Below are 72,089 nucleotides of genomic sequence, written 5' to 3'. Positions count from 1 at the left end.
ACAGATGAGTCATAGCTGCAAAAACAATGTGAAAGGCTGCTAATGGCAGTGCATAGAGGGAATCAAATGTCAAATGCCAGAGAAGCCGAAATCAGAGAGTAAACTGTGACAGATGAAGATGTGGGGGGGGAGGGGGGGTATCTTTTGGGTCTTGGGTCTTGTGGGGGAGAGGTAAAATTGAGAAAAGAGGGGGAAGAAAAGGTAAGAAAAGGGGATAAAATAGAGGGAAAGAGCAGAGGGGAAAAAGAAAAATAAAGAAAGACAATAAAGAAATAGAAGGTAGAGAACAGTTAAAAGTAAAACAAAATAAAAAGAAAGGGGGTTGTGGTGGAGTAGAGCTAATCATCTGAAGTTGTTGAATTCAATATTGAGACTGGAAGGCTGTAACAAATAAATCTTATTGGTTGACTAATGAAGTCTCTGAGAGTGCAGCGTTGCACCCTCAAAACACAGGAGCTATGGTCACCTTGCTAAGTTTGCCCAATCACTTCAGTCCAAATATTTTCGGCACTTCCAGTTATATAACTCAAAAACATAAGAATCAGGTTCTGTAAGGCTGCTGTTTTGACAGGCTGTTTCTGGCCTAGTTTAGTCTGATTGGCTTCTCTTATTTCATTTTCTTCCAATACTTTTGTTTTACTGATCTCCTAACGTGCCATCCATGCAGAGAAATCACACAGTAAACTGTGAGGAGAGTGAGGGTAGATTCAAGCCCAGAATCAGTGCTTATCCGAGCGTGGGTAGTGTTGCCTTAACCAAGCCAACATGTAGCTCTTTTATGTTCAGACTCAGACAGATCCAGGATGTTCTTGCTGTGAAATGATAATAACATAATTTCTCAAACTGAGCCAAGACTGCATTTTGCCATTAAGAGTGCAACAATAGCAATTTTTGTCAATTCAAGCTGGCTTAGCTTTGTCAGAGGGCTATGTTCATCCTCTGAGATAATTACCTCCACAGGGGAGGCGATAGCCTAGTGGTATTATCGCTCGACTGTTAATCCAGAAACTCAGCTAATGTCCCGGGGACCCGGGTTCCGATCCCACCATGGCAGATAGTGGAATTTAAATTCAATAAAAAATAGTTAAAATTAAGAATCTGCTGGTGACCATGAAACCATTGTCACTTGTTAGCAAAAGCCCATCTGGCTCACTAATGCCCTTTAGGGAAGGAAATCTGCCATCCTTATCTGGTCCAGCCTACATGTGACTGCAGAGACACAGCAATGTGGTTGACACTCAACTGCCCTCTGAACAAGGGCAACAAGGGATGGGCAATAAATACTGGCTAGCCAGCGACGCCCAGGTCCCACAAATGAAATTTAAACATTGCCATCTTGACGCCCTGGCAAGTTCAACAATGTGAATGAGTAAACAAATGAAACATATCAGAAATATCTCCACTGACATATGGCAAACAAGAGACCAGGAAGATAAGATGAAGCATGACGTGGAAGGGATCTCCGGGGGAGGGACGTACGATTTCAGAAATCCACTCTGTCCATAGGGAGGCTGCGCAGCCAATAATTCAGGAAAATGAGATGAGGAAGTAACCTGTGAGCAAGGCCCTTACAGGATTATACGTGGGTACACAATCTTACCAGTAGTCCAAAGAGCAGTTTTATGCCCCATAAACCTTTTAGCAAGTTTTCCTTCGCTCAAGAAAGTTAGCACGTTTTAAAGGAAGGTGGTGCACGGAGATTGGTCACAGTTGTCATAGAGCCATAGAGGTTTACAGCATGGAAACAGGCCCTTTGGCCCAACTTGTCCTTGCTGCCCCTTTTTTTAAAGCCCCTAAGCTAGTCCCAATTGCCCGCATTTGGCCTATATCCCTCTATACCCCTTTTACCCATGTATCTGTCTAAATGCTTTTTAAAAGACAAGATTGTCCTTGCCTCTACTACTACCTCTGGTGGCTCATTCCAGATGCTCACCACCCTCTGTGTGAAAAAAATTGCCCCTGTGGACCCTATTATATCTTTCCTCTCTCACCTTAAACCAATGCCCTCTATTTTTAAACTTCCCTACCTTTGGGAAACGATGTTGACTATCTAGCTGATCCATGCCTCTCATTATTTTGTAGACTTCTATAAGATCACCCCTAAGCCTCCTATGTTCCAGAGAAACAAGTCTCAGTCTATCCAGCCTCAGTGGTGTTCAAAACTGTAAGTAATGGCAGGGGGAGCGGAAGTAACAAACCGAATGACAGACTTTAACCAACAAGGAAGTAGTCACACATTGATCGATTTTACAACTCAGGTCACTGAGGGATTCGGGGTCACCTGGAGAACTCCCACTGCAGGTCCAGCAGAATTACTGCTGCATGTCTGGAGTTAGACTTTGAAAATGAAAACTCTGGGTTCAAGACCAACCCACCAGTTTCCATAGAGACTTGGGCAGAATCTCTGTCTGCTCTAAAGGAGAATGTCCTTTTTGGGGAGGACATGGTGAGGGGGAAGAGTTTCGGTTCCGGGGCCCTGTTGGGGAAGGTGTGGTCAGGAGAAGAGGGTCGGTTCCGAGGCCCTGATGGAGAGGGCATGGTCAGGGGGAAGGGGAGTCTGAGGCCAGGAAATCCCTCATTCCTGGAGGAACATCAGCCATTGCTAAAACTCTTGAGATACACCTGGTTAAGCAAGGACTTAAACACAGCACAATTGCAAAATGCAGATCTGAGTTGAGGCCGAGCCAACGCCTCCCTCAAGAAATCCTTTCAGGTATAACTGATTGAACCCTTGTTGCTTTTAGGAGACCCTTGGCAACCACCAATAGCAGCATCCTCCCCTGCAAACAATACTCTGGGCACCAGGGGATGGACTGTTTTGCTAAGAAGTTTAACCTCTGGCAGCGTTTGAAACTGAGATCAGCAACTGGTAAGTCCCAACATGTACAGATTTTCAGGACTAAGAAATGTCTTTTATTAGACTGCCCCAAGGAAGGTCAAAGTTTGAATTAAGAAAGGGAAGAGTGCTCACTTGTATCCAGATTGTGAAAGAGATCACATTGCAACACAACCTTCAGGAGCAGGACTTTTTGTTATTTTATTCCACCCACTTTCAGCTTCACCATTCCATGAACGCAGCCAGATGGCTTGTCCTTTTGCCTCTGTCGATGTAGTTTTGTAACTCACTACCCTGAGGAGTACGGCAATGGTTCACAGGGCTGATTTCCCCTCCCTTTTCATGGGGAATTATTTCCCCATGTCCTTCACACTGACCCGGGGTAGATTCCACAATTTTTTTCACTTGTCCAGTATAATGTTAATGGTAGGGACATGAGCGATCGGGATAACTCCCACATAAACTCAGTCTCTTTTACAGTTGTATAGAAAGCTGAGATGTCTCATTGCATCTGGATATTAGACCCCACTTTGAACAACCCAATCTATCTGTTCTCAATGACATGTTTTATGCACCAGAAAGAGAAAAAATTTAAAAGAAATTAATGATTTCTCTCTCTGTGTTACTCCTTACTGGCAAGTAAACTCTGGTAGAAGCATTGCCATGGAGAATGCACCAGGTTATGATGAGTGACAGTTAACTGCCAAACATTGATTGAAATTTAAACCAGGCAGTTTGACCCTGATTGGTCAAGTGACCAATCAAAGTCCACCTTGGCAACCAATCAGCACTCTCTTCTCATACAGTAGAAGTTTTTGTTTTCCCTTTATATACGGGTATTCTTATGAAGTGTTCTGATGAGCGCAAGGCGAAAATCTTCGACATGTCCCTATTTTTCAGCAATACTCAACTTCTGTCCTACAGGCGATTATCTACTTTCAATTCTTCATTTTGAAAGGTTAGGCAATGTAACTCATTGACAGCATATCTTGGTGCGTCTGATTTGTACACATGGGCAGACCCAGTTATAAAACTCAGCTGGAGAGCCCAGTGTGCCAGAACTCCACTCAAATTGGCACTCATGGCAACTTTGCACCCTGCCCTTTTTTTAAAAAATAGGCAACCACAGTTCAGAGGGTGAGACAAAACACAAGGTGTGCAGCATCAATGCTCGTGGCATCAGTTCCTTTCTCATGTATGACTCACTTTTGGAGGAACTGAGCATTGCTGTTTGCAATTGTTCTATTTCTGCAGAGCTGTCATTTCTATCCCCTGCTCTGCCATTTCAATAAGAATTAAATTCCACCTTTGCTTTTGTTGATGGACTGGAGGGGCAGTTGAGAGAGAGGTCAGGCCTGTGAAGAATCACCAGACGGGGATTAGATGGCACCCATCACCTTGTGCTCCCACACCAGTGGGAGTGGCACATATTTGCAAACATTGACAGATCCGTGTATATCGAGACCAAGGGAATAAGAGCATAAGAAATAGGAGTGGGAGTAGGCCATCTAGCCCTTCGAGCCTGCCCCGCCATTCAATAAGATCGTGGCTGATCTGAAGTGGCTCAGTTCCACTTTCCCACTCTCTCCCCATTACCCTTAATTCCCTTGTCTATCAAAAACCTATCTACCCGTGACTTAAATATATTTAGCGAGGCAGCCTCCACCACTTCAACGGGCAGAGAATTCCAGAGATTCACCACCCTTTGAGTGAAGAAGTTCCTCCTCAACTCCGTTCTAAACTGCTCCCTCCTTATCTTGAGGCTGTGTCCTCTAGTCCTGCTGTCCTTTCTGAGCGGGAAGAATCTCTCTACCTCTACGCTATCCATCCCTTTCATTATCTTATACGTCTCTATAAGATCCCCCCCCTCATCCTTCTAAACTCCAACGAGTACAGACCCAGTCTATTTAGTCTCTCTTCATAGTCTAACCCCCTCATCTCTGGTATCAGCCTAGTGAACCTCCTCTGCACTCCCTCCAAGGCCAATATATCCTTGCGCAAGTGCGGTGACCAAAACTGCACGCAGTACTCCAGCTGTGGCCTCGCCAGTACCCTGTACAGTTGCAGCAAGACCGCCCTGCTTTTATATTCTATCCCCCTCGCTATGAAGGCCAGCATCCCATTTGCCTTCTTGATCACCTGCTGCACCTGCAGACTGGGTTTTTGCGACTCATGCACAAGGACCCCCAGGTCCCTCTGCACCGTAGCATGCTGCAGCTTTTTGCCCTTTAAATAGTAATCCCTCCTACTATTATTTCCTTCACTGAGTTATGTTCCACGCTGCCATCAGGTCTGATCCCAGGGTGACTGATTCCAGGTTGCAAACACAGGTCCCTGAATCTGAGATGGCTGGTGTTTTAATTCAGCTACCCTCAGGGGTGTTTTTGCTGTCCCTCCTGGACAGGGCAGCTTGATCATATCCCATTTCTCTCACATTGCAGGCATTGGAGGAGGTCAGTGTGAGAGCACGCATCTGGGTGCCACCCTGAAGGACTACAGCATCATCCAAACCGAGTGGTGGCACCTCTAGTCTTCAATGTCTTCATCTTCAATGCCGCATCAACGTCTGCTCCTACTGCCTGGGTCAGTCTGTGCCTCTCAGTGTTGTCCACTGTGACAATATTTCTCAATCCCCTGGGGTGGATTAATCTGAGCTGACGCTTGGAAAGGACAGAGTGAGTGACCGGATGAGCTGGGAAGGGCGAATGGGGCTGGACAGGTGCCGTTTAGCTCTGGTGCACCTACAGAAGGAAGAATGGCAAAAGGTTTTGTAGTAATTCAGCCAAAGCCAGTTTCCCCATCACCAGAAAGGAAGAGCCGTAACCAGGGCTTGCAGCTAGCCAGTCTGGTTTCCCGGGGCCCTCAACCGCGGGCTGAACCCCAGCGCCTACAACCATAGTCCGGTATCCTGGGGCCTACAACCAAGGTCTGAAACCCGGAGCCTTCAACCATGGTACAGGTCCCCGGGGCCATGGTCCGAATCTCGGTCCCTACAACCACGGTCTGAATCCCGGGGCCTACAACCATAGTCTAAATCCCAGAGTCTATAACCACAGTCTCGTCCCCCGGATCCGACAACCGAATCCCGGGTCCTACAACCACAGTCCGGTATCCTGGGGCCTACAACCAAGGTCTGAAAACCGGGGCCTTCAACCACGGTCCGAATCCCATGTCCTATAACCATAGTCTGGTACCCCGGGCCTTACAACCACGATCTGGTACCCCAGGCCCTACAATCGTGGTCTGGTTCCTTGGGTCCTACAGTCATAGTCCTGGTTAACACAACAAGTTTGTAAGTCCCTGCTACTCACTTCTCACTGGGCGAACCTCTGATTGCTCAGTAAGGAAGCGTGTACACCACAAATCCCACGGGGAGATCAATTGACGTTCGCCCACGTCCTTTGTGGCCATTGCAACAGGTTTCCTGCAGGGTGCAGTACATTACCACCTTCCGTAGGAGTGAGATTAGCTTACAGGATATGGTTCACCGACAGTCTCTTTTACAGTTGTATAGAAAGCTGAGATGTCTCATTGCATCTGGATATTAGACCCCACTTTGAACAACCCAATCTATCTGTTCTCAATGGCATGTTTTATGCACTAGAAAGAGAAAAATTTTAAAAGAAATTAATGATTTCTCTCTCTGTGTTACTCCATACCGGCAAGTAAACTCTGGTAGAAGCATTGCCATGGAGAATGCACCAGGTTATGATGACTGACAGTTAACTGCCAAACATCGATTGAAATTTAAACCAGGCAGTTCGACCCTGATTGGTCAACTGACCAATCAAAATCCACCTTGGCAACCAATCAGCACTCTCTTCTCATACAGTATAAGTTTTTGTTTTCCCTTTATATACGGGTATTCTTATGAAGTGTTCTGATGAGTGCAAGGCGAAAATCTTCGACATGTCCCTATGTTTCAGCAATACTCAACTTCTGTCCTACAGGTGATTATCTACTTACAATTTCTTCATTTTGAAAGGTTAGGCAATGTAACTCATTGACAGCATATCTTGGCGTTTCTGATTTGTACACATGGGCAGACCCAGTTATAAAACTCAGCTGGAGGGCCCAGTGTGCCAGAACTCCACTCAAATTGGCACTCATGGCAACTTTGCACCCTGCCCTTTTTTTAAAAAATAGGCAACCACAGTTCAGAGGGTGAGACAAAACACAAGGTGTGCGGCATCAATGCTCGTGGCATCAGTTCCTTTCTCATGTATGACTCACTTTTGGAGGAACTGAGCATTGCTGTTTGCAATTGTTCTGCAGGGTGATGGATGAGTGACAAATTAAATCCAGCATCATCGTGAACCCATGGTTACCAGCTGCATTTCTACCTCCTTATCTCGCAGATAAGGTTGGTAGAGTTGTTAGAATTGCTGCCTCATGGCACCAGGGACCCGGGTTCAATTCCGACCTTGGGTGACTGTGTGGTGTTTGTATGTTCTCCCGTGGGCTTCCTCCAGGTGCTCTGGTCTCCTCTATTTGAAAGATGTGCCAGTTAGGTGGTTTGGCCATACTAAATTGCCCCTTAGTGTCCAAAGATGTGTAGGTTAGGGGGATTAGCCATGGTAAATGCTCTGTATTACAGGGGTACGGCAGAGAGGAGGGGAGGGCCTGGGTGGGACACTCATTTCGAGAGTCAGTGCCAGACTTGATGGGCCGAATGACCTCTTTCTGCACTGTAGGGACTCCATGGTTCTACCTCCTCTCCAGCAGTGAATCAATTCCCTCTCAGCGGGAGAGAGGCAGGAACTCAGTGCTTTGGACATTTCCTCCAGAGTTGTCTCTCAGTTGCCTTGTCTCTGCAAAGGGAAACATCAGTGGTTTCTGTAATTGTGCAATAATAAAGTCTGAAAGCTGTTTTGGGAATAATGATACCTAATGGTAGGGCAGCCACAGTTAGACAATGTCACACAGGAACATTTCATTATATAACTGCAGAAGCACTTAAGGTGAATGATGATGGTTTGATGGGTGCTCCACTGCCTCATGGGCCTTGGCGTAACTAATTCTACCACTACAACTTTGTGAAGGGATAGTCACTTTATATCCCAGAAGGAAAAACGCAGTAAAATTTGGAACTGGTCTTGTATTCCTTAAAATGGATCATTTCCAAAATGTATTGATTTTTCCTTCTGGGATTGCAGAGATGCTTCATACACTGAACTCTTAGTGAATGTGGCTGTCTCCTTTCATTAAATCCTGGCTGTGCAGAAGGAAGCCATTCAGCCCATCGAATCTGCACTGACCATCATCCCACTCCAGGACCTATTCCCATAACCCCACATGTTTACCCTGCTAATCGCCCTGACACCAAGGGCAATTTATCATGGCCAAGCCACCTAACCCACACATCTTCTCACTTCACTTGTAAAGTTAGTAAACTTTTGTTTAGCTGTGTATATGGAACTCATGTCGCATTCTCCAGGTATTTCCCTCCACTGCCACTGGACAGCCTTCCTCTGGGTCCTATGTAGCTCGGTGCCTTCCTCTGGGCCCTGTACAGCTCAGTGCCAAATGCAGCCTCCCTCCTCCATCCGACCATTGTCCAACAGCAAGTCCACATCCTTTGGCCCTTTACGCTGCTCGAAGCCCTTAAACCCTACAGTAGCGATCTAGCCCTTGCCACTAATGACAAGTTGCCCAACCAGAGGCGTTCACGATTCCTGGAACACACTGGAATTATTAGAATGAAGCCAAACCCTGAAAACCATCTCGGTGCCAGTACAATGGGATATTTCGCTTTGACATGGGAGGTGGGAACAGAGGCAGGTGAGTGTGTAATATTGTGCCACTGGCATGCCAGCTTGTTGGCACCATTAAATATCAGTCCACACTTAATATAAAATGTCTATACAAGTACCGAGCAATAGTCAACCAGACTGGGTCCAGGAGAATAGTTTGCATGAGTTAGCGCCTGAAGAATGCAGAAGGTTTGAGTGAAAGAATATGACCCACAGGTTATGGATAGTTCAGACTGGCAGCAGACACAGACAGTAACAAGGTGATGGATGTTGGAAAGAAAAGCGTAAGTCAGAGTCAAATATCACCATTCCCCCCCAGGGCTGAAGTAATTCCCACAGGAGTATGACTCAAAAGCCATTAAGTTTGGCAGCTTGGCCTCATCATAACCTTTCCAAGGTCGATGCAATCGTACAAACCTGTGGATCATATTCTTTCACTCAAATTTTCTGCATTCTTCAGGTTCTAACTCATGCAAACTATCCCCCTGGACCCAGTCTGGTTGACTATTGCTCGGTGTAAGCAGAGTTTAGATAGGTTATATGATGATGGGGAGGATTTGTGGAGCAGTGGGTAACGTCTCTACCTCTGAGCCAGAGACCCCGGGTTCGAGTCTCACCCCAGGACCTGATGGCCAAGGAAGGGGCGGCCAAACGGGTCGAGGGTGTCAACTTGCAAATTCTTCCTAACGCACCAATGGGTTGGTGGTAAAAGCCGGAGAGACTCCTGGTCAGCCACACTTGATGTGGAGTGGCGCCTCCTGAAGCTATAAGCCCCTATTGACAGAGTTATGACCTGTTCTGGCAATTACTAACTATGGAAATGGGTAAAAGTCTGCCTTAGCGCACCATTAGGTGCAGGGAGAGGATTGGAATTGGAGTACTAGTAAGGGAATTGTCGGGGCAGCACGGTGGTTAGCACTGCTGCCTCACAGCGGCAGGGACCTGGGTTCAATTCCCGGCTGGGGTCACTGTCTGTGTGGAGTTTGCACGTTCTCCCCATGTCTGCGTGGGTTTCCTCCGGGTGCTCCGGTTTCCTCCCACAGTCCAAATATGTGCGGGTTAGGTGGATTGGCCGTGCTGAATTGCCTGTTAGTGTGAGGGGGACTAGCTAGGGTAAATGTATTGGGTTAAGGTCTGGGTGGGTTTGCGGCCTGTGCAGACTTGATGGGCCTTCTACATTATAGGGATTCTATGTTGGCATATTCCATCACCTGATGTTGATCTATTGCCTTGAAAGCAGCAGCTATTAAGTAATAATCATGAACGGGAATTAACCTCTCCCTTGTGGCTTGTAATCACCTTTGTATGTCCAAGTTAAGGCCAGTTAATTCACCACAGATCAGAGATCAAACCTGATATGTTTAGAAAGTACATTAAGTGATGTACTTAACAACTGAGGTTTCAGGGAATTTAGTAGCTGTTTCTCTTTTCATTGGTGAATTTGGACTTACGCAGTTTTTTTCCTGGCAGCCCAATTCCACGGAGACTATCATCTTCTGATCTGTCTGAAAACCAATCTACCACTTTTCGCTCATAATGGTTACGGCTGAGAATGTTCGCACTGGAAATAGAACAAAGTGCCGACACTTCCCTCAACTGTACTGTTTTTACATGGACTAGTAAGAGCTGACAGCCAATAAAGCCACAAACCACCACACCATCTCCCAACAACATATGTGGGGAAGAAACACAAATACAAAATAGGGTGGCACAGTGGTTAGTACTGCTGCCTCACAACGCCAGGTTCCCGGGTTCAAATCCTCAGGTGACTGTCTGTGCACATTCTCCCCATGTCTGTGTGGGTTTCCTCTGGGTGCTCCAGTTTCCTCCCACAGTCCAAAGATGTGGGTTGATTGGCCGTGCTAACTCGATCCTAGTGTTAGAGGTAAATGCGTGGATTTCCAGGAATAGGACCTGGGTGGGATTGTGATCAGTATAGACTCCATGGGCTGAATGGTCTCCTTCTGTAGGGATTCTATGATTCTAGGAAGTCTTGTGGTGCAGTGGGTAGCAGCCCTGCCTCTGAGCCAGTATCTCTGGGTTTGAGTCCCACCCCGGTTAAATGTCAACCTGCAAAATCCTTCTGACACACCAACAAGAGGCAGCAAGAGTGGGAGAGATTCCTGGTTAGCCATGCTCCACGCAGAGATGGCGCCCCCATGAAGCTATAAGACTCTGGTGATAGGCTAGTGACCTCTTGCAGGAGAGACCTTGCTGTAGGAACAGATGAAAGTCTGTCTTGTGCATCACCAGGTTCAGGAAAAGAAATAGCAACCAGGAAAAGAATAGAAGCTGCCTAAACTAAAAGCTGGTTAATTATGAATGCTCCTAATTACATCTATAACATGTTAAATCGCCTGCAGCCTCTCAGTTTCTATTGATGAAGATGTACCAGACAGAGAAGGCAATTCTTGGTTGTATCTGACACATGAATGTAAAGGAGATCACTGGTTTGGAGCAGTGGATATTGGTCTCTGGTCACTAAATGATTACATGGTCTAGAAATTCCTTGTGGGTCCCTCTGTCCACGGCTTAACCTAATGGGACCTGTGCCCTCCAGCCTGTCATGATAGTCACCCCATCCAGGGACAGATTCACTAGTCAAAGAAGAGTGGGGTGCCTGTGGTCTCTGAATACCACCCCTCATGGGTGGTGCAGGAATTTTCCAATGAGAGGGGCTGGGCTAATATAGCCAAATCAGACAAAGAACATTCTTTTCTCCATGAATTCCTGCTTGGCTCCGATTGAAGGGCATGGGCACCATATACGCCAAGGAACAGCAATTGGTGTTCTTGGTAAGTGTACTTTCCAGCAACCCTCGACTAATGTAGCCAACAATGAGAGCCTTCATACTGGGCTGTGCTAGTCATCTGACATTTTGATGGGTTGTATTTGGTGGAATCATAGGGTAGTATAAGGATATCTGGTGTAGCATGGGTTAATGTGGAACTGGGAGACAGTACCACCCACAGTGTGCTGTAAAGAAACACACGGCCCATGGTTGTGGACTGGATAAAGACCTGTGTAGAAGCAAGTATGGAATTAGCTCAGAACTTGGGCTACACCCTGTAGATACACACGTTGTTTATGATTAAACACTTTTTGTATTCAACCATACAAGACTCAGAGGCCGGAATTTTACCAGCATGTCTGCCCCGGTCGGGGGCGGGCAAGGCTCGGAGGACGGCATTCTCCATTGGCCTCAGGTGGGATAGTACAAACTGACAGGTGTGCCGGTAAAATTCTGCCCAGAATCTCCTTGTGAGACTGAACATACAGTACAGACCATTGAATGGTTACAGCACAGAGGAAGACCGTTCAGCCTATTTGTGTTGGCTCACAGAACGAAGAACTCAGCTAGACCCACCTTTTCCCTGGAGCCCTACAATTATTTACTCTTCAGGAAATTATCAAGTTCCTTTTGAAAACCATAATGGAATCCACCTCCATTGCACTCTCAGGCAGCGCTTTCCAGATTCGAACTACTAATTGTGTAGAAAAGGTTTTTTCCTCATGTAGTTTTTGGGTTTTTTTTTTGCTAATCTCCTTAAATCAGGTTTCTCTGGTTCTTGACTCAACTGCCAATGGGAGCAGTTTTGCTCATCTTGTCTACCCACCCTACCCGCGATATTGACCATCTCTGTCGATGCTCCTCTGAACCTCTTCATCTCCAAGGAGAACAGCCCCAGCTTCTCCAATCTGAATCATTACTTCTTTTTTCTTTGTTTGTGGGATGTGGGTGTCTCTGGCTGGGTCAGCATTTATTGCCCATCCTGAAGGGCATTAAAGAGCTGACATTATTATGGATCTGGAATCACATGTAGGCCAGACAGGGTAAGGATGGCAGATTTCCTTCCCTAAAGGACATTTAGAAGGAAGTCGCTCAAACTTGGAACCATTCCTGTATCCTCTCTAATATCTTCATATTTGTCTAGTACGAGGGGAATAATGTGATAGGGAAGAACTTTTTAAATTCATTCTTGGGACATGGGTGTCTCTGGTTGGCGAGCATTTTTTGCCAATCACTAGTTGCTCGAGGGCAGTTGAGGGTTAATCGTATTGCTGTGGCTCTGTAGTCACATGTAAGCCAGACCAGGCTAGGACTGCAGATTTCCTTCCCTTGACATTAGCGAACCGATTTTCCGACAATAGTTTCATGGCCGTGAGTAGATTTTTAATTCCAGATTTTTTTTTAACATCTGCTGCAGCATGATTCGAAGCTGGGTCCCCAGATCGTTAGCTGAGTTTCCTGGATTAATTGTCTAGCGATAACACCACGAGGCCATCACCTCCCTCATGTATGTGCATGTAATTAAAATCACTTGTTCCCCCGCAGGATTTCTGATCCTGTACCAGCTTAAACCATAAGAAGTTAATACTTATTCCACGGAACATTAGCTTAACCACATTTTGAGCTAAGGAGAAATAAAATGCCAAGGCATTGAAGCCTGTGACTCACTAACTCTATTTTAAGGACTTGATAAAAATCTCTATCAGTTTTATTATATACAATGCAGTAATAAATAACGTACCTTGAAAATGACCTTCAATCTGCACAGCCTCGTCTGATTCCAGGCTGCCTCACCATTGCAAAGAATCCAATTCAATTATGAGCTGGAGAACAGCGAGTTGCTAAGATTTGAATGAGACCTCATTTTTGTTGAAATCCTAATTTATAAAATGTATTAGTGATACAGAAGAGGAACCTGATTTCACAAATTGTCTGCACTCATTGTACTTGTCCAGTGAAATTCCAGGTCTTAAATTTCTGAGGGTGCCACTCTCTTATGGGATCATTACAATAGTAACCAGAGCAAACTGACAGCAGGATTTCATATCCTCGTTGGCATTATTAAAAATTCTTATTTCGGACCACACTTTGGCACAAAGTGTTGGCTGCAATTTGTTTGTACCCAATGGAGGAAGATTCTTCAGGGCTTTTCCTCAGAACTTCTAAACCGCACCATTGAGATTTATACGCAGAACGCCCAAAAGCAATGGATATATTAGTAGTATCAAGCAATTGTTCTGCTTTGTCTGTCACCATGAGCCATATAAGCATGATGTAACAAAAAAAAGGTTATTTATTGAACAGTTATTGTTTTCTATTGTAGGGAAGACGCCCTCAATTTGTGTTAAAGCAATTTTAATCATCTTTTACAGGTAAATTAGTTGTTGCCACTTGGGCAGGAGGATGGGATTAATATTGATTGGTTGAGTCGGTGATTGGTCAAGTTGGTGATTGGTCGAGTTGCTAATTGGTCGAGTTGGCGATTGGTCGAGTTGGCAATTGGTCGAGTTGGTGATTGGTCGAGTTGGTGACTGGTCGAGTTGGTGATTGGTCGAGTTGGCGATTGGTCGAGTTGGCGATTGGTTGAGTTGGCGATTGGTCGAGTTGGCAATTGGTCGAGTTGGTGATTGGTCGAGTTGGTGACTGGTCGAGTTGGTGACTGGTCGAGTTGGTGATTGGTCGAGTTGGCGATTGGTTGAGTTGGCGATTGGTTGAGTTGGCGATTGGTCGAGTTGGCGATTGGTCGAGTTGCTGATTGGTTGAGTTGGCGATTGATCGAGTTGCTGATTGGTTGAGTCAGCGGCTTGTGAATTGTCAGCAACTGGGGGAGTTGTTCCAGTTACAAATCCCTGTCTAGTGATTCCTATCAAAGTGTGCATATCTGGATATGAGCTGCACGGTGGCTGCACAGCATGGTGGTTAGCACTGCTGCCTCACAGTGCCAGAGGCCTGGGTTCGATTCCTGGCTTGGGCCACTGTCTGTGTGGAGTCTGCATGTTCTCCCCGTATCTGCATGGGTTTCCTCCCAGAATCTGAAAGATGTGCTACTTAGGTGTATTGACCGTGCTAAATTCTCCCTCAGTGTACCCGAACAGGCACCGGAGTATGACGACTAGGGGATTTTCATAGTAACTTCATTACAATGTTAATGCAAGCCTACTTGTGACTAATAAATACTTTCCAGGATGAGGTTTAGCGACAATGGCCTCTTTGCTCCTCTCAGCCTATTCATCTCCAAGGAGACAGACCCAGCCTCCCCAGTCTGAAGCATCACTGAAGTTGCTCATTCTTGGAATCGTTTTTGTGAACCATTCCGGTATGCTGTCTAATCCCTCCACATCCGTCCGGTGGGAGGGGAACAACGTGATGGGGGGGGGATTAAGATGGAGAAGATTCCTGCCAAAGTGTGCACATCTGGATATGAACTAATGGCAGCATTGGGTTTAGAAACAATGGCTTTTTTGGGTAACAGCCTGTCAATATCGTCAACACCGAGACATTAACAGAACAACTGACTTAGTTGGGCTTTGTACCCCAGCAAGATGTCGGCATCGTCAGAAAAGAAGATAGCGAGCAAAATTAAAGGTTTGTGAGGCATCAAACCATGCGAATGTGCCTGTGAGAGGAGTATCTACCCACTGGAAATTACAGCGGGACATGGGCTGACTGAAGCAATAACCATTTGAAGTCTATCGCTACTCTTTAAGGTTGGGGGGACCTGGATGGCAAATGATGCATTAGGAGAAGGTGTTTGGTAATTTCCTTGAGATTTCCACTTGTTCTGTAGTGACTTCACGCCTTGCACCTATGGAAATGAAAATTCTACAAACATAAATGGTACGTAGAAAATTATCCCAGTTGGCTAGAGTGTGATGTAGAATGATAGCAATGGCACGGGTTCAATTCCTGTGCTGACTCTGGTATCTCCTTGTCTTGTCCTTCGCTGTATCAAACCAATCTGTTTCTCAATATAATGGAGACTCTATTCTGGTGCTTTGCAGACTGTGGCTAATGACTTCCTTGTTCTGATAAACTCAGTTCCTTCATAACTGTGACAGCATTATTTAATGAATGATTTGACCGCATAACCCAGAATAAATTTCCAAAGCAGGCTGTGACACAGGTCACGAGTTAAAGACGCTTCAGATTTAAACATTTTTTTGTGCCACTTCTCTTTATAGCTCAGAACTGAAAGGAAGCATTGATGTTCTCAAACATACAATTACCCCTTTAAATATACAGATAGATATAAATATATTTCCCCAGAGACAGAGTGCTTATTAACTTCATTTTGCTGGGCTTGGTAAATCCAGTGGTTGTTAGGGAACATTATTTAATTTGCACAGCATTGACCGATAGTGTGGGACAGCCACCAAGAGTCATGGAGAACCTGTGCCAGGGGCTACTGGATTGGCTTTAACATGCTTTATCCCCACTCCAATCCATTCACTTTCACTCCCTCACACTTTCCTCACTCAGCCTCACTCTCTCGCACTGTCCGCCCTCCACTCAGCCTCACACCCTTGCACTTTCCCCCCTCCAACCCACTCACTCTCACTCCCTCACTCTTTCCTCACTCCAAACCATTCAGCCTCACGCCCTCGCACTGTCCCCACTCCACTTAGCCTTATTCCCTCGCACTTTCCCTCCTCCAATCCACTCACTCTCACCCCCTCACACTTTCCCCTCTCCACTCCACTCATTCTCAGTCCCTCACTCTTTCCCCACTCACTCCCTCACACTTTCCCTTCTCCACTCCACTCAGCCTCAGTCCCTCATTCTTTCCCCACTCCACTCCACTCATTCTCACTCCCTCACTCTTTTCCCATATCACTGCAGTTTTTCTCCTTCAGATATTTATATAGTTTGCTTTAGAAGGTTACTACTCAATCCTTCTCCACCTCTCCGTTCCAAACTGAAAACATTCCTGTGTATAAACAGTTTTTGCTTCCTGTTGGTAGCACAATGGCACAGTGGTTAGCACTGCTGCCTCACAGCACCGGGGACCCGGGTTCGATTCCCAGCTCGGGTCATTGTCTGTGTGGAGTTTGCATGTTCTCCCTGTGTCTGCGTGGGTTTCCTCCGGGTGCTCCGGTTTCCTCCTGCAGTCTAAAGGTTAGGTTGGTTAAACGGGCATAGGAGTTGGGTGGGATTGTGGTTGGTGAAGGTTCAATGGGCCAAATGGCCTCTTTCTGTACTGCAGGGTTCTACGATCGTTTGCTAATCACCATAAAACATAGAAAGTTCCCAGAGGACAATAACCAAGGGTTAGCTGCTAGGTTTACAAAGTTAATAGTGGAGCAATCTAACTCAAACAGAAACCTGGAAATATTTCACCTTTAACCACACATCTGCGATAAGGAAAATCGCCATTACTGTGACAATAATATTCACCCGTTATTCTGGAATAACCAGCAGCCAGTAGGTTGGTACACTGATTAAAATATCATTTAATTGATTAATACTGCTTCCAATAAAATACATTTGAAGATACACTGTATAAAACAATCTAGACTTTAATAATTTACTATTTACATAAGCCAAAAATAGTAAGTTAGTACATATTTGTTTAAAAGATGCTTGCACGCTAGAACCTGTGACTCCACAGAGAAAGAAGCAGCAATGGTGCAAACACAGCATCTTAGCTCAGGGTGCCTTCCTGAATCAATCGATAGCCACAGGCCTTGGTTTCCATTAGCCGCTGATGCTGCCTGCAGGAATACTGATAGGTACTTTTGTGTTGGCTTTGCAGCAAAAAGCTTTGATCGAGCGTGCTGAGGGGCTGGCAGGAGTCGAGACGAGGGATCCTCGTCCGGAAGCTGAAACAACTCTCGAGTTTGAGATCGTTCCTTCCCCTCATTAACTCTTCCAGCAGGAAAGGAGACTCCCAGGATGTCCGGCCTCCCCCCTCCACTGCCGACCTCGAATCCTTCCCTGGTACAAACAGGAGAGTGCGTCCGCGCAAGCGAATGTGGCTCAGGACAAGTCTACTTCAAAGTGAGAGGACAGGGAGTCGGACTTCACAATGGTTTATTTTAAGGTTACCGTGGCGATTGTTAATTTTGTTTTTAAGTTGAAGGAAATATCTCGTGCTTTTCCTCAACTTGGTTGTGCGCGGAGTCCTGGCCTCCTTCGCCAGGTGGACTCCCGGCGATCCGAAGCAGCTTTTCACGTGTCACTTTCCCTCCGTGTTCTGTAAACATTTGTAACGTGAGGCTGAAATAAGATGGCTGACGTATTCAAGTATCCTTCACCAATTGGACCAGCCAGCTGAAAGAGGTGTCCAAGGTGAGCTTTGGTGCTCCAATTGATGCTTGGTTGTTGAGGAGCGAGAGGTTAGAAAGGAATGGCCACAGTGGGGGTGGGGGGGGCATTGGAAAAGTGAGCCTGTGTTTAACTACAGCCCACGACAGAATCACTCCAAAATATCCGTTTCAAAAGGGACGAGCTGATAGTACGATAAGTTTGTAACGTAGGCGCTGGGGTCATTGTTCTCCGCCTCCTCGGGAAACTCACTTTCATTTTCAAATCTGCAAGAGAAAAGACGTTTTAGCCACTGGAGTCAGTGTGTGGAAGTGCGCGACAAACCACATTGGCATCAGCTACAGAACGAAGCCCCACCAACGCCTCTACTTTCTCAGAAGACTAAGGAAATTTGGCATGTCAGCTACGACTCTCACCAACTTTTACAGGCACACCATAGAAAGCATTCTTTCTGGTTGTATCACAGCTTGGTATGGGCTCCTGCTCTGCCCAAGACCGCAAGGAACTACAAATGGCTGCGAATGTAGCCCAATCTATCACGCAAACCAGCCTTCCATCTACTGACTCTGTCTACACTTCCTGCTGCCTCGGAAAAGCAGCCAGCATAATTAAGGACCCCTCGCACCCCAGACATTCCCTCTTCCACCTTCTTTCCATTGGGAAAAAGATACAAAAGTCTGAGGTCACGTACTAATTGACTCAAGAACAGCTTCTTCCCCACTGCTCAGGCTTTTGAATGGACTTATCTTACATTAAGTTGACCTTTCTCTACACCCTAGCTATAGCTGTAACACTACATTCTGCACTCTCTCATTTCCTTCCCTATGAATGGTATGCTTTGTCTGCATAGCAAGCAAGAAACTACTGTATGTTAATACATGTGACATTAAATCAAATCAAATCAAATCAAAAATCAGTGTGTCGGGGACATGTTGCAATAAGCCACAGCAGTTATTTCATACAAAAAGCACTGCTTTACGTTAAGGAGTAATTTCTTTCTTTTCTGGTGAAGGTTTTATATTTCTCCCTGTAACAACAGCAACTGAACTGTACAGTAATTTATTATGTGTGAATCAGTCGTAGACAACTTTGGTGACACCCTGTAAATAAACGCAAGTTCTTTTCTTTATTTTTAAATATTTTGAAAATTATCTCCTCTCCCTGCAGATTTCAGATCTCCATTCTCCCTGATTCAGTCTTGCAATTTATGTGACAGGCACAACAGCAATTAATTACGAGCCCTTTCTCCAAATATCCTCTCGCTCACCCACCCACCCCTCAAGTAGCAATACGCTTTGTCCTCACTCACTGCAGGGCAGAACCCTGGGGGCCGATTCCATTTTGGATTTCAGATCATTTTGAGGTGGCGCGGTGGTTAGCACTGCTGCCCCTCAGCGCCAGGGGCCCAGGTTCAGTTCCCGACTTGGGTCACTGTCTGTGTGGAGCTTGCACATTCTCCCCGTGTCTGGGTGGGTTTCCTCTGGATGCTCTGCTTTCCTCCCACAGTCCAAAGCTGTGCGGGTTAGGTTGATGGGCCATGTTGAATTGCCTCTTCGTGTCAGGGGGATTACAAGGTAAATGTGTGGGGTTACGGGAATAGGGTCTGGGGGGGGAGGTGGGGGGAATTGTGGTCAGTGCAGACTCAATAGGCCGAATGACTTCCTTCTGCACTGCACTGTAGGGGTTCTATGATTCTATGAATGCCGCGGATAAACTTACATTGCGATAGTCCAAGCTAGCAACAGTCTTAAGTAAATAGAGTGCCTTCAAAAGTAAGATGCATCAATGTTTAATAGATAGAGGGTACCTGTAATAAGTTCTCTTTGACATGCTCACCACGAGGTGAACAATGCAGACAAACAACTTGACTTCCCGCACTAAAGGTCAATAGTGCAGATTTAGGATGTCTTTGGTTTTGGATTTACGCTGAAGGTTACTCAGCCTGTCCTTACCACAAAGATGAGGGACATGATTTGACATTCAAGGGCAATGCAATACAGTTCCGACCTTCTGTACAACCCACCCACAACTCTGAAGCGAATTCAATAGTTAATGTGGTGGACAGTCAATTCTGCTTATTGCAGCCACTTAATGCAACTCCAGGAGGCGGCCTGGGATTTTTCAGTCAGGTCCCTGGTGACAGGGGACAGTTTGGCTGCCTATGGGGTGACCCACCCGCGCCTCAGCAGCAGACCAGGGGATCCTCACTCCAAACTTCTAGAGCTCAGTCTCTGGCCTGGATGCAACAGCAACACCTAGAGATCCTGGTGAATGGTTCTCTCTCTTCACAACCCCCCACCAACAATGGGGGCCCCACTGCGAAAGCCATTTCTTATTTAATTTTTGAAAAGAGTTGGAGAGAGAGAGGGGGCCATCCATGTCGAGGCACCCTCTCTCTCACTTACCCTCCATGTCGAGGCACCCTCTCTCTCACTTACCCTCCATGTCGAGGCGCCCTCTCTCTCACTTACCCTCCATGTCGAGGCATCCTCTCTCTCACTTACCCTCCATGTCGAGGTGCCCTCTCTCTCACTTACCCTCCATGTCGAGGCACCTCTCTCTCACTAACTCTCCATGTTGACACACCCTCTCTCTCACTTACCCTCCATGTTCATCATAGAATCATAGAACCCTACAGTGCAGAAGGAAGCCATTTGGCCCATCGAGTCTGCACCGACCACAATCCCACCAAGGCCCTACCCCCATATCCCTACATATTTACCCACTAATCCCTCTAACCTACACCTCACAGGACACTAAGGGGCAATTTAGCATGACCAATCAACCTAACCTGCGCATTTTTGGACTTCCACACATGTTGAGGCGCCCTCTCTCTCACTTACCCTCCATGTCGAGGCACCCTCTCTCTTACTTACCCTCCATGTCGAGGCACCCTCTCTTCATTTACCCTCCATTGAAGCCTTCTGCTCCTCCTCACGAGCTGGAAGGCCTCTGATTGGCTGTCTAAGTAAGCCCATTAATTGAACGTCGAGAGGACAATCATATCATCCTTTAGGGAAGGAAATCTGCCATCTACACCCGGTCTGGCCTACATGTGACTCCAGACCCACAGCAATGTGGTTGACTCTCAGCTTCCCTCTGAAAGGGCCTAGCAAACCATTCAGTATAAGGGCCAACGAGACCCATGTTCCACAGAGGTATAAAGAAAAGAGTATTGAGTGTCTGTTTCCTATCCCAATGTGACCACTTCCCCCATGCCCACTCCCTCCTCTCCCACCCTGGGAGTCACTACAGTGTGTTTCAGAAACTCAGAGGGAGAATCCAGCCCAAGGTTTCACCTGACTGAAATACCTGTCTGCACTGACCACAGTGGCAATGGCACCCAGGACTTCATAGAATCATGGAATCCCTACAGTGCAGAAGGAGGCCATTCGGCCCATCGAGTCTGCGCCAACCGCAATCCCACCCAGCCCTTATTCCCATAACTTCTCATATTTACCCTGCAAACTTGACACTACGGGACAATTTAACACAGCCAATCCACCTAACCTGCACATCTTTGGACTGTGGGAGGAAATCCACACAGGCACAGGGAGAATGTACAGATTCCACACAGACAGTGGCCCGAGGCTGGAATCGAACCCGGATCCCTGGCACTATGAGGCAGCAGTGCTAACCACTGTGCCATCGTGTCACCCTCATTTGGCCTGTTCCTCAATGGGCCAAATGGAAAGTACTTTTACTTGTTGCTCTATTTGTAACTTGCTCAGTTTTCCTCCCAGCATAATCACAGAGGGACAGTATCTGAACTGTTCAATCGTACCCCAGTCACACACAGTGATCCATACTGGCTACTGCTGGCATCGAAATATTATCCTGATTTATCTTTCCTCAAGATAAGCAGTACGAGTTACCACTCCAAATTCCTACCTCATTCTGGGGAATATTTATTGGCCAAACACTGCAAAGCTTTGAACAAAAATTAATGGCAAAATAAGCAACAAACTGCCCTCTTGTGGAAAGTGCAGCGTTCTCCAATATTAGCATATAAATTGGCTGCTTTGGAATATCTTGTTTTATCTTAAATTCTCTTCTCTGCTCCTGAGCACACTGATTCTTGTCGAGACAAGGTTCCAGTGACTTCTGGAAGGATGTTCTTGCTCTCGAGGGAATGCAGTGAAGGTTTACCAGGCTGATTCTGGGGATGGTGGGACTGATGTATGAGAGACTGACTAGGTTAGGACTGTTTTTGCTGGAGTTCAGACGATCTCGTAGAGACGTATAAAATTCTAACAGCACTAGGCAGGGTAGATGCAGGGAGGATGTCCTCGACAGTGCATGAGTCCAGAATCAGGGGTCACAGTCTGAGGACTCGGGGTAGACTATTTAGGACAGAGGTTCTTCACCCAAAGAGTGGTGGGCCCTGTGGAATTCATTACCACAGGAAGTAGTTGACGCCGAAACATTGAATGTATTCAATACCACTTGGGATGATTAGACGATTGAGTTGGACGATCAGCCATGATTGTAATGAATGGCGGAGCAGGTTCGAAGGGTCAAATGGCCTCCTCCTGCCCCTATCTTCTATGTTTCTATGTAACTGCTCTGTAGGTCATGAGTTTGGTGCTCACTCTCTGCACCAGCACACTGAAGGCAGTGTTGAACCTCAGTATGAGGCAACACAGAAGCAAGAGATGGCTATTTGACTTCTTAAGTGTGCTCCATCATTCAACAAGATCATGGCTGATTTTTTGCCTCAATTCCACTTTCCTGCCCTACCCCAAATCCCCTATGTTCCATATTGTCCCCAAAATTCCATCATTCTCAATCTGGAACCTAGTCAATGAGAGAACATCCACCGCTCTCTGGGGTAGAGAATTCCAAAGAGTTACAACCCTTTGACTGAAGACGTTTCTCCTCATCTCAGGCACGGTGGCGCAGTGGTTAGCGCTGCTGCCTCACAGCGCCAGGGAGCTGGGTTCAATTCCAGCCTCGGGTCACTGTACGTGTGGAATTTGCACCTTCTCCCTGTGTCTGCAGGGGTTTCCTCCGGTTTCATCCCACAATCCAAAGGTGTGCTGGCTAGGTGGATTGGCCAGGCTAAATCATCCCTTAGCGATAGTGGGATAAAATATGTGGGGTTACAGGGATTGGGCCTGGGTGGGATTGTTGTCAGTGCAGGCTAGATGGGCAGAATGGCCTCCTTCAGCACTGTAGTGATTCTATGATTCTCAATGGTCATCTTACCCTGTAACTGTCTAAATACTTTTTAAAAGACAAAATCATACCCGCCTTAGTCTGAGATAGTGGTTAGAATTTCTCTGTCCCGGTCACCATGGGAACTGTAGTGGACGGGACATTAACTGTACAAAGGCCCATTGGCCTTGGGTAGGATTTTCCGGCTTTGGGGCGAGTGTGGCCGGAAAATCCTGCCTGATGACTGTGAAGTTCTAGATTTCCCAAATTCTCCCAGCATGCAGACAATCCTTAAAGATTGTAAGTTTTGACGAGACCAGCTCTCATTCCTCTGAGCCCCAGAGAATATCAGTCCAGTTTATTCCTAGGGCAGGCTTCTCGTCGCAGGAGAAGGTTTATTGAACCTACATTGCACTACCTCATAGTCAAGTTTATTTTTCCTGGAAACCAGGAAGGATCCCAAATGCAACAAAAGTCACCGGCATGGGGATCGCCCTGCTTTAATGAGAAGATTCAGAATTTGCATTCGTATAGCGCCTCACCATTCCAAAGTGCTTGACATCCTCCAAAATGAATATAGAACACAGAACAGTACAGCACAGTACAGGCCCTTCGGCCCTCAATGTTGTGCCAAGCTATGTCCAATCCCAAGATCAAGCTATCCCCTCCATGTGCCTATCCAATAACCGCTTGAAAGTTCCTAAAGTGTCTGACTCCACTATCACAGCAGGCAGTGCATTCCACACCCCAACCACTCTCTGAGTGAAGAATCTACCCCGAACATCGCTCCTATATCTCCCACCATGAACCTTATAGCTATGCCCCCTAGTAACAGCTACATCCACCCGAGGAAATAGACTCTGCACGTCCACTCTATCAATCCCTCTCATCTTATAAACCTCTACTAAGTCGTGTGAAATCACCATTGTTATATAAGCTGAAACGGCAGTCATTAGCTAGATCCCAAATCCTTAAGAAGCTGTTAGCCAGGTTTCTGGTTATCTGGCTGAGGGGACAATATTGGCCAAACGTGGAAGAGATCCTTCTTTTTAGCACATTGCGGTGAGACATTGAACATCTCCCTGAGCCACCAGAACAAGCAGTCAGGGCCCCGGTATAATGCCTCATCCAAACACTGCCAAGCTTGTCAATACTGACACCATCGCCTCTCTTAATTATTTCCAGCATTGACTGCAAGTGGCAATCAGACCGGTGTAATTGTCAATTGTTTGTAATGAGACAGCGTGACATTGCAATGTCATTCTCTCTCGTCCCACTCGTGTCTGCTGGAATAGCAGAACAGAAGGAAAAGGAAAGTTTGGGCTTGTATCTCCACTGTTAGGCTCATTCTAGCATTCAGCCTGTCATCAGGAGGTGAGCAGATGCTTTGAACAGATTCGCTTCTTGTCACTTGAGTTTGTGTGACATATTTGAAAGATTGATAAGTTGGGTGAGCAGGCAGCCCATCTGTTTGTAGAGTATGCTACCTTACTGACTTCCTCTTCCACTTGTTAACCTCAGCCGTATTATATTTCAGCGCATACTGGACACCTATTCATTACCTCTTCCTTCCCTGCATGTCAGCTAGCCCATGATGGCTCAGTCACATCCCCGGGAGATGCTCGGTTCGATTTATGCTGCAAACAATACTCTCAGTTAGACTGGCAGCAGGAATTTGCCTCAGTGCTTCTCTGTTGGAGAACTGCATCTGCCTCATTGACATGATTCATATATTTTGGAATAGAGTCAGAGAGGTTTACAACATGGAAACAGGCCCTTTGGCCCAACTTGTCCACGCCTTCCAGTTTTTACCTCAAAGCTAGTCTCAATTGCCCACATTTGGCCCATATTCCTCTATATCCATCTTACCTTGTAACTGTCTAAATACTTTTTAAAAGACAAAATCATATCTGCCTCTACTACTGCCTCTAGCAGCTCGTTCCAAACACTCACCACCCTCTGAGTGAAAAACATTGCCCCTCTGAACCCTTTCGTATCTCTCCCCTCTCACCTTAAACCTATGCCCTCTAGTTTTAGATTCCCCTACCTTGGGGAAAAATGGTAACAAGCTGTAAGGGCTAGCTGACCCAGTAAACCATGTAGCCAATTACAGAATGATGTGATGGTCAGCTGACCAGCTGACTCACTGTAAATAAGAACCTGTTGGGAATTGTGGGCAACTTGGATTGGCCCTGTGCAAGGCCCCAAGTTTGGAGTAATGAAGTTTCTTTATTAAACCCTTTCTTTGATTTATAAGTTGGAGTAAGTTTTGTTATATTTTTATTGTCTGCATTTGAACAGTTCCTTCCGAAGAAACATTACGCCTGTAGCTCTCCAGTCATCCTTGGCATGGCGGCACAATTGCCAGGGACTTGGGTTCGATTCCAGTCTTGGGTTACTGTCTGTGGAGTTTGCATGTTCTCTCCGTGTCTGCGTGGGTTTTCTCCGGGTACCCCAGCTTCTTCCCACAGTCCAAAGGTGTGTAGGTTAGGTGGATTAGCCATGCTAATCGCCCCTTAATGTCCCAGTATGTATAGGTTAGATGGATTAGCCATGAGTAATGTGTGGGTTTATGGGTATAGGGCAGGGAAGAGGGCTTGGGTAAGTTAGTCTGTCACAGAGTCGCTGCAGACTCAATGGGCTGAATGGCCTCTTCTGCACTGTAGGGATTCCATGATTCTTGAGAGTGGTGAATCGGTGGAACTCTTTGCCACAGAAGGCTGTGGAGGCCAGATCATTGAGTGTTTTAGGACAGAGATAGATAGGTTCTTGATTAATAAGGGGATCAGGGGTTATGGGGAAAAGGCAGGAGAATGGGGATGAGAAAAGAAAAATCAGCCATGATTGAATGGTGGAGCAGACTCGATGGGCTGAGTGGCCTAATTCTGCTCTTATGTCTTATGGTCTAATGGAATTCAAGGCCAATTTCTGTGGCAAGTCCAATGAATTTCTACTGTACAGGAATGCTGGAATGCTAATGTTTCAGCATCTACAATGCAGAGTTTGAATATGGAAAATACCAATCTGAAAAAGTAAACTGCAATCCAAACTAATGGTTTTTATTTAGTAAAGTCGAGCAGTTAGAAGTGGGCTGACTATGCTGCCTTTTTATATCCTGTCTGGTTGTTTGCAGTGATAGCTGACACTTGTCTATTAAACCTGCTAGGTGAGATAGTTAGGTGTAAAACATTAGGCGTCCATTAACTGGGGTTTTGGCTTTGGCACATACACACCAACAGCAGCAGTGACTGGTCAGCTCTGATAGTTAGAGTGAGTTGCTAATAATGCCAAGGTCATCGATTTGATCCCTGCACTGGCTGGTCTGTCTGGTCATACAAAGAGACAACAAGCAGTAATACAATAAATTTACAGTTTATTTATTAGTGTCACAAGTAGGCTTACATCAACACTGCAATGAAGTTACTGTGAAAATCTCCTAGTAATGAGCCAGTGATCTGTTTTTGAGATATCAATTTAGAGTCATAGACAGATACAGCATGGAAAAAGGCCATTCGGCCCAATTTTCCAAAAGAGAATTCCACCCTCCCCTTTATCCCCATAACCCTGTGCATTTACCATGGCCAATCCACTAAAATTCCACACCTTATAGCACTGGGTTCTGAACAAAGTCCAGTCCATCACGTAGACCAGTCTCCCATCCATTGACACTGTCTACACATCCCACTGTGTCGCAAAAGCAGCCATAATAAGCAAGGACCCCACGCACCCCGGGCATTCTCTCTTCCACCTTCTTCCATCCGAGAAAGGATACAAAAGTCTGCAGTCACTGATCAAAGGATAACTTCTTCCCTGCTGCCATCAGACTTCTGAATGGACCCACCTTATATTAAGTTGATCTTTCTCTACCCTAGCTATATCAGTGACACGATATTCTGCACCCTCTCCTTTCCTTCTCCCCTATGTACTCTATAAATGGTATGCTTTGTCTGTATAGTTCACAGAAACTATATTCACTATATTCCAATACATGTGACAATAATAAATCAAATCCTAAACTACGCATCACTGGACACTACAGGGCAATTTAGCACGGCCAATCCACCTAATCCACACATCTTTGGACTGTGGCAAGAAACTGGAGCATGTGGAGGAAACCCACACAGTTACAGGGAGAATGTGCAAACTCCACATAGACAGTGACCGAAGGCTCGAATTGAACCTGGGTCCCTGGTGCTGTGAGGCAGTTGTGCTAAGCAGTGAGCCACCATGCCACCCGATCTGAACCCATGGCCCCCAGAGTGTTAGCCTGGGCCACTGGATTAGTAGTTCAGTGACACTCCCACTAATGCTATGCCCTCCCCCTATTACATGAAGCTAGGCTGTGAAACAGGAGCATGCTGACTTCGACAAGAGAGGAATAAAGAGAGGGCTTGAACTGCCAGTCAGTGATGGACAGGCGTAATTAGTGACATTTCACACTTCAGAAGAGAGAGGTTGATTTGCTGTCGAGCAGCTTCCCTTTCCTATTATTAACCAATGGAGTAAATCCGGCTCAAAAACATCAAACAACTGAGATTAGAACAGTTTCAGATGAGCGATTAACAAAGAGAGATTGATAAATCAGACAGTGTTATTAATCAGGGCACAGAGTACAAGAACAAAGAGGCTATATTAGACTTGTGTAAAATACTGGTTTGCCTCAGCTGGAGTACCGCGCCCAGTTACTGGGGGGGAGGGGGGGGGGTCACACTATAGGAAAGATGCGACAGCATTAAAGAGAGAGAGCAGGGATTCAGGAGATCGGATCGTCGGATAGACAGGTTGGAGAAGTTGCGACTGTTTTCCTTGGAGAAGAGAAGGTTGGGGATATTTGATCGAGGTGTCCAGTGTAATGATGGGTCTGGACAGAGTGGAAAGGGAGAAACATTGATGGAAGGAGGACAGAGATTTAAGGTCATTGACAAAAGGAGCAATGGAGGCATTTTCTACAGAGCGAGTGGTTAGGATCTGGAATACACTGCCTGAGAGTGTGGTGGAGACAGATTCACACAGCGAGTGGTTAGGATCTGGAATACACTGCCTGAGAGTGTGGTGGAGGCAGATTCACACAGCGAGTGGATAGGATCTGGAATACACTGCCTGAGAGTGTGGTGGAGGCAGATTCACACAGCGAGCGGTTAGGATCTGGAATACGCTGCCTGAGAGTGTGGTGGAGACAGATTCACACAGCGAGTGGTTAGGATCTGGAATACACTGCCTGAGAGTGTGGTGGAGGCAGATTCACACAGCGAGTGGTTAGGATCTGGAATACACTGCCTGAGAGTGTGGTGGAGGCAGATTCAATCCAGGCATTCAAGAGGGAATTGGATTTCTATCTGAATGTGCAGGCTTACAGGGAGAAGTTGGGGTCTTAGCACTAGCTGAATAGTTCATTGGGAGAGCAGGCATGGACACAGTGGGCCGAATGGCCTTTTTCAGTGCTATAACAGTTCTCTGATTCTGTGACCTGGGAGCTAGTATTTCATTCACAATGCTGTCTTGGAGAAATGGGTGCAGCAGAAAGCATGACCAGCGTCTACGGCTCAGCAGTCAAACTTGGGCTGAACTCTTGTTCATGTAATCCATGCACCATTCTTAACCGTGAGGACAGCAGGCTCCAGGCTAATGATGTTTCAGAACTGAGGCAGTGTCAGCTGCCAAACCTGCTCTATTTCCTTGGCAATGTCCAACTCCCATTCTGCACCTCCCCAATGGTGGGGTGATTAAAATTGGGGACGCACAAAAAGGCCAGAGTTACAGGAGCACAGATAACTGAGAGCTAACAGCCCCATCGCCATCTAAATTCATACATACTGTGTGTTGGGAACTGTGTTAAAGTTAGTGGCTACATAACTGATCTCCATTCTTTCTAGAGTTGGTGTAGCGCGCACACACACACACACACACACACACACACACACACACACACACACACACACACACACACACACACACACACCACTCACCCTTTGGAAGGGGGCACTGTGAGTGGAATCAACCCTTATTTTACCCTCTTCCCATCCCGCCAGGGTGAGCACCGCCTAAGAAACACAATAAGGGACACTTTGACTGTGGGACTGGGGAACTGGGGGTACGGAGAGGGTGCTAGCGACCACTGGGGGCAGCACGGTGGCACGGTGGTTAGCACTGCTGCTTCACAGCACCAAGGACCCGGGTTCAATTCCCGGCTTGGGTCACTGTCCGTGTGGAGCCTGCACGTTCTTCCCGTGTCTGCGTGGGTTTCCTCCGGGTGCTCCAGTTTCCTCCCACATTCTGGTTAGGTACATTGGCCTGAACAGGTGCCAAAGTGTGGCAACAGTAACTTCATTGCAGTGTTAATGTAAGCCTAACTTGTGACTAATAAATAAACTTTGAACGTGGAGGTTGGTGAGGTTCTGGTGACCATACCTCCCCCTGGTGGCCAGCAGCCACACTCACCCAAAGAGAGGAAAGGCCAAAGGAGGCTACTGCCAGTTTCAGTGTCCCTTAGGCTGTAGGAGATAAAAAGGACACAGAACAATCCCTTAAAATACACCCTGTTGCTCACACTGAGCCCCATTGACCACCGAGGGCATGTCCCAGCTGACATGGTCTGAGTTAAGAGATCCAGAATCCAGGCCTATGGACAGGGATGTCCAGCCACAGCTCCTGCTCCTGATCAATTCTCAATGAGCGACCGGTTCAAAGTGTGCCTTCGGAGTTTCCGAGTGGGGACCGGACGGAATTCAGCTGCGACGGCTTCCATGGCGGAACAGCTTGCACCTGCCAATCACTATCCAGCTCCCAATCATGGTGAGCAGCCGCTTGGGCAAGGCGGGGTCCTTGGAGGGTCAAAGCAGCCACCCAGCCAGACCCGCCACTCTCAGGAGGGAACGACAGGAGGCTGGAGGGAATTGGGCGGGATTTCCCGGCTGCCCCAAGAACGGAAAATCCCGCCCGAGCTCAACGGACCTTTGCATAGTCCTTTCCCGCCCGCCGCGATTCCCGTGGCGGGCGGGATGGGAAAATTCCGCCGGAACATTACCACCTCATCCACCCCGGAATCGGGAAGGGTGAGTTTCCCAGGACTGGAATCTCCATTGGCCTTGGGGGGGGGGGTTTACAATCTCGCCTGAACGGGGGTGCGAAATCCCACCCACTGCCTCCATTGTTGTTGTCCCACATAAACAGGACATGGGGCAGGATTTTACTGCCTCGTTTGCCCCGAATCCGTAAAAACCCCACCCAAGATCAATGGACCTTTCCGTGGTCTGCCTCTCGCCCAGTCCAATTCCTGTGGCGAGCGGGACAGTAAAATTCCAATCACGGTGTCTGCCCGGCTTCCTAAAGCAGGCCTTGGAAGTATTGCTGCCCCTTTTCCCTCATTTTGGGTAAAGCTGCACAGTTTATTCACATCAGAAGAAGAAATAAGCTTCAATTTATCCGCAGCTGCCTCCTGGTTCTCTGGTTCAGCTGAAAATTAAATGTTTACCACGGTTTCTTCTGTATCCGTGAATGATGTGACACAGAATCCTGATTGCTTTGTTAACAGGAAAGCACCTCAGCAAACCAGGGCAACCCTTCAGGCTAAGGCTCCCAATCATCATCCTAACCTTTTCTCCCACTCCTTCTGTTAAATCAACTTGTTTCACTCACATCCCACACGCTGACGAATAGATTCCCTTTAGTTCGGACAAGTGTAGCTGCGCACATACATACAATATAAATATAGACAATAATAAATGGCTGGTGGCGAGTTGAGGGCTGTAATCTAACCTCGTGGGTTCTGCAGATGTCCATAAATTCTCTTAGATTTGGTTTCGCTGTCTCGATTCAATTACAGCCCCGAAAGCTGCATCTTGCTCTCTGATATCCCAGATTAAACCAACATCAATTATCCACGATAAAACCACATTATAAGAAACACTAAAGTCACGCAAAGATTTACTCACAGGTTTTCCGTGGAATCAGCCGCTAGGTGCTGTTCTTTGCCATTGGGAATATTGTGATCGAAGACAATAGTTTCCGTGTTCGCTAAGCAGAATCCATTTGAACGCATAATTTCTATGGGGAGAGAAAGCATTACCAGTTTGTCTCAGGTGAGTGGGGAGTTTATGACTGGTGTCGAAACATGTCTAGATGACATTTCATGGTAAGCGCTAAACACGCAGGGGGCGATCTTACCAAAAAATTCGAAGTGTTGGACAAGTGTGAAAATGGGGCAGCATCTTAGATAAAAAAAAGCAAGTGTGATTCTCGCCAGTAGGGGGAGTAAGTGGAGCTCCTTCACACCAGGAAGCCAGCTCCCAAGCTCTAGAGGTGCCATTGCGCAGGCGTCCTGATCTCCCGGTGCAGTGCACTGGGGTATAGAATCATAGAATCACTACAATGCAGAAGGAGGCCATTTGGCCCATTGAGTCTGCACTGACCACAATCCCATGCAAGCTGTGTTCCCATAACCCCATCCATTTACCCTAGCTAGTTCGCCCTAACACTAAGGGCCAGTGTAGCATGGCCAATCCACCTAACCTACACATCTTTGGACTATGAGATCTTTTGGATCTATCACTCCTCCTCACCTTCCACCCCTTGAATCATTGCCCCCGCCTCCGAGTGCCACACACCTCCAATCGCCAACCTCCTCCCATTCAGTGCAGTGCTGCATTATCATACATACTGGCTGAGATTTTCCAGTCCCCCCCTCAGTGACAGGCATTGTTGCAGAAAGCATGGGAAAATTTGGAGAGTGGCTAAAAATTAATTAACTTGTGGTGGCTCTCGATATTTTCCCATCCTACCTGCGGCAATGCCCATCAACGGTGGAACTGGAAATCCTGCCTGGTATCTCTTCACAAACCAGGCTCTATCTACCATCTCAGATGAACATTGAAGATCCATGGCACCATTACAAAGAGTTCTCTCTGGTGCACTAGCCAGTATTTATCCTTTTGCCAACATGGCTGATAACATTCATTTATAATGACCCTGCTCTCTGGGCATGGATCGGTTGCTGTGTGTCCTATATTGCTGCAACAATCATAAGGTGGTAAAAGGTGCTATATAAGGGCAAGTATGTCATCCTTTATCTCATAAGTGAACGGAGCCAGCAGGTGGAGACACCTGGTCTACCAAGGCTTTAACACAGCCCTGCACACACATAGCATTCAGCAGCAACCACTGGGTGGCGATCAGGAGCTGATGTTTTCCATCCAGCCCCGATGTGTAGAATCACAGTGTACCTACAGTCCAGAAGGAGGCCCTTCGGCCCATCAAGCCTGTACCAATCACAATCCCACCCAGGCCCTATTCCCATAACTCCACACATTTCCCCTGCTAATCCCCCTGACACTAAGGGGCAATTGAGCATGGCCAATCCACCTAACCCACACATCTTTGAACTGTGGGAGGAAACCGGAGCGCCTGGAGGAAACCCACGCAGGCACGGGGAGAACATGCAAACTCCACATTGACAGTGACCCGAGGCTGGAATTGAACCTGGGACGTTGGCGCTGTGAGGCAGCAGCGCTAACCACTGTGCCACCCATGCACTGACTCACTCTCCTGCCTGTGATTAACTTAACTCAGCTCCGACTCCAAACTATCCTGGAACCTCTTAATCCTTAGTGGTTTATCCACACATTGGGGATAACCTTTGAGCCACCATAGAAACCGGAACCACTCCATCAGCTGAACAGTGCTGCAGCAGAATTGGGTAGTTTGAGGTGAATGGTCTCGTCCCCAGTTCACACGCTGACTGGAATTTATTTGCTAAACTCCATTGCCTACAATACCCTCCATATTCTGAACTGCTCATGACAAGCCAGGAGGTGGCAGTAAAGGACCCACAATGAAGCCTCCAGAAAGCAGAGAACCAACTAACCCGGATATAATCCTTGTTTTGTGACATGCACAAGCCGTCAAACTAAGGTCAGGGTGATGATATTTTCAGGGAAAGAATGCCTCATTTAATCGTGCTGCCAGGTGCATCCATTTCACATGGATAGGTGCCTGATATTGTGAGAAAACACAAGAATACTTCTGTCGACAATGTAAACTCCACCGCATCAGTATTATTTTCAGAAATAGAGGGTTTGATTTAAAGTTTATTTATTAGTAGGCTTATATTAACACTGCAAAGAAGTTACTGTGAAAATCCCCTAGTCGCCACACTCTGGTGCCTGTTCGGATACACTGAGGGAGAATTTAGCACAGCCAATGTACCTAACCAGCACATCTTTCGGACTGTGGGAGGAGATTGGAGCACTCAGAGGAAACCCACGCAGACACGGGGAGAATGTGCAAACTCCACACAGACAGTGACCCAAGCCGGGAATCGAACCTGGGTCCCTGGCACTGTGAGGCAGTAGTGCCAACCACCGTGCCACCATGATTTCAATCCAACCCAACACCTGGGTAATTTTTCAGGTCCTCTTTCATGGGACACGGGTGCCGCTGGCTGGCCAGCATTTATTGCCCAACCCTAGTTGCCCAAGGGCAGTTAAGAGTCAACCACATTGCTGTGTGTCTGAAGGCCAGGCCAGGTAAGAACGGCAGATTTCCTTCCCTAAAGGACATTCATGAACCAGTTGGGTTTTTACAACAATTGACAATGGTTTCATGGTCATCAGTAGATTCTCAATTCCAAATTATTTTATTGAATTCAAATTCCACCATCTGCTGTGGCGGGATTCGAACCCAGCTCTCCAGAACACTAGCTGAGTTTCTGGATTAAAAGTCTAGCAATAACACCACCAGGCCGTTGCCTCCCCTCTTCATACACAGATACTCCGCTTGGCTTAGCGGTAAGCATGATTGGGAAACTATCCCATCCTTTCCTTCTTTGCCCCTCTCCCCCCACTGTCCCTGTTGGTTTTGTGAACTGCTACAGGCCAGGGAAACCTCTCTTCCTGATGCACAGCAGAGTGTGGGCTGTTTCGTGAGGGGTCCCTACCCTGTATCCCAAAGGCAGGACACTCTGAATAGTTTGGGTGCTTTACAAAATGAGTTTCCCAGCTGATAGGGGTGAATGCTTACAAACACACGTGAACATTTGACGTGGGGAAACGGTAAAATGTCTGATAGAATCCCTAAAGAGGCCATTCAGCCCATTGAGTCTGCAGCACCACAATCCCACCCTGGCGCAATCCCCACAGCTGCAAACATTTACCCTAACTTATCCCCCGACACCACTTTAGCACAACCAACCCAGCTAACCTGCGCATTTTTGGACTGTGGAAGGAAATCGGAGCACCTGGAGGAAACCCACGCAGACACTGGGAGAACGTGCAGACTCCACACAGACAGTGACCCAAGCCGGGGATCGAACCCGGGTCCCTGGCGCTGTGAGGCAGCAGTGCTGACCACTGTGCCACCATGTCCATAAGAAACAAAACAGCTCTTTACTTTCCTCTGGAGACTATTGCTATCCAACAGTTTTTAGATGGGATCCTTATTTGATTAGGTCTGTTCAGTGCAGAAGGCGGTGGACTTAAACTAATGATCAATAAATCAAACACAAACACTAACTAATCGAACTGCAATTCTTGGAGTGTAACTGGACACTGGGATTGTTCCTCCTCTGTGACATGACTCTTGGCTCCAAGCAACAGAGATTGTAGTAGTTATAAACTACTGAACCCCCCACAGATAGTACTTCAATCTCAATAACAATGAGGTCTCCCTCACTGATGTAAGTGAGGGCTATACCTGGCAGCTCAGAATGAGTCTTGTTAACTCGAATGTTCTTGGCAGGGACTCCTGATGGCAGATGGGCATTAGCTGATTCAATCTATGGTTCAATTAATACCACCACCGGCGTAATAGGAAAATAACTTGTTTTAATAATCCCCGCGTCGGAAATGCTTTGTAATCACTAAAATATTCCAGGCTTGGCTTCTGCAGAGTTTACTTTTCAATCCTCAACAGCACAAAAGCTCACAATCGATCTTTCCGAGCTGAGATTCAGAGTCGATGCAATTAAGGGACAATCTGTTCCATTTGGCTACACTCCCACAGTTAATGAGTCCGTTTTGTACGTTGTACCTGGGACGGGTCAGTGAAGCCGGGAGAATTGCGAAATGACTCACTCACCTGATATTTTGACGGGGCTTTGGAAACTCATCTCCACTTTTTGGACGTTGTCATTTTTTAACACTTGGTCTATCGAGGATCTCTCGAAAAAGGTGAGAACGACCTCTGACCTGGAATACTGAACAAAGGGACAGGAAAGTGAGACTTGTCAAACTCAACTGTTGCACGCAAAGTACCCAGAACCGTAAAATCCCTACAGTGCAGAAAGAGGCCATTCGGCCCATCAACTCTGTGCCATCTCTGCAAAAGCGCATCATACCCAGATTCTCCCCTATCGTTGTAGCCCTGCACGTTTATCATGGCAACTCCTCCCTAACCTACACGTCCTGGGACACTAAGGGACAAGTTACCGTGGCCAATCATGGACATTTTTGGAGTGTAGGAGGAAACCAGAATACCCGGAGGAAATCCACGCAAACATGTAGAGAATGTGCAAACTCTACACAGACAGTCACCCAAGGTCAGAATTGAACCCAAGTCCCTGGCGCTGTGAAGCAGCAACACTAACCACTGTGCCACCCTTACACGTATTAGATTTATACAATTTTGTCACACTTGTTAAGTTGGCATTTTTTGGATGGATTGGCACAGTGGCCCGAAGTTTTTTGGCCGTTCCTGCCAGCATGCTTCTCCAGTTCCGCCGATGGTCACCGCCCCACCATCGGGGCACCTGCGGCACACGGAACGATACAGGGAAAATCTCACCCAGTGGCGTTAGGAATAACTCAGAGACTATAATTGTTAATGTTGGTCATTGAGTCATGTAGTCGTAGAGATATACAGCTTGGAAACAGGCTCTTCAGCACAACACAGCCATAAATATAAGGTCCATGAAACATCAGCAGACTTCCACCCACAACAGACTGTGGTGTTTTTCTCCAGTCAGTATTGTTGACCAAGCAATGTTAGTTCAGACAGTAAAATTCATTATTCATCTGTGAATGTGTTTTTTTTATTATTCACTTATGGGAAGTAGACATCATTGGCTAGGTCAGCATTTATTGCCCATCCCCAATCAATCTTGAGAAGGTGGTGGTGAGCTGCCTTCATTAACCACTGCAGTCCCTGAGGTGTAGGTATACCCACAGTGCTGTTAGGGATGGAACATCCTGAATGTGTGATTTTTAATTTAAGCAGCACAGGCATTTAGACACCTTTCAATGTACTGCAGTGCTGGGGGTGCTGGGAGTGCTGCACTGTCGGGGGTGCTGGGAGCGCTGCACTGCCGGGGGTGCTGGGAGCGCTGCAGTGCTGGGGGTGCTGGGAGCGCTGCACTGCCGGGGGTGCTGGGAGTGCTGCACTGCCGGGGGTGCTGGGAGTGCTGCACTGCCGGGGGTGCTGGGAGTGCTGCACTGTCGGGGGTGCTGGGAGTGCTGCACTGCCGGGGGTGCTGGGAGTGCTGCACTGCCGGGGGTGCTGGGAGTGCTGCACTGCCGGGGGTGCTGGGAGTGCTGCACTGCCGAGTATGCTGGGAGTGCTGCACTGCCGGGGGTGCTGGGAGTGCTGCACTGCCAGGGGTGCTGGGAGCGCTGCACTGCCGGGGGTGCTGGGAGTGCTGCACTGCCAGGGGTGCTGGGAGTGCTGCACTGCCGGGGGTGCTGGGAGCGCTGCCCTGCCGGGGGTGCTGGGAGTGCTGCACTGCCGGGGGTGCTGGGAGTGCTGCACTGCCGGGGGTGCTGGGAGCGCTGCCCTGCCGGGGGTGCTGGGAGTGCTGCACTGCCGGGGGTGCTGGGAGCGCTGCACTGCCGGGGGTGCTGGGAGCGCTGCACTGCCGGGGGTGCTGGGAGTGCTGCACTGCCGGGGGTGCTGGGAGTGCTGCACTGCCGGGGGTGCTGGGAGTGCTGCACTGCCAGGGGTGCTGGGAGCGCTGCACTGCCGGGGGTGCTGGGAGCGCTGCCCTGCCGGGGGTGCTGGGAGTGCTGCACTGCCGGGGGTGCTGGGAGCGCTGCACTGCCAGGGGTGCTGGGAGCGCTGCACTGCCGAGTATGCTGGGAGTGCTGCACTGCCAGGGGTGCTGGGAGCGCTGCACTGCCGGGGGTGCTGGGAGTGCTGCACTGCCGGGGGTGCTGGGAGTGCTGCACTGCTGGGGGTGCTGGGAGCGCTGCCCTGCCGGGGGTGCTGGGAGTGCTGCACTGCCGGGGGTGCTGGGAGCGCTGCACTGCCGAGTATGCTGGGAGTGCTGCACTGCTGGGGGGTGCTGGGAGTGCTGCACTGCCGGGGGTGCTGGGAGCGCTGCACTGCCGAGTATGCTGGGAGTGCTGCACTGCTGGGGGATGCTGGGAGCGCTGCACTGCCGGGGGTGCTGGGAGTGCTGCACTGCCGGGGGTGCTGGGAGTGCTGCACTGCCGAGTATGCTGGGAGTGCTGCACTGCTGGGGGTGCTGGGAGCGCTGCACTGCCGGGGGTGCTGGGAGCGCTGCACTGCCGAGTATGCTGGGAGTGCTGCACTGCCAGGGGTGCAGTGCAGTGCTCCCGGCGCCCCTGGCGGTGCAGCGCAGCACTCCCAGCGCCCCCGCCGGTGCAGCACAGTGCTCCCGGCACCCCCGGCAGCGCAGCGCTCCCGGCGCCCCCGCCGGTGCAGCGCAGTGCTCCCGGCGCCCCCGGCAGTGCAGCGCTCGCGGCGCCCCCGGCAGTGCGGCGCTCCCTCAGTCCTGCACTGGAGCGTCAGTCTTGATTTCTGTGTTCAAGTCCTGAAGTCAGATTTGAACCGGGGACCTTCTGGCTTCCAGGCGAGAGTGCTATAAACTAAGCCATTGAAAAGGTGACACCGTTACATGTTGGTAATCAAAGGTATGACAGCAAGTTAGTGTGAAGATAGAACAAGCAATTAGGGAGGCAAATGATCCTTATTGCAAGGCAGTTGCAGGACAGATAATAACAAGGAAGCCAATTATGTAGGTTTCTGGTGAGATCGTACCTGTGGAATTGTGCAGTTTTGCTCTCCTTCCCTAAGGGGGAATATACGAGCCTTAGGAGGGTTATAACAAAGGTTCACAGGAATGAGAGAGTTGTCCTACAGAGAGAGTGGGCCTATCTTTTGGGGAATTAGATGAGATTCCATTGAAATATTTAAAATTCTAAGGACTTGACAAGATGGATGGAGAGAGGCTGTTTTTGCCCAGCTGGATAGAGTGTGGTAAAGCTTTTTCACACAGCGAGTGGTTAATGTCTGGAATCTGCTGTCTTGGAATCTGGTGGCTCAGAAGTTAGCACTGCTGTCTCACAGCAACAGGGACCCAGGTTTGATTCCCAGCTCGGGTCACTGTGGAGTTTGCACATTCTCACTGTGTCTTTGTGGGTTTCCTCCGGGTGCTCCGGTTTCCTCCCACAATCCAAAGATGTGTGCGGGTTAGGTTGATTGGCCATGATAAATTGTCCCTTAATGTCCGGGGGATCAGGAGGGTAAAGAAATGGGGTTAGGACAGGACCTGGGTGGGATTGTTGTCAGTGCAGGCTTGATGGGCCAAATGGCCTCCTTCTGCACTATAGGTTTTATGACGGACATACATTCATTCAAGTCATTCAAAACAGGTTTAGTCTGAAAGAAAGAAAGTATGGAGTCATAGGGAGGCTGGCATTAAAAGCTCATTCAGAGAACTAGTGCAGACATGATGGGCTGAACAGTCTCCTTTCTGCACTGTAACAATTCTGTAATACTGAGAACACAGGGGTCACAGCCTCAGGATAGGGAGTCACCCACTTTGTCACCCAGAGGATTGTGAATCTTTGGAATTCTCTGTCCCAACAACAGGGGTCATCAACAGCGCAACCAAGTGACACTTACTCAGCAATAACCTGCTCGCGGACGCTCAGTTTGGATTCCGCCAATTCCTGACCTCATTACAGCCTTGGTTCAAACATGGAGAAAATAGCTGAATGGTAGAGGTGAGCTGAGAGTGACAGCCCTTGACATCAAGATCACATTCGACCGAGCGTGGAGCTCCAGCAAAACTGGAATCAGTGGGAATCAGGGAAAAACTCTTCACTAGTTGGAGTCAAACCAGGCACAAAGGAAGATGGTTGTTGTGTTTGGAGGACAATCATCTCAGCTCCAGGACATCACTGCAGGAGTTCCTCAGGGTTAGCGTCCGAGGCCCAACTATCTTCACCTGTTTTATCAATGACCTTCCTTCCATTATAAGGTCAGAAGTGGGGATGTTCGCTGATGACTGCACAATGTTCAACACCTACACGGCTCCTCAGATACTCAATCAGTCTATGTCCAAATGCAATATCCAGGCTTGCGCTGACAAATGATAAGTAACATTCATGCCACACAAGTGCCAGGCAGTGACCATCTCCAACAAGAGAGAATCTAACCATCTCCTCTTGATAACTATTACCATTGCTGAATCCTCCACTATCAACATCCTGGGGGTTATCATTGACCAGAAACTGAGCTGGACTAACTATATAAATACTGTGGTCACAAGAGCAGGTCAGAGGCTAGGAATCCTACGGCGAGTAAATCACCTTCTGACTCCCCAAAGCCTATCCACCATCTGCAAGGCATAATTCAGGAGTGTAACGGAATAATGGATGGGTGCAGCTCCAACAACACTCAAGAAGCTCAACACCATCCAGGACAAAACTGCCTGTTTGATTGCACCCCATCCATAAACATTCACTCCCTCCACTGATAAATAGTGGCCATCTACATGATGCAGGAACTCAGTACACTTCTTAGGCAGCACCTCCGAATTACAAGACCACTATCATCTAAAGGACAACAACAGCAGACACCACGACCTGGAGGTTTCTCTCCAAGTGACTCACCAGCCTGAATTGGAAATACATCGCCGTTCCTTCGTTGTTGCTGGATCAAAATGCTGAAACTCCCTCCCCAACAGCACTGTCCCTAACACGTGGACTGCAAAGATTCAAGGAGGCAGTTCACCACCACCTTCTCAAGGGTGATTAGGGATGTGCAATAAATGCTGGCCTAGATAGAGCAACATGCACATTCCATAAATGAATAAAGAGAGAGTTGTGCAGTCGTTGAGTATCTTTAACACCGTCATCAATAAATACTTGGGAATGAAGGGAATCTAAGGAATTAGGGACTGGGAGAAAATAATATATAAGTTCAGCTGTGATCTTATAGTACAGCAGAACAGCCTGGAGAATATCAGTGAGTCTACTCCTGCTCTTATTACCACGGGCTTTATGATGTTTACAACAATCAGCAGCAGAATTCTGAAATAAGCAGAAGTTGGCAAATTATTTTTTCAAGATAGAATCTACAGTGCAGAAGGAGGCCATTCGGCCCATTGAGCTTGCACCGACAACAATCCCGCCCAGGCCCTATCCCCATAATCCCACATATTTACCCTCTTAGTCCCTCTAACACTAAGGGGCAATTTAGCACGGCCAATCAACCTAGTCCATGCATCTTTGGAGTGTGGAAGGAAACCAGAGCATAGACCATAAGACACAGGAGCAGAATTAGGCCACTCGGCCCATCGAGTCTGCTCCGCCATTCAATCATGGCTGATTTATTTCTCATCCCCAATCTCCTGTCTCTTCCCCTTATTAATCAAGAACCTATCTATCTCTGTCTTAAAGACACTCAATGACCTGGCCTCCACAGCCTTCTGTGGCAAAGAATTCCACAGATTCACCACCCTCTGGCTGAAGAAATTCCTCCCCATCTCTGTTTTAAAGGATTATCCCTTTAGCCTGAGGTCATGCCCTCTGGTTTTAGTAGCACCCGGGGAATACCCAGAGGAAACGCACACAGACACAGGGAGAATGTGCAAACTCCTCACAGACAGTGACCCGAGATCGGAATCGAACCCTGGGTCCCTGGCACTGTGAGGCAGGCAGTGTTAACCACTGTTTCACCATGTCGCCCGATCTCACAGTTGAAAGCTATGAGATTGGGAAGCGATGATAGTACTCTGAAGGTAAGGAGCAGTTAGTGATAGTCAGGAACATATAGGGATACTTACTTTACAAGGCAGGGAGATTATTATCTTTAAAACTTTCTCAATTTCATTCAGTCTCGCTTCTATGTCACGGGCTTCTTTAACTGTAACTAATCCTGGACAAAAAAGAAAAAAAGATTATTTTAAAAAGTTTATTTATCAATAGAACATAGAACATTACAGCGCAGTACAGGCCCTTTCGCCCTCGATGTTGCACCGACCTGTGAAACCAATCTAAAGCCCATCTAACCTATACTATTCCAATATCATCCATCTGTTTATCCAATGACCCTTTAAATGCCCTCAATGTTGGCGAAACCACTATTGTTGCAGGCAGCGCATTCCACGCTCTTACTACTCTCTGAGTAAAGAACCTATCTTTGACATCTGTCCTATATCTATCACCCCTCAATTTACAGCTATGTCCCCTCATGCTAGCCATCTCCATCCGAGGAAAAAGATTCACACTGTCCACCCTATTTAATCCTCTGATCATCTTATATGCTCTATTAAGTCACCTCTTAACCTTCTTCTCTCTAACAAAAACAGCCTCAAGTCTCTCAGCCTTTCCTTATAAGCCCTTCCCACCATACCAGGCAGCATCCTGGTAAATCTCCTCTGCATCCTTCCCAATGCTTTCACATCCTTCCTATAATACAGTGACCAGAACTGTACGCAATACTCCAAGTGCGGCTGCACCAGAGTTTTGTACAGCTGCAACGTGACCTCATGGCTCCAAAACTCAATCCCTCTACCGATAAAAGCTAACAACCGTACGCCTTCTTAACAACCCTATCAACCTGGGTGCCAACTTTCAGAGATCTATGCACATGGACACCGAGATCTCTCTGCTCATCCACACTACCAAGTAACTTACCATTAGCCCAGTACTCTGTATTCCTGTTACTCCTTCCAAAATGAATCACTTCACACTTTTCTGCATTAAACTCCATTTGCCACCTCTCAGCCCAGCTCTGTAGCTTAGCTATGTCCCCCTGCAACATCCTTCCACACTGTCCACAACTCCACCAACTTTAGCATCATCCGCAAACTTACCAACCCATCCTTCAACGCCCTCATCCAGGTCATTTATAAAAATGACAAACAGCAGTGGCCCCAAAACAGATCCTTGCGGTACACCACTGGTAACTGAACTCCAGGACAATGTCACAAGTGAGCTTGCATTAACAATGTAATGAAGTTACTGTGAAAATCCCGTAGTTGCCACACTCCAGCGCCTGTTCAGGTACACTGAAGGAGAATTTGGCAAGGCCACGCACCTAACCAGCACATCTTATAAGAATAACAGAACAGATTGTTACCCAAACGCTGTACCTACATGAATTTTAATTCTGAATTCAACTGGTAACAAACGAGCAAATGTAGGAATTTTAGGATTGGGGAAGCCCATTTTGCTCAAACATGTCCTCTGACCACTTCCCTCTCCACAGACACACCAACTCTATTCTTAAACTCATTCATAAACTCCCTTCCTGGTGACTTGTTCCACAACTTCCTGAACTCACGGCTGAAACAGCAACAGGAACTCCTGCTGTAATTTTACGCAGCTGCCGCGTTGAACTCAGATTGGGAACCTCTTACCCACTTTGCCCATTCACCAGGTTTTGTTTCTATCCACCCAATTAAGAGGCCAATTAAGGGCAGCATGGTGGCACAGTGGTTAGCACTGCTGCCTCATAGCACCAGGGACCTGGGCTCGATTCAGGCCTCGGGTCACTGTCTGTGTGGAGTTTGCACGTTCTCCCTGCGTCTGTGTGCGTTTCCTCCAGTTTGCTCCCACAGTCCAAAGATGTGCAGGTGAGGTGGACTGGCCATGCTAAATTGAGCCTAGCATCAGGGGGATTAGTAGGGTAAATGCATGGGGCTACGGAAATAGGGCCGGGGTGGGATTGTGGTCAGTGCAGACTCGATGGGCCAAATAGCTACCTTCTGTACTGTGGGGATTCTATGATTCATCTGGTCGTTTAGTCAGGAGCTCGCTTGCAATGGCTTCTCTTTCTCCTCCGATGGATGAAGTCCCAGGCGGGTCGCTCCTTCGCCCACCTCCTGCTTCCCATCTGCCTGACGCCCCAATCTCCGGTTTCAAAAACAGCTTCTTGAACGTTGTGGGGCTGCAGTCATCAAGCAAGTGGAGAATATTCCATCACACTCCTGACTTGTGCCTTGTGGACAGTGGACAGGCTTTGGGGAGTCAGGAGGTGAGTTACTCACCACAGGATTCCTAGCCTCTGACCTGCTTGAGTAGGCACCGTACTTATATAGCTGGGTCCAGTTCAGTTTGTGATCAATGGTAACCCCCGAAGATATTGAGAGTGGGGGATTCGGCGATGCTAATGCCATTGATATATATTAAACTTGGGTGTGCAAGGCAGTATTCCAAAATTTACAGATGACACAAAACTTGGAAATATTGGGACTGTGAGGAGAACAAACGTCAAGAGGTCACTGACAGGCTGGTGCAATGGTGAGGGGACTGGGGCAGGTACACCTTACTGCAGAGAAATGTGAAATGATTCATTTTGGGGGGAAGATTGAGGAGAGGCAATGTAAAATAAAGGGTAGAATTCTAAAGGGAGTGCAGGAACAGAGGGACCAGAGATATATATGCCCAAATCGTTGAAGGTGGCATGGCAGATTGGAGAAGTGGTTAATAAAACATGAGTTGAATGCACTGCCCTGAGAGTGAGGTGCGGGCAGGTTTAACACAGACCTCCATACGGAATTGGATAATTATCTGGAGGGCTACGGGGAAACGGTGGGGGAGTGGCATTGAGTGACTTGCTCTTCCAGAGAGCCAGCATGGACACGAGGGACAGAATGGCCTCCTTCTATTCTGATGACCATTCTCTGACTCAGGGCTGAAATATGTCAGAAGATAATCTTACGCTGCCTGTCAAACTCACTGGGCTGGGTGTTGCAGAGGTGCTATATTAATGACCGCACGAACAAACCCCCAGCTGTCCTGCTGCGATATGATGCAGGGAACAACTATCACTGCTTCAGAGCGGGACCTCCGACCCCATCAGGGAAAACTGAGCATTGGACAGTCCCTGAGGAACTGATGGAGCCCAGGCTTAAAGTTAAGTCTGGAGGGGGGAGGGAGGAAGGGGAGTGGGGGCGGGAGGCAGGGAAAGGTGGGGGGGGGGGGTGGTTATAGGATTGGGGTAGGATTAAAGCTGGGGGCAGGGTATGATTGGTAGCAAGGGTGCCTCCAGTGGGCACAGGGAAGCCAGTCCCCCACACAAAAGGAGGGAATCCCCTCGCTACCCCACTACTGTGGTGTTAGCGGTCAGGCTACCCATGTTGCCTCCATCTCCCCCCTGTTGTGGTGAGGCAGCAGCAGAGACAGAATGAGGCCTGAGTGGTCATTGAGGCACTCAAAAGCATGAGGGCAAACAGCCAGCTGCCTGGTGCCTTCCATACCCACTGTAATATGGGGTTCAGACCAGGCGGTGGGCAGGAAGATGGCAGAAAGACCACTCGCTTTAGTTTACAAGCCCCCCCCGACTCCCCACCCCCTGACTTTCAAATACAACGGCGGGGGGAAGGGAGGGAGGAAGGAGGATTACTATCAAGCTTTGGAATTGATCCTGCAAATGAGGAGGTCTGACAATGATTCTTCAGAAATGACTCATAAACACTCCGGCTGTCATGATCGTAAAGGATCGTAAACCATTTGCTGCAATCATCACATTGTTCAACACCTAGCTGGCCGCTGGAATTCCTGCACATTCCACTGTGTAAACAAACTTGTTGATCTAACTGCGAGCGTAGATGATGTGGAACCTTGAGTCCAAAGTGTTCGCTGTGATGTAACCAAGGTATTTCGTGTGTAACCATCGCTTAAAAACCGCCACGTTAATAACAGTCCTCGTAAAGGATCATTACTGCCTGTCAGAGAGCTCTGTGATTGGCTGCGATGGGGATTCAGGGGTCTGTGAACCTGATTTGAACCCCATTGAGTTTTTGGGAACCTCGCAATATCAGCGATATACAAAGAACAAAGAAAATTACAGCACAGGAACAGGCCCTTCGGCCCTCCAAGCCTGCACCGACCATGATGCCCCGAACTAAACTAAAGAAAAACCTACTCAGTCCGCATCCCTTTATTCCCTCCCTATTTGGGTACCCATCTAGATGCCTCTTAAATGTTGCTAATGTGCCTGCTTCCATCACCTCCTCTGGCAGCGCGTTCCAGGCACCCATCACTCTCTGCATGAAAAGTTTCCTCCGCACATCTCCCTCTAAACTTTCCCCTTGAACCTGTGCCTCCTTCTCACTGACGCTTTCACCCTGGGGAAAAAGCCTCCGACTATCCACCCTGTCTATGCCTCTCATAATTCTGTAGACCTCTATCAGGTCTCTCCTCTGTCTTTCCAGTGAAAAAAATCCTAGTTTATTCAACCTCTCCGCACAGCCAACACCCTCAAGACCAGTCAACATCCTGGTGAACCTTCTTTTGCACTCTCTCCAAAGCTTCCACGTCCTTCTGGCAGTGTGGTGACCAGAACTGCACACAATCCTCCAATGCGGCCTAACCAAGGTTTCATAATAGTTGCAACATGGTTTCTCAACTCTTGTATTCAATGCCCTGGCCGATGAAGGCAAGTGTGCCATATGCCTTCTTAATCACCTTGACCAACGACGTTGCTATTTTGAGGGAACTGTGGACCTGCACACCCAGATCCCTTTGTATGTTAATATTCCTAACAGTCCTGCCACGTACAGTATAATTCAGGCCTAAATTTGATCCTCCAAAATGCATCACCTCACATTTGTCTGGATTAAACCTCCTCTGCCATTTCTGTGCCCAAGTCTCCAATCTATCTACATCCTGTTGTATCCCTCTGACAAGCCCCGGCACTATCAGCAACTCCACCAAACTTTGTGTCATTTGCAAATTTACTAACCAGATTCCCTACATTTCCTCCAGATCATTTATATACACTACAAACAACAGGGGTCCCAGCACTCATCCCTGCGGACTAGACACAGATCTCCATTCTGAAAAATACCCTTCCAGCACTACTCCCTGTCTTCTATAACCAAGCTAGTTCTGTATCCATCTACCTAGCCCATCCCAAATTCCATGTGATTTTGGCTTTTGTTCCAGTCTGCCATGTGGGACCTTGTCAAATGCCTTACTAAAGTCCATATGAACTACATCCACTGCTCTTCCCTCATCATTTATCGATGTCACCTCTTCAATATGTGGAAATTCAGGGTGAACCTTACCAGTCCTGCCCACCACGGGAATCATGAGTGGGGCATGGAACATTCAAAGGTCTGTTGACCTCGGGAGGAATGTTCTGGTCTTGGGGTGAGCGAGGCTGGAAAGTTCCGTCCATACTGTCTGAGAGGCACTCCCTGAAACAGAGCTGAGATTGCTGACAGTGTATCTCAACATGCTCTAGCCTCAGTGTATCACAGGATGTTATTGGTCACGCATAAGCCGAGGTCAGCCCTGTCTGAGTCGCTCAGTAAATTTGTGACACTAATAGATTAAAGCACAATACTTAGTGACAAAGAAATATCTGTCTTAGTAACAGAGCAGTCTTTGATTTTGCAGCCATTGTCAAACTATTTGCTTTTTAAAGCCTTGACTTGTAAGAGTGAATATTTAAAAATTCAAACTAATACTTAAAAATTAAGCAGCATCTTTACTGTTTTCCTAAACTATATCGAATTGCATCAAGTTGGGTGGCACAGTGGTTGGCACTGCTGCCTCACAGCGCCAGGGACCCGGGTTTGATTCTGGCCTCGGGTCACTGAGAGTGTGGAGCTGGCACATTCTCCCCGTGTCTGTGTGGGTTTCCTCCGGGTGCTCCAGTTTCCTCGCACAGTCCAAAGGTGTGCAGGTTACACTGATAGGCCGTGCTAAATTGACCTTAGTGTCAGGGGGTTAGAAGGGGTTACGGAAAAGGGCCTGGGTGGGATTGTGCTCGATGCAGACCTGATGGGCCGAATGGCCTCCTTCTGTACTGTAGAGATTCTACGTTTTGCAGCACAAAAACTGGCCATTCGGCCCAACTGGTTCATGCTGTCCTTTCTCCTCCAGGTAAACTCACTCCTTCCCCCTCTCTCAATCTAATTCTATCAGCATATCCGTCATTCCTCTCTCTCTCACCCGCCTTTCTAACTTCCCCTTAAATGCATCTATGCCAATCACCTCAGTTTATCCACAGGTTCCACGTGCTAATCACGCTCTGGGTAAAGAGGTTTCTCTGGTGAGGTACCACCCAGGGCAGTGTTGGGCAGTCTAGGCTGGTGAGTGGCCCTCCTACATCTCAGTTCGCTAACGGTGACCCCATGAATAAGATTGAATACAATTTAACACGTGCCCAATATTTCACACCAAGTTATAGAAAATACTTAATCTTTCACATATTAATAGAACTGTCATCAATGTCAAATGGTAAAAACATAAAATACACATGGGCACTTTGGGCACAGAGGGGACGCACGTCTCTCACAGTCAATATTGTGAGCAATCAGCGTCACAACACTTCACTCGCTGATTCAAGAACAGCTTCTCCCCCGCTGCCGTCAGACTTTTGAATGGACCTACCTCGCATTAAGTTGATCTTTCTCTACACCCTAGCTATGACTGTAACACTACATTCTGCACTCTCTCCTTTCCTTCTCTATGAACGGTATGCTTTGTATAGCGCGCAAAAAACAATACATTTCACTGTACATTAATACATATGACAATAACGAATCAGACTTGCCCTTGCCTACATATCACCTCAGTCAGACCAATAGGGAACAAAAAAACTACTTCGATGGAAACCAGTGGAATGTGGCAACCCTGCAACGGTCAACAAAATGTCTCGTGGGCCGCACTCAGAACCCAGATGAGCTGCATGGCACCCAGGGCTGCAGGTTACCCACCACTGGGCGGAAGGACAAGAACAGCAGATGCATGGGAACATCATCACTGCAAATGACCTTACTGTTTCTCCTCAACTCTGTTTTAAATTTGCTACCCCTTATCCTCGGACTATGACCTCTTGTCCTGGAATATCCACAAGAGGAAGCCTCTGCTTCACCTCTATTTTATCCATAGCTTTTATCATCTCGTATACACCGCTGTGTGCGACTCTGAAGAAAGATCATCAGGAAGATAAAAAAGGTTGCTGCCACACTCACTGTTCTGAATTAGAACGATATAGCCGCTCCTTCACTGTCACCGGGTCAGTGCTACAGCTGACACTGAGCTATACTGGGTTAACAGTCCCAGGTTCAGCCTGTGACGGTCTCGCCATGAAAGAACTTCTTAAAAATCACTTCCCAAACCAATGAGTACTGTGTAGTTTCCTGAGAGTTTGCAAATCGGCACAGTGGTTAGCACTGCTGCCTCACAGCGCCAGGGTCCTGGGTTCAATTCCCGGCTTGGGTCACTGTCTGTGTGGAGTCTGCACATTCTCCTGCATGGGTTTCCTCTGAGTGCTCCAGTTTCCTCCCACAGTCCAAAAAACGTGCTGATCAGGTGCACTGGCCATGCTAAATTCTCCTTCAGTGTACCCGAACAGGCGCCAGAGTGTAGGGGACTAGGGGAATTTCACAGTAACTTCATTGCAGTGTTAGTGCATCCCCCAAGATGTCTAGGGAAGGGAGTTTAGCGGAGTAAATATGTGAGGTTACGGGGATAGAGCCTGGGCGAGATGTTTGGTCAGAAAATCGATGCAGACTCGATGGGGTGAATGACTTCCTTCTGCACTGTGGGGATTCTATGATTTTAAGCTGATGTTCTTCCCATGTCTGTGCGGTTTTCCTCCAGGTGCTCTGGTTTCCTCCCACAGTCTGAAAGACGTGCTGATCAGGTGCACTGGCCATGCTAAATTCTCCCTCAGTGTACCCAATCAAGCGCTGGAGTGTGGCGAGTAGGGGAATTTCACAGTAACTTCACTGCAGTGTTAATGCAAGCCTGCACTAATAAATAAGCTTTACTGTTCATCATTGTTGCTCCTCCTAATTTTCTCCCAGAAATTGGGTGACAATTGTCCAAAGTAATCGTTCCTTCCAGGTGTGGTGAATATTCTGATGTTACTAAGCAGGATTTTGCAGAATGGTCATCTCTGAATGATGAGTGTGGCTCACTCCAACAACACAATCCACTCTTGGGGAAGTATGGTCATTTTGTTTTGTAATTTGGCATCATTCAATTCTTATTTTCTTCAGGGACCTTTCCAAGTTATTGAACTGTTGCTCCAATCAATTTGTTGCTAAGTGCTAGATTAACATCAGAAACAACTTTGGAAGTTCATGACACGATTTAAGCCATTGTCCCCAGAGAAAGTTTAACTTCTATTTCCTTCTCCCCCTCTTCGCACATTCTCTCTCTCTCTGCTCCACTGGGATTGCGAACCCCTCCAGGATTGGCAGGAGTTGAAGATCGATCTCCAGGGCTCTGCTCATAAGTTCCCAAAAGATAGGAGCAGAATTAGGCCATTTGGCCCATCGAGTCTGCTCCGCCATTCGATCATGGCTGATATGCTCCTCATTCCCCATTTTCCTGCCTTCTCCCCATAACCCTTCAGCCCATTACCAATTAAAGATCTGCCTAACTCCTCCTTAAATTGACTCTGTCCCAGCATCCACCACACTTTGGAACAGCAGATTCACAACCCTTTGGGAGAAGTAGTTTCTCCTCAATTCTGTTTTAAATGTGCTACCCCTTACCCTAAGACTATGACCTCTCGTCCTAGAATGTCCCACAAGAGGAAGCCTCTGCTCCACCTCTACTTTATCCATAGTTTTTATCATCTCATATACACCACTGTGAGCGACCCTGGAGAAAGATCATCAGGAAGGTAAAAAAGTTGTTTCTTTTGTCATTTTCTTTCAATATTTGTATTGCAGAACAGTGATCGGGACGGGAACACTTCCCTCACTAAAGCCAGAGAAACTGAGAGCCATTCTCGCCACCCGACTGCTCTCCTACCTGCGACCGGTTGACTAAAGCACAGAACACAGGCTGAACTAACCCTGTATCGCTCAGGGTCAGCTGTAACACAGTCACCCAGAACTTAAACCACAGCAACTGAGCTTGATGCTCCAATGCAGTACTGAGGGAGTGCGACACTGTTGGAAGTGCTATCTTTTGGGTGTGAATGATCAGAGTTACTCGTCCAAAGCAGAGAAGGGGAGGGGCATTGGGGTGGGGGTGGGGTGGTTGGGGAGATAAAGGCTGGTAGGGGGCGGGGGGGGGGGGGAAGGGGAGGTGGGGAAGGGCATTGGGGTTGGCCCGGAGACATCCGGGAGGCCAATAATCCAGCGATTGGAGGGGCAGCGATTGGGTTGGCCGGTGACTGGGAGCGCAGCAGCGTGGAGCTTCTGCGTTTGTGCCGATTCACATCCACCGCAGATTCCTCACAGTCCCAGGGACCCGGGTTCAATTCTGGCCTCCGGTGACTGCCTATGTAGAGTCTGCATGTTCTCCCCGTGTCTGCATGGGTTTCCTCAGGGTGCTCTGCTTTCCTCCCACAGTTCAAAGATGTGTGGGTTAGGTGGATTGGCCATGATAAATTGCCCCTTAGTGCCCTAAGACGTGTAGGTTAGGGGGATTAGCGGGGTTAAAAACTTGAGGTTATGGGAAGCAGGTCTGGGTAGGATTGCCCCTTAGAGTCGGGGGATTGTGTGGGGCTAGAAAGATAGGGCCTGGGTGGGATTGTTGTTGGTGCAGACATGATGGGCCAAATGGCCTCCTTCCGCACTGTAGGGATTCTATGATACATGTGATTCCAGATCCTCAGAAATGACTCTCAAATGCCCTCTGAAATCAAGAGCAGTTAGGGATGGACAATAATTGCTGGGCCAAACCAGCAACACTCACATCCAGTAAATGATTTTTAAAAATAGGCCTGAACAGGATTCCGTGTTATTGAAGTACTGAATCCTCACTCTAACCCTCTAACAATTTAAGCTAAAGACTAACTTTCCATTAGCCTTTTTGATTATTTCTGCACTAACACTGAATGATTTAGGTACGAGGACACTTAAATCCTTTTACTTCCTCACAGTTCCTGACCCCTCTGCATTAAGAAAATATTCCCATTTTGCTTTCCCCCCTTGGTTGGATAAACTGGCATTTCCCCACACTGGACATCATCTGCCATCAGTCTGACCAGACGCTTAGCCTACCTTCCTTAGCAACCCAGTGATGCTCCCATTCTCACAAAAAATTATTGAAATATCAGTGGCACGATGGCACAGTGGTTAGCACTGCTGCCTCACAGCGCCAGGGACCCAGGTTCAATTCCCAGCTGGGGTCACTGTCAGTGTGGAGTTTGCACATTCTCCCTGTGTCTGCGTGGGTTTCCTCCGAGTGCTCCGATTTCCTCTCAGAGTCCAAAGGGCGTGCTAGTTAGGTGCATTGGCCATGTTAAATTCTCCCTCAGTGTACCCGAACAGGCGCCAGAGTGTGGCGACCAGGGGGTTTTCACAGTAACTTCATTACAGCGTTAATGTGATACTAATAAATAAACTTAAAACTTTAAAGATTGGTGAGTGAGAATTAAACAATGATGATGTGTTAGTCTAGACATCCAGTACACTCATAAATGTCACAGAGTCTAAATTCTCCCCACGCAAACCACTGTTCTCAACAGAGTCATCATTGGCTGTTACTAGTTAGAAGTTGGGTACTGCTCTGCAAAAGGGGGAGGGGAACCAGGAGGAGAGCTACTCCAAACTCATCATCGCTTTCCTCAATCTGGTAAAGCAACAACCAGCCAGGGAGACGGCATCTCCTCTTCGTCTGTGCTGACACTGGGGAGGAGAACGCAGAGGAGAGAGAAAATAATATTTTGCAAAAAAAAGGAATTTAAAGAATGTGTTTATGTGCAAAAGCCCTGAGAGACACGCACCAGGATTTGGCATGGGTTAGAACTGCCAACACTCTGACAGTATTTTTAAATTCTAGCACAGAAAATGTAACAAACATTGTTGAATAATGGCTGAAATCAGAAATCTTTTCCTTTCTAATTAGGAACGCAGAGAAATGACCATTTGAACTGGGAACTGTGGAATCTACAGCGTAAAAGGAGGACATTTGGCCCATCGAGGCTGTACTGACAACATCCTACCCAGGTTCTATCCCTGTAAACCCACATATTTACCCTTCTAGTCCCATTGACACTAAGGGGCAATTTAGCCCAGCCAATCAACCTAACCTGCACATCTTTGGAGTGTGGGTGGAAACCAGAGCACCCAAAGGAAACCCACACAGACACAGGGAGAATGTCCCCTTAGAATCATAGAATCCCCACAGTGCAAGAGGAAGTCATTCGGCCCATCGAGTCAGCACCGAGCATCTTACCCAGGCCCTATCCCCGTAGCTCCACATATTTACCTCACAATCCCTCTTACCTGCACATCTTGGGGGATGCATGAAGGGACAATTTAGCATGGCCAATCCTTAGGGAATGTCTTAATCCTAACTGCAAAAATCTCTGAAATGCAAATAAGGTCTTCTTTTAAAGATCACAGCAAGTGAAGTTGTGGTTCAATTCTGAAATGTATACTATAAACGTTTCCCCATGTGTGGAATTCCAATCTATAGTGTTAGGCAGCGTAGACATCTCCAGTCCAGCTTGCCTTGGAGCAGATGTCATGGTGTTGCATAGTCAGAGCACTCAAACAAAATGGAATTGTGCTGGGGCGGCAATAAGAAGTAACTTTAACTTATCAAAGGAAAAACTTTGCAGATAAGGGGGAGGATGAAGAAAAATGATTTTGTGCTTTGATTCTCTTGAGATAATGGTGCAGGGAAAGCCATGCTAGATAGAGATGCACTGGCTTTGATCAGATAGAAAGATAGGAGTAAGGCAGAAAGAGAAAGAAAGAGAGAAAGAGAGGAAGAGAGTACTTTAATTTCACTTGATTATTCCCTACTTCTCATCTGCCAGTTGCAGCCGTCACTTTTAACTACGTTCATTTTTTTTTGGCACAGGTGATTACTCAGGTATCTGGCTTGTAACTGGTATCATTAAATCATAGAATCCCTACAATGCAGAAGGATGCCATTCGGCCCATCAATTCTGCACCAACCACAATCCCACCCAGTCCCTATTTCCGTAACCCTACATATTTACCCTGCTAATCCCCCTGACACTAAGTGGCAATTTACCATGGCCAATCAATCTAACCTGCACATCTTTGGACTGTGGGACGAAACCAGAGCACCTGGAGGAAACCCACATAGACATGGGGAGAATGTGCAGACTCCACACAGACAGTCACCAGAGGCTGGAATTGAACCTGGATCCCTGGCACTGTGTGGCAGCAGTGCTAACCAATGTGCCACCGTGCTGCCCTGTTGATCCCTGTCCAATGCCAATTCCACTTGAAATATCTCACCCTCATGCTCCAATCCCTTTCCTGTCCCAAATCCTCTCTATCTCTTTCTTCAGATTCTTCAACCATTCACTATCACTCTTTGCACATTCCCTCCTTTCGCCTGACCGACACTGGGCACTGACACTGCAATGTTTCTCCAAGATCCATAAGTGCAGAGTTTGGAAACCATTGAGCAGGGGCTCAGAGTCCCTGCTCAGGGAATAAGTAGGGAAAATGGGAGAATGGGCCTCCACTGCTGCTTCTTTACATCCACCTGCAGACAAAATGAGTGACACTCAGAGAGTCATAGAGGTTTACAACATGGAAACAAGTCCTTTGGTCCAACTTATCCATACCGCCCTAAGCTAGTTGCAATTGCCCACATTTGGCCCATATCCCTCTATACCCATTTTACCCATATAACTGTCTAAATACTTCTTAAAAGACAAAATTGTACCCATCTCTACTACTACCTCTGGTAGCTCATTCCAGACACTCATCACTCTCTGTGTGAAAAAAATTGCCCCTCCAGACCCCTTTGTATCTCTCCCCTCTCACCTTAAACCTATGCCCTCTAGTTTTAGACTCCCCTACCTTTGGGAAAAGATCAATCAGGAAATGGCAACAACAGCAACAATAAAAACTTGTCGGTGTTTAGAACTGTGAATATAATAAAACATCCCAGGGTGATTCACAGGAGTGGCATCCATCCAAAATGTTACACCACACCACATCAGATATTGGGACAGACAACTAGATGCTTGCCAAAGAGATAGGGTTAAATGAGTCTCTTAAAGAGGGAAGAAAGACAGGGAGATGTTTAGGGAGGGAATTCCAGGTCTTTGGCAGTTGAAGACAAGGCTGTCAATGGTTGAGTGATTAAAATCGGGGTGCACAAGGGGCTAGACCAGGAGGAGCACCAATACCTGAGGGTTGTGGCTGTAGAGAGAATTACAGGGAGACCAGGGAGGGACTGCAAAACAGAATTTTCAAAGTGAAGGTCCAGGTTGGCCAACGAGAATAAAGGGGTTGGTGCAATTTGGGGAATGGGCAGCAGAGTTTTAGACAGCCTTTTTAAAGTAAAGTGTCATATGTAGGTTTACATTAACACTGCAATTAAATTATGTGAAAATCCCCCAGTCGCCCACACTCTGGCACCTGTTTGCGGGTACACTGAGGGAGAATTTAGCATGGCCAATGAACCTAACCAACAGGTCTTTCAGACTGTGGGAGGAAACAGCAGCAGCCAGAGGAAACCCATGCAGACACAGGGAGAATGTGCAGACTCTGCACAGACAGTGACCCAAGCTGGGAATTGAACCCAGGTTCCTAGAGCTGTGAGGCAGCAGTGCTAACCACTGTGTCACCTGCGCACTCACTGTCTCTTTCCTCAATAGTGTCTGGTAAAACAACAACCAGTCTGGGAGGCGTCACCTACTGTCCCTCTTAGAAGGGTGCGAGCAGAAGAAAACACAACTCCTGTCCTCCAGCTCAGGCTGATTTCAGTGGAAAGGCAGTAACACCACAACTTACTCAGTACTCCAGTGATCTGCAGACTGCTGTTCTCAGGCTGTGCTCTCTCCTTCTCTCTCTGTCTCTCCCTCACACTTCCACCTCTTTCATCAGGAAAAAGATAACAAAATGCTGAGAACAATGTACCAACCGACTCAAGAACAACTTCTTCCCTGCTGTCGTCAGACTTGCATTAAGTTGGTCTTTCTCTGCACCCTAGCTATGACTGTAACTCTACCTTTTGCAACCTCTCCTTTCCTTCTCCCCTGTGAATAGTATATTTTGTCTGTACAGTGTGCAAGAAACAATACTTTTCATTGCATCCCAACACATGTGAAATAATAAATCAAATCAAACTTCACGCCTCTTGACCAGGGGATTGAGAGTTGGTGATTTATTCTGTCCTCTAGTTTCCTGCTGTCGATACCTTTCATTATTGCATTCCAGATATTAAAGACTATGAAATGATGCTGCAGCAAGGGGTCACTGGCATTGTAACGTCGGCCGTGATGTGGAGATGCCAATGTTGGACTGCGGTAAGCACAATAAGAAGTCTCACAACACCAGGTTAAAGTCCAACAGGTTTATTTGGTAGCACAAGCCACTAGCTTTCAGAGTGCTGCTCCTTCATCAGGTAAGTGGGAGATCTGTTCACAAACAGGGCATATAAAGACACAAACACAATTTACAAAATAATGGTTGGAATGCGAGTCTTTACAGGCAATCAAGTCTTAAAGGTACAGACAATGTGAGTGGAGAGAGGGTTAAGCACAGGTTAAAGAGATGTGTATTCTCTCCAGCCAGGACAAAAAGTCCTGTCTTACTAACAAGATCTCCCTAACTTTCTTGGCTGGAGACAATACACATCTCTTTAACCTGTGCTTAACCCTCTCTCCACTCACATTGTCTGTACCTTTAAGACTTGATGACCTGTAAAGATTCACATTTCAACCATTATTGTGTAAATTGACTTTGTTTCTTTATATGCCCTGTTTGCCAACAGAACTCCTACTCATCTAATGAAGGAGCAGCGCTCCGAAAGCTTGTGGCTTGTGCCACCAAATAAACATATTGGACTTTAACCTGGTGTTGTGAGACTTCTCACTATTGTAATGGAGGGGCAGTAGGAGAAGGAGTGGGGAAATGGATTATTCATTCGCTTGAAAGGTTGCAAATTGCCAACAGACCTCCCAGTGTTGATAATCAGCACAGCTTTGAGGGTATATATTTGATTTGATTTGATTTATTATTGTCACGTGTATTGGGATACAGTGAGCATTGTTTCTTGTGCACTATACAGGCAAAGCATACCATACACAGAGTATATAGGGGAGAAGGAAAAGAGAGGGTGCAGAATGTAGTGTTGCAGTTACAGATGGGGTGCGGACTGGCTGAAAAGACAAGATTGAGAAGCTTTTCAAAGAGGATAAGAAAGTGGAGAGAGGGAGACAGAGAAAGAGATGGAGCGACAAGAGTGTGGAGACCCAGAGATTGGCTCCAGGGCCACAGATGGCTGTACCACCAGGTATGAGAAGAGCTTTGAAACACTGTGATGTGACACAGTGGTTAGCACTGCTGCCTCACAGCACCAGGGACCTGGGTTCAATTCCTGGCTTGGGTCACTATCTATTCACATTCCAACCATTATTATGTAAATTGAGTTTGTGTCTTTATATGCCCTGTTTGTGAACAGAACTCCCATTCACCTGCACTTTCTCTGTGTGGGTTTCCTCCGGGTGCTCTGGTTTCCTCCCATAGTCCAAAAATGTGCGGGTTAGGTTAATTGGCCTTGCTAAATTGCTCCTTAGTGTTAGAGGGATGTGAGGGGGATTAGCAGGGTAAACATGTGCGGTACTGAGGATAGGGCTAGGATGGGATTGTTGGTGCAGGTTCGATGTGCCGAATGGCCTCCTTCTGCACTGTAGGTGTTTCTATGAGAAGTTTAGATTTATTCCCATTGTCTGCCACGCAGCATTGCCTGACAAAGCTTCAACTTAAATTCCTGAGGACGCTTAGTGCCTGTGAATGTGTTCTCTAATAAATAATCAGTATCTTCATAAGGGGAGAGGGGAAGGAACAGATATATGATATATTGAGCTGCTTAGTTACATTGCAGAAAACAAAGTCATGATTTGTCAGCTGTCTATTTATTTCCTTCTGCATGTTTTTTCCAATTCTCTTTGTCTTGTGAGTTAGAGCTCAAATTAAAATCCACTGACTGAACCTTGCACCAACTACATTGATCAATCTTGAAGCTGCCCTGCCCTCACTTTGTCTCTGCTGCCCAGAGAAAACCTCCAGAATTTTCCAATATTCTGACTCACAAATTTCAGTATCATTTCCAAGTTAAAATTAGTCAAAATCAAAATGGCTAATCCACCTAACCCGCCAAAGATGTACGGGTTAGATAGATTGGCCATGACAAATTACCCCTTAGTGTCAGGGGGATTAACAGGGTAAATAGGTGTCTATAAACCATGTCCCCAGTTCTAATTCCCCCCATTCAAGAGCCCCTCCCCCAATTTTTAGGTGTCCAGATCACCAACAACCCTGTCCTGGTCCCCTGATGCCGACACTATAGTTAAGAAAGCTCACCAACGTCTCTACTTTCTCAGAAGACTAAAGAGATCTGGCATGTCAGCCACGACTCTCACAGATGCACTATAGGAAGCATTCTTTCTGGTTGTATCACAGCTTGGTATGGCTTCTGCTCTGCCCAAGGCGCAAGAGATCACAAAAGGTTCGGTATGTAGCCCAATCCATCATGCAAACCAGTCAAATCCATTGACTCTGTCTACACTTCCCAGGGCCTTGGGAAAAGCAGCCAGCATAATTAAGGACCCTACGCACCCCGGACATTCTCTCTTCCACCTTCTTCTGTCAAGAAAAAGATACAAATGCCTGAGGTTATGTGCCAACCGACTCAAGAGCAGCTCCGTCCCTGCTGCTGTCAGACTTTTGAATGGATTTACCTTGCATTAAGTTGATCTTTCTCGACACCCTAGCTATGACTGTAGCATTACATTCTACACTGTCTTGCTTCCCTCTCTATGAATGATATGCTTTGTGTGTATAGCGCGCAAGAAACAATACTTTTCACTGTCTACTAATACACGTGACAATAATAAATCAAATCAAAAAAACTTTGCCCTCTCCATACTGAGCAGTAGGGCTCTGGGAGTCAAAGCTCAAAGATAACTGTGAGCACTGGATGAGGGACAGGGTGTGGGGGAGCAGTATTGCTGTCCAAACATTATCCTACTAGTGTAGTGAGGAGCCAGCCTGTGTTATGAAGAAGTATTTCCCTGACACTTTCGTCAACCTTTCCACACACTGTCATAAATCACAGGATCTAAAGAATGGTAGGCCATTCGGCCCATTGAATCTGCTACACCGTGGCTGATCTGATTGTGGCCTTGACTCCACTTTCTTGCCCATCCTCCCATAACCCTCGATTCCCTTGTCAATCAAAAAGATCCAGTCCAGCCTCGAATACCATCCACTGCTCTCTGGGGCAGAGAATTCCAGGCTAATGACCATCTGAGAGAACAACATCCTCCTCATCTCCACCTTAAACAGGAGACCGTTTATCTGTAAACCGTGTCGCCAAGTTCTAGACCCCTCCCAGTACTATACCCCTCCAGTCTAAACCCCTCCTTTCCAGTACTCCCAGTTCTAGACCCCCATTCCAGAACCCCCAGTATTAACTTCCCACCTCTCCACAAGTGAGCAAACATTCTCCCAGCAGCTCTGCTGTCAAGTTCCCCTCCAAATCCTATGCATATTTTAAATCTCTGTGTTATCCTGACAAAAATGACTCATGGCAATTGCGTCTGTGTCCAAACTATAAAAAGTTTGTTAAGTACTTTTCAATCCAGACAGTGCTCTTTTCATATCTGTAAACTAATCAGGAGTAACCCACATCTCCCTGCTCCCCTCCCCAACACACACATACACACACACACACATACATACACACACACATACACATACATACATACACACACATACATACACAGACATACATACACACACATACATACACACACAGACATACATACACACACACATATACAGACATACATACACACACGCACACATTTTATGGAAAACTATTTTTGGATGGGAGGAGATTGGGGCACAGTGATTAGCACTGCTGCCTCATAGGGCCAGGGACCAGGGTTCAATTCCAACCTCTGGTGACTGTGTGACGTTTACACGTTCTCTCTGTGTCTGCGTGGGTTTCCTCTGAGTGCTCCAGTTTCCTCCCACATTCCAAAGATGTGCAGGTAAGATGCAGGTTAGATCGACTGGCCATGCTAAATTGCCCCTTAGTGTCCCAAAATGTGTAAATTAGGGGGATTAGCGGGGTAAATACTTGGGGTTACGGGGAACAGGTCTGGGTGTGATTTAGTGTCGGGGGATTACGTGGGGTTACAAGGATAGGACTTGGGTAGGATTGTTGTCGGTGCACACTCGATGGGCAGAGTGGCCTCCTTCTGTACTGTGGGGAGTCTATGAAAAGTTCTGCTGTGCAGTGCAAAGTGACATTTAAAAGTTTTTATTTGGTAGTGTAATACCCCCAGAGGCCTGACAGGGGCGGTAAGTCTCAGCTAACATCTCCAAGAATTGGGCAAAAAAGTCTGACCAAGGCAACTTCCAAAACAGGAGATGAGAAAAACAAGCAAGGCGTGGATCAGCAGGAACCGCTTGTGTGTGGTGTGTGTGTGTGTATATACAGCACTTCCAGACGTTCAACACTCACAGAGGTGGCTGGCGATGGGGCACTGATTAAAATGCAATGAGTGAATGATTGGGAGTGGGCAAGGAAGAGAGAATTGCAGGATTGTCTTCTTCCCATCTAAGCATTATCAATAATAGAAAACTGGCTTAATCGGTAACTTTATACCGGAAAAAGCCATTCTGCCACGCAGCTCTAACATGCGTAGAGGATTTCGTATTTCCTCCGTAGGAGGAAGAACAGAAAAAATCCCCCAGTTAATTAGAAAAGAATTATTATTAATCATCTGAATTAACAGTGACTCCAAGGCAAAGCACAATCTCTTGGGAGGTTTCTGTATAAAGTGCTACCCGCCACTCTTTACATTCTCTTTGCGGGTCAAAATTAAATCATTTCAAAATCAATTCGCTTTTTTCCAATTTTTTGTTAGAAAGATGAAGCCTCGAAGTGTCTTCTGCTCCGGCTTGAGAAATTGGGCTAATTTGTTCCAATATCAAAATAAAAGATACACACTTTCTCAACAAAAGTCACAATCTCGCAAGAGATACTCAGCTGCTCCTGATCTAAACAAAAAGTGTGGGGCTGTTTTTAAAACAGAACAAATTAAATAATCACAGTCTCACTCACACAAGTGACAACTGTCTGAATCTATACACACTGATCTGCTTACAGTTATCACCCCTCTACATCGAAATAAATCATTTATTGCCTTTTAAATCAATTAATAAACGCTCCGTCTATATTTTCTTCCTATTTAGTAAATGATTTGGGCCTTATTCAAAATTCATTGGAATCAATTTATTTTGATAAATACTAGTCAGTTTTAGTTATTATTTCTAAACTTGTACCCGCCTGTACCAGCCACGTCCCCTATCTTGCTTGTTAGATGAGCTTAACTTTAACAACTTGTGGCAACATGAACTGGGGCGAAATTATCAAACCTTCGACTAGTGGGGAGCGAGAGAGTTCCGCTTTATCTTCCGGGAAAGCGTGGATTAAGCTCCTCAGCACTCTGGCTAGGTCGCTGTAACTCCTGTGTAAGTACAACACGTTCCGGTCTGACCACTCGGTCCGGATCTCGAAAAATTCCTCCTCCCTCCGGTTGACGATGAGTTTTCTCACTCCGTTCACCCAGCAATCCTTCACGAACATGTTCACCAGGGAGGTCCCTTCAAACACAGCGGATGCCATCCTGCATCAACCCAGCATGTTTGGAATAAAGAGCAGGGTGGGCGGGGGGGGGGGGGCAACTTCTCTTGAAGGGGTAGAGAGAGAGGGGGGAGAGGTGGGGGGCGGTAGCAGAATAAAACCCAGCTCCTGCAGCCCAGGCTGATTTCAGTGGAAAGGCTGTAACACTGGATCTTGCTCAGTACTCCAGACTGCTGCTCTCAGGCTGTGCTCTCTTCCTCTCTCTCTGTCTCTCTCACACTCCACTTCAGTGTTAGGAATGTGAATCTGGGACTCCTTGCTTCCGACCGCCTCTCTGCACCTTAGCCCTGTTCCCTCAGCACTGCCCCGCTGTCACAAGGTATTGCTGTCACTTGGAAATCATGTCCAGCTCCCACCCCTCCTTTCCCTCTCTCTGATCTCACTCCCGGCCTCAACCCAAGTGTCTCAACTTTTCCTCGGACACGTCCTTGCAGGGAAGTAGATTCCCTTCCGCAGGATCCTTGACATCATTCCCTGGAATGTCTCCCTCCCACCCAGCCAGCCAGCCAGCCAGCACTCTCTCTCTCTCTCCCTGTCTGAATGATGCGACTGTTCAGCTGCTGAACTGGAACCAATGCATAAAACACACTAACTCCACCATAAATACACCCCTGCCAATGAATCCAGGCTGCTGTTAGCTCCCCTGGGGAGGGGGTGGGCATGAAAACACACCCAAATGTTCCGTTAATTGTCCCAACATTCATTTCAACTGGGGAAGAGAGCGGAATCCCAAAAATCAATGAATTGTCAATTGTTTATAACAAGTTACCAGGGTAACACACATTCTTTAACACTACGTAATATATCCCCAGAGAATTATCTGTCAAATCGGAATCCTATTTCCAGAAAGTGCACGTGGACCACTGTAAACATACTAGGGAATTTTCACAGTAACTTCATTGTTGTGTTAATGTAAGCCTACCTGTGACACTAAATAATATAAAAATAGCGCTGAAATCCATATTGTACCCCAACCCCGTCCTAAATAGAAGTCATTGATGAATTGTATTTTCAGGGACCAACACAGCTTTGCGAGGAACCCATTTAAAACACACACCTGGACACAGGTGTTTAGTTGATATAAATGACAGAATTCCAGTTTAGAGGAATTTGCATTACACACTGGAAATCTCTGGAATCAAACTCTGAAAGACAATGTTGTGCCATTACACAGTCTTCAGCCCTGACCAATGGCCACCCAGACAAAGCATCCTTTCCAGGTGTGCTTGGTATGGCACCTTCTCTGAACAAGACCCCAGGAAACTACAAAGCCCAGTCCATCATGCAAACCAACCTCTCATCCACTGACTCTGTCTATACTTCCTGTTGCCTCGGAAAAGCAGCCAGCATAATCAAGGACCCCACAGCACCCCGGACATTCTCTCTTCCACCTTCTTCTGTCAGGAAAAAGATACAAAAGTCTGAGGTCACGTACCAACTGACTCAAGAACAGCTTCTTCCCTGCTGCCATCAGACTTTTGAAAAGACCCATCTCATATTAAGCTGATCTTTCTCTACATCCTAGCAATGACTGTAACACTACGTTCTGCACTCTCTCCTTTCTTTCTCCCCTATGTACTCTATGAACAATATGCTTTGTCTGTATAGTACATACTTTTCACTGTAACCCAATACATTTGACAATAATAAGTCAAATCAAATCAATAAAATTGAAATATTAGCAATCTGTTTCTCTCTCCACAGATGCTGTCAGATGTGTTGAGATTTTGAAGCATTTTCTGGTTTAGTTACAATCCACCCCCATTTGTCATGTCAGTGGTGTTCTGTATCAACGTCTGCCACTGTGGGCAAGGTTAGTTTCAGCAAACTTTAGTGAGTGGTGGGGTCATTTTCCACCGTGACAGGGAGAGAGGGAAATTGATTTTCAATAGTTGTAAAATATGAAGTCAGCCCTCTGAGGTGAAATAAAGAGTGGGGGGAGAGTTCTGTAAGCAAACCCAAGCATGCGGATTCCCACAGTGGTCCAGTGGGGTGAAACCCACCCCACCGGGGTATGTTTTTACACGGGTACAGAACACTATATGTGTTTTTACATGGGTACAGAACACTAATTATGTTTGATTTGATTTATTATTATCACATGTATTAACATACAAGGAAAAGTATTGCTTCTTGCATACTATACAGACAAGCATACCATTCATAAAGAAGGAAAGGAGAAAGTGCAGTAGTGTTACAGCTAGGGTGTAGAGAAAGATCAACTTAATGCAAGGTAAGTCCATTCAAAAGTCTGGTGGCAGCAGGGAAGAAGCTGTTCTTGAGTTGGTTGGTATGTGGCCTCAGACTTTTGTATCTTTTTCCCAAAGGAGGAAGGTGGAAGAGAGAATGTCCGGGGTGCATGGGGTTCTTAATTATGCTTTTCCGAGGCAGCGAGAACTGTAGACAGAGTTAATGGATGGGAGGCTAGTTTGCGTGATAGATTGGGCTACACTCACAATCTTTTGTAGTTTCTTGGGCACAGCAACGTATGTTTGTACATGAGGACAGATAGTTAATTGTATATGTACATGAATACTGAACTCTGGTCAGTATGCGTGAGTGTATTTCCAGTTATCCCATATCAGTGAGGCTATGATGGAGTGTGTAGTTACCAGTGAGGGTGTTATAACCTCCGTTTTAAATGGATGAAACAGCCCATGGGGGGAGCCTAGATAGATGTGAAATTCACAGTCTCCACTAACTAAAAATATGAGCACCTAATCATCTAATTATCTTCAGAATCCAAGCTAAACTTGATCAGCGTCCCACCAAATGACCAGCACAGCACAGATAACAATCTGCCGGGCAAGGCAGAGCTTGCAAATCCTATTTGCCAGTAATGACTGCAGCAGAAGGAACATTGTGGGAGGAATGTTCATTATTAAGCTGCTTTCCTTTAACCTCCCTTCCCAGACATTTCAGTGGACCACCTTTCCCAACTAAACTTTAAAGTTAAAGTTTATTTATTAGTCACAAGTAGGCTTGCATTAACACTGCAATGAAGTTACTGTGAAAATCTAATCGCCACACACTCAATGCCTGTTTGGGTAAACTGAGGGAGAATTTAGCACGGCCAATGCACCTAACCAGCACGTCTTTCAGACTCTGGGAGGAAACCAGAGCACCCGGAGGAAACCCACGCAGACATGGGGAGAATGTGCAGACTCCACACAGACAGTAACCCAAGCTGGGAATCAAACCCGGATCCCTGGTGCTGTGAGACAGCAGTGCTAACCACTGTGCCACCGGACTAATTGTATTTCTTATGATTGCTGTTGCAGTGTCCAATGGGATCAAAGAGAGATTGGTTTGAAATTGCACTCACAATGTCATAAATCACAAATATGGAATCATACACCTTCCTTCTAAACCCTTCCTCCCTGCTCGCTGAAGTTCTGGGATGGACGGGGATTCAGAGACATGGAGTCCATAAAATTAAATTTATTTTCTGTGAAGTTGGTGGATTTACATTAGTTTTATTACGTCATATCGGCATAATGGTCAGATTTTAAAATTAAAAGTGATAGAAAAAGGAACTGACTTTTGGATTTATTCTTAATCAATTAACGAGAAATATCACTGACTTCCCAAAAAGCTACATGAACAGCTACTGTCATGTTTTCAGAGGCTCGCCAATCCTCTGACCACCCACCATCACCCCCTACCCCACATAGCTTTCTCAGAGGCACTTACCCCATCCAAGCCCTTGATTTACACTTGCTGCTCTCCCCACTCTATAATCAAGGACCCCACGCACCCCAGACAAAGTCAGAGTGGCACAGTGGTTAGCACGGGGCTGTCTCACAGCGCTAGGGACCCGGGTTCAATTCTCAGCCTGCCTGTGCAGAATCCGCACATTCTCCCCGTGTCGCTGTGGGTTTCCTTCGGGTGCTCCAGTTTCCTCCCACAGTCTGAAAGCTGGTTATATGCATTGGCCATGCTAAATTATCCGTCAATGTACCAAACAGTGGCAACTAGAGGTTTTTCACAATAACTTCATTGCAGTGTTAATGTAAGCCTGCTTGTGACATTAATAATAAATAAAATAATAAAATCTTCCACCCCAGATATAGTCTCTTTCACCTTCTTCCATTGGGATAAAGATACAAAAGTCTGAGATCATGCACCAACCAACTCAAGAACAGTTTCTTCCCTGCTGTCATCAGACTTTTGAATGGACCTACCTTATACTGAGCAGATCTTCCTCTTCACTCTATCTGTAACTGTAACACTACATTCTGTACCCTTTTCTTCCCTTTGAACTCTGTGAACAATATGTTTTGTCTGCATGATGTGCAAGAAACAATATTTTTCACTGTATCCCAATACATGTAGCAATAATGAATCAAATCAAATCAGTCATCTTTCATAATCTGTGGACAGAGACAGAGTGCGGCATTGGACTGGGGTAAACACAGTAAGAAGTCTCACAACACCAGGTTAAAGTCCAACGATTTTAACCAGCTGTTGTGACTCTTCTTACTGAGAGAGAACAGAGCCAGTGTTTCAAAGGGTCATCCATATCGAAATGTTGGCTCTATTCTCTTTCCACAGATGCTGTCAGACCTGCTGAGACTTTGCAGCATTTTCTGTCTTTGTTTCAGATTCACAAGGACACTTTACGACCCCTCGCACATCCAGATGACACAGGTCTCCTTCCCCGCCCTCCTCCTCCTGTATCTGAGTACACTTCCTCCCTGATCTCTCTGCCAGTCCCACCTCCTACCCAACAATCTTGCTTCACTCTAAGATTGTGTGGCGTGGGCGGAAGCTCCTGACTTGTTACGAGACCAGAAATTCCCTCTTCCAGCCACAGGAGAGAGATATGTGCTGAAGCTATGACCAGCGGTGAGATCATCTTCCAGGAATGAAGGAATGGGTGATTTCCTGATGTTGTATCCTGTGATTGGATACTTGTGTGGTTTGTGTACAAAACACACACATTGACTCCGTCTACACTTCCCGCTGCCTCGGGAAAGCAGCCAGCATAATCAAGGACCCCACACACCCCGGATATTCTCTCTTCCATCTTCTTCCCTCGGGAAAAGGATACAAAAATCTGAGGTCACATACTGACCCACTCAAGAACACTTTCTTCCCAGCTGCTATCAGACTTATGAATGGATCTACCCTGCATTAAGTTGATCTTTCTCTACACTCTACTTAGAATCGTAGAATCCTTACAATAAAGAAGGAGGCCATTTGGCCCATTGAGTCTGCACCGACAGCAATCCCACCCAAGCCCTATCCCAATAACCCCATGTATTTACCCTAGCTAAGGGGCAATTTAGCATGGCAAATCCATCAAATTCGCACATCTTTGGAGTGTAGGAGGAAACTGGAGCACCCGGAGGAAACTCATGCAGACACGAGGAGAACGCAGAGACTCCGCACAGTAACTCAAACTGGGAATCGAACCTGGGTCCCTGTGATGTGAGGCAGCAATGCTAACCACTGTGCAACTGTGCTTGTGACTGTATTCTTTTCCCCCTCTATGAACAGTATACTTTGTCTGTTTAGCACGCAAGTAACAACACTTTTCACTGTATACTAATACACGTGACAATAATAAATCAAATTAAAAACAAGTCAGGCTCTGTTTCTGTCTGGGCCTGCGACATCACGTAATGCAATACTTTGACATTTAAATTACTTCCTGTGTTAACTCATTCACAAGTCAGATAGCGAGGTGGGACATCAGATACCAATCATTTTACATAATGCAAGATTTACTTACAGGATACAAGGTTAACCTTGTCCTGGAAGTCTCTCTTCATTCTCTTTTAGTTCATAGAAGCACAGAATCCCTACAGTGCAGAAGGAGGCCATTCAGTTCATCGAGTCTGCACCAACCACAATCCCACCCAGGCCCTATCCCTGTAACCCCATGTATTTACCCTACTAATCCCCTGACATTAAGAGGCAATTTAGCATGGCCAATCAACCTAACTCACACATCTTTGGAATGTGGGAGGAAACTAGAGCACCCGGAGGAAACCCACGCAGACATGGGGAGAATGTGCAGACTCCACACAGACGATTGAATTTTAAAAATCAATAATTTCAATAAAAATCAGAAGCGAGATTGGGTGAGAGCCCCTGGTGAGGCATTGTAACTAAAACAGAATGTCAAAAGGAAACTTAATTAACTAAACCAAAATATCATTCCCGGGGTGATGATGAACCCCTGCCCCCGCAGTGTCCACTGGTCAATGGAGGCCTGAAATGTGCTAGTGGACACTGTGTGCTCTCCCTCCAAGACCATTGCAAGAACCAAGAACACTGCAGATACTTGGGAGGAGAAAGGGCCATTGGAAAGGCTGAGTTTGTCACCAGCACAGCAAATTCCTGAGGAAGAAAGATTAATAAAGACCTTCTCTAGGCAAGAACAGCGTTTTGAAGATCTAGAACCATTCAAAATGAATGCAGCCTGAATCTACTGACTGCTTTTCCAAAGAAAATGGACACAAGGTTGACTCTGGAAGGAAAAAATTAAGACAGTTTTTTCTTTTCAATTTAGAGATATTGGCATTGCTGCCTCATAGTGCCAGGGATCTGAGTTCGATTCCTGGCTTGGGTCACTGTCTGAACGTGAGTCTCCCCATGTCTACATGGGTTTCCTCTGGGTGCTCCAGTTTCCTCCCACAGTCCAAAAGATGTGCTGGTTAGGTGCATTGGCCATGCTAAATTCTCCCTCGGTGTACCCAAACAAGCGCCCGGAGTCTAGTGACTAGGAGATTTTTCACAATAACTTAATTGCAATTTTACTGTAAGCCTACTTGTGACACTAACAAATAAACTTTAAAAATTTCAAACCTGTAATTCGTTTCAATAAAAGTAAACACATAAAGTTTATTTATTTGTCACAAGTAGGTTTACATTAACAATGCAATGAAGTTACTGTGAAAACCCCCTAGTCGCCACACTCCGACACCTTTTCTATACTGAGGGAGAATTTAGCATGGCCAATGCACCTAACCAGCATGTCTTTCGGACTGTGGGAGGAAACTGGAGCACCCGGAGGAAACTCACACAGAGAACTTGCAAACTCCACACAGACAGTGGCCCAGGCCAGGAATTGAACCTGGGTTCCCTGGTGCTGTGAGGCAGCAGTGCCACCCATTCTAGTACTTTAACACAAGCCTTGATGACAAGACAATGGGGTTATGGGTTCAATTTGGTGCAGGGAATTTAATTTGAGCCATACAGGCTGAAGTGAGCCATTTGAACAAGTGAACTAAGATGGACTGAATGGCCATCTTCATCTGTGTTTATCCTCTAACTTTGTGAAGTTGGCGCAGTGTCCCGTCCATTATTGAAAACAACATTGAATAACACCGCTCTCTGAGCCTGGTTAGAAGTCAGCTGGATGAAGAAACACAAACCACACAGGCTAAATATTCACCTGAAGATGAAACACTTCAGTCTTCTGAACATTTAGATCGAAGGGATAGATATGCAAAATCTCCATCCTCAAAAAGATTGCATTTGAGTGAGGTCAGAGCTTTGAAAAAATTGGGGCAATTATTCACGATCACCTTGTTTGACTAACTAACAGTCCCGGAGATTTTTATTTGAACACCGGTTTAAACCAATTCACTGCCTCAGGAATGAGTTGCGAACCGTAGAGGAAAACACTTTCCTCAGTAGATTTTACAGTACGACTCGCAAGGCTCAAACACACACATTCCAGTTAAATAACATGGGATATGTTTGCACAAACTATGATATAAAGAGCTTTTACCCAATCTTTCATGTGTGAGATTTTGGACAATTCTCAGGGAAACGGATAGAATCAGATTTTGGCCATTCAGTGGGTCGAGCAGATGGAGCCCTTCAGTCTTCTTCTGTACATTTACATCACGGGCATAGGTTAGCAAACTATTTACCTTCAAATAAATTCCCCCTGGACCTTAAGGTTAGGATCCATCTTACTGGGATATTTGATTTTTGATTTGATTTTGATTTGATTTATTATTGTCACATTTATTAGTATACAGTGGAAAGTATTGTTTCTTGCGTGCTATACAGACAAAGCATGCCATTCATAGAGAAGGTAAGGAGAGAGTGCAGAATGTAGTGTTACAGTCATATATAGGGTGTAGAGAAAGATCAACTTAACACGAGCTAGGTCCATTCAAAATTCTGACAGCAGCAGGGAAGAAGCTGTTCTTGAGCCGGTTGGTACGTGACCTCAGACTTTTGTATCTTACACCCAACAGAAGAAGATGGAAGAGAGAATGTCCAGGGTGCTTGGGGTCCTTAATTATGCTGGCTGCTTTGCCGAGGCAGTGGGAAGTGTAGACAGAATCAATGGATGGGAGGTTGGTTTGCGTGAGCGATTGGGCTACATTCATGATCTTTTGTAGTTTCTTGCAGCTTTGGGTAGAACAGGAACTATACCAAGCTGTGATACAACCAGAAAGAATGCTTTCTATGGTTCGTCTGTAAAAGTTGGTGAGAGTCATAGCCGACATGCCAAATTTCCTTAGTCTTCTGAGAAAGTAGAGGCATCAGTGGGCTTTCTTAACTATAGTATCAGCATGGGGGGACAGGACAGGTTGTTGGTGATCTGGGCACCTAAAAACTTGAAGCTGTTGACTATTTCTACTTTGTCCCATTGATGTAGACAGGGGCATGTTCTCCCTTACACTTCCTGAAATTGATGACAATCTCCTTTTTTTTGACACTGAGGGAGAAATTATTGTTGCCTCACCAATTCACCAGATTCACTATCTCATTCCTGTACTCTGTCTCATCATTGTTTGAGAACCGACCCACTACGGTGGTATCATCAGCAAACTTGAAAATCGAATTGGAGGGGAATTTGGCCGCACAGCCATAGGTGTATAAGGAGTATAGTAGGGGGTTGGGAACACAGTCTTGTGGGGCACTGGTGTTGAGGATGATTGTGGAGGAGATGTTGTTGCCTATCCTTACTGATTGTGGTCTGTGGGTCAGGAAGTTCAGGATCCAGTCACAAAGGGAGGAGCCGAGCCCCAGGCCACAGAGTTTGGAGATGAATTTCGTAGGAATAATGGTATTGAAGGCTGAGCTGCAGTTAATAAATAGGAGACTGTCATAGGTATCTTTGTTATCTAGATGCTCCAGGGTTGAGTGCGGGCCAGGGAGATGGCATCTGCTGTGGACCTGTTGCGACAGATTATGGCTCACCCTTTCCCAAGCTGCATGTTTCCACTTTCTAGGTTTCGCTGACGTTTTGTGTGAAAAAATGCTTCCTGATTTCACTCTTAAATGGCTTGAGTTCCAGTTTTAAAACAATACTGACTTGTACTAGACAAAATCATTTCTCTCTATTTCACTTCTGGGGCCTTTCCATTTTAAACACTGTGATTAAATCACTGGACTCCCCCTATCTCTCGTCACTACGCCCTGCATAGAAACATAAAAGATAGGAACAAGAGGAGGCCATTTGGCCCTTTGAGCTTGCTCTACCATCCATTACGATCATAGCTGATCATCCAACTCAACAGCCTAATCCTGCCTTCTCCCCATAACCTTTGATCCCATTCACCCCAAGTGTTATATTCAACCACCTTTTGAAAATACATCCAATGTTTTGGCATCAACTACACCCCCACAACACCCTTCCAAGTTTCAGAAAGCACAAGCCAATTTGCCCCCATCATTGCATTCCCCCTCTCCCACGCCCAATTTTTGGTTTTCCCCTGGGATATAAGCTGGGAATCTCCAACCTCACCCTTCGGCTGGGATTTTCCAGTCCCGCTGTAGCGAATGGAGATTCGGCTGTGTGTCAAATTTTCCGTTCTCGCCGGTGGCGGTGGCAGGGTGTGCGAGACCGAAGGATCCCGGTCATAGTTCCAGAAACAGAATGCAGGATTTCAGACGATCTCCGTGTAACTGATGCAACACTTTCTCAGTTTTATATTTCGAGGAGCTGTGTCGATTAGGCTTTTGATGACTTGCGTACATGGACATCAATCTCTTCGCTCCTCCACAACTCCTGGTCTTTCACTTGTGGAACAAAATCCCGATTAAATTCGAAGCGAATGATCTCCCGCTCTCACTTGTTCAGCTCCTATTTGCCACTTACGAAGAAGAGCGATATACAATTCAAAATGTCAACTGGAATTCTCTTTCCCACTGCCAGCCAAGAATGGAGAATTTGGCACACAGCCAAATCTGCAGCAGGAACAAAGAATAAAGGACAAAGAAAATTACAGCACAGGAACAGGCCCTCCGGCCCTCCAAGCCTGCACCCACCATGCTGCCCGACTGAACTAAAACCCCCTACACTTCCGGGGACCATATCCCTCTATTCCCATCTCATTCATGTACTTGTCAAGATGCCCCTTAAAAGTCACTACCGTATCCGCTTCCACTACCTCCCCCGGCAACAAGTTCCAAGCATCCCCTACTCTCTGTGTAAAAAAATCTGCCTCATACATCTCTTTTAAAACTTGCCCCACACACCTTAAACCTGTGCCCCCTAGTAATTGACTCTTCCACCCTGGGAAAAAGCTTCTAACGATCCACTGGAGAACCTGCTTTCTCCCCACTATCCACGGGAGGACAGGAGAATCTCAGCCTCAGATGAGCTCAGAGAATTTTTCCCCATTAGTTTTGTTTCTCTGTCCACAGATGCTGCCAGACCTAGTTTAGTTTATTTACTAGTGTCACAAGTAGGCTTACATTAACACTGCAGTGAAGTTACTGTGAAAATCCCCGAGTCGCTACATTCTGGTGCCTGTTTGGGTACATTGAGGGAGAATTTAGCATGGCCAATGTACCTAACCAGCATATTTTTTGGACCATGGAAGGAATATGGAGCACCCAGAGGAAACCCATGCAGACACAGGGAGAACATTCAAACTCTGCACTGAGTATTTCCAGCACTTTCTGTTTTTATTTCAGATGTCCAGCTTCCGCAGTATTTTCCTCGTATCATTTTTGTTCTATGAACCTGATTTGACTTATTATTGTCACATATATTAGTACACAGAGAAAAGTATTATTTCTTGTGCGCTATACAGACAAGGCATACTGTTCATAGAGAAGAAAAGCAGAGAATGCAGAATGTAGTATTACAGTCATAGCCAGGGTGTAGAGAAAGATCAAATTAGTGTGAGATAGGGTCACTCAAAAGTCTGATGGCAGAAGGGAAGAAGCTGTTCTTGAGTTGATTGGTACGCGTCCTTGGACTTTTATATTTTTTTCCTGATGGAAGAAAGTGGAAGAGAGAATGTCCGGGCTACATGGGATCCTTAATTATGCTGGCTGATTTGCCAAAGCGGTGGGAAGTGTAGACAGAGTCACTGGATGAGAGGCTGGTTCGTGTGATGGACTGGGCTACATTCATGGCCTCCTGTTGTTTCTTGCAGTCTTGGACAGAGCAGGAGCCATGCCAAGCTGTGATGCAACCTGAGAGAATGCTGACCATTCTGTAGAGTCCTTGTAAGGTATTGTGAGCTGTGCAGTTTATTCTT

General features: G+C 46.7%; 1 protein-coding gene across 1 annotated transcript; it reads right to left on the bottom strand.

The window, feature by feature from the left end:
• Positions 1-16,826: 16,826 nt before the first annotated feature.
• pxdc1b (PX domain containing 1b) lies at positions 16,827-60,644 on the bottom strand. Its single transcript, XM_080215280.1, has 5 exons — positions 60,354-60,644; positions 40,821-40,912; positions 34,871-34,988; positions 30,733-30,844; positions 16,827-17,910 (listed from the first exon to the last, which is right to left on the bottom strand). Exons 1-5 carry the CDS (start codon positions 60,601-60,603, stop codon positions 17,796-17,798), a joined length of 687 nt encoding a protein of 228 aa, XP_080071406.1. The 5' UTR covers positions 60,604-60,644; the 3' UTR covers positions 16,827-17,795.
• Positions 60,645-72,089: the final 11,445 nt, after the last annotated feature.

This window comes from Carcharhinus amblyrhynchos, chromosome 2, assembly GCF_965287045.1.
Source record: "Carcharhinus amblyrhynchos chromosome 2, sCarAmb.v2.hapA, whole genome shotgun sequence".
Lineage (NCBI taxonomy): Eukaryota > Metazoa > Chordata > Chondrichthyes > Carcharhiniformes > Carcharhinidae > Carcharhinus > Carcharhinus amblyrhynchos.
The sequence above is the reverse complement of the archived record's forward strand: the minus strand, read 5'-3'. Positions and strand labels throughout refer to the sequence as shown.

Coding starts and splice junctions, on each gene's coding strand:
- pxdc1b (XM_080215280.1), bottom strand. CDS start 60,603: ATGGCATCCGCTGTGTTTGAAGGGACCTCCCTGGTGAACATGTTCGTG. Junction 30,845..34,870: donor AAGCCCCGTCAAAATATCAG/GTGAGTGAGTCA, acceptor CTCTCCCCATAG/AAATTATGCGTTCAAATGGA. Junction 17,911..30,732: donor GCTGATTCCACGGAAAACCT/GTGAGTAAATCT, acceptor TTTCTCTTGCAG/ATTTGAAAATGAAAGTGAGT.